Source organism: Setaria viridis, chromosome 9, assembly GCF_005286985.2.
Source record: "Setaria viridis chromosome 9, Setaria_viridis_v4.0, whole genome shotgun sequence".
In the NCBI taxonomy this organism is placed as follows: Eukaryota; Viridiplantae; Streptophyta; class Magnoliopsida; order Poales; family Poaceae; genus Setaria; species Setaria viridis.
Genome location: NC_048271.2, coordinates 29,138,378 through 29,210,466, shown reverse-complemented (window position 1 = coordinate 29,210,466; position 72,089 = coordinate 29,138,378). Strand labels below are relative to the sequence as shown.

Below are 72,089 nucleotides of genomic sequence, written 5' to 3'. Positions count from 1 at the left end.
CCATGACTTCCTCAATCATGACATCATGCACCTTTGGAATGAAGCAGGTGCATTACACAACCCGAACGACATCCAATGATAGGCATACGTTCCATAGGGGCATGTGAATGTGGTCTTGCTTTAGTCATCGGGATGGATGGGGATTTGATGATAACCGGAATACCCATAAAGGAAACAGAAGAAGGAATGATTTGCAAGCCGTTCCAACATTTCATCAATGAAGGGCAGCGGGACGTGATCCTTCTTTGTAGCCTTGTTAAGCTTGCTATAGTCAATGCACATCCTCCACCCGGTAGGGAGATGTTGCAGGATTAGCTCATTCTTTTCATTTGCAACAACCGTCATCCATCCCTTCTTAGGCATTACCTGAACGGGACTAACCCACTCACTATATGGCATGGGGTAGATGATCCCGGAATGTAGGAGTTTCAAGACCTCCTTCTTAACGACATTCCTCATTGCATTGTTTAACCTCCTTTGTGGTTCCCTGGAAGGAGGGATGGTGGAATCTAAGGGGATGCAATGGGTACAAAGAGTTGGGCTAATTCCCTTGAGATCTTGGATAGAATATCCAAGAACAGCATGATGTTTCTCTAGGATGGTGATGAGTCTTGCAGATTCCTATTCCGAAAGTTTGTCACTAATGATTACGGGAGACTCGGTGTCACTGTGGAGGAAGGCGTATCGGAGGCCTGCGGGTAAGGGCTTTAACTCGATTGGAGGTCGAGGGGAAATCTCAAACTTGGATATGTCTTTGGGTTCAGCGGCATCATTCTCCTCCTCGATGAATTCTTCTGCATCTTTTTCAAGGAGGGATTTCGGTGACTCAACAGGGATAATCTGTTGGGATACGAGGTAGGCTACACTAGTGCAAATCAAAATTTTCTACCGCGTAAACCAGGAAAACTGCCGTATAAGGATCACGGGATTACCACTCGACGCACTACTGGTGCGGAAGATGTAGATTCGCGTCGATGCAGCAAAGTCGATCAACGTAGTCGTACGTAGTCGATCACATCGACGTCCAGCAGCTCCTCAGCAGCTCGTCCACATGCAGCAAGATCTCCCTCGTGCCGCGGCTCGTCGTCGACTCATCGTGGCTCGTCGTGGCTCGTCGGCGGCTCGTCCAAGTGCTGCAGGCGCAACACCTCCAAGGTATCCACACGTGCAGGGAGGAAGCGTCGCAAGCTGGACTGCTAGATCCGTGAGTTGCAACAGGCGAGGGCGTGGGAGGCGCGGCAGATGAGTTTCGCCAAAAAGGTGTAAACCCTAGGGCGCCCCGACCCCTCTATTTATAGAGGTTCCTAACGGGCCTCCGGGTCCGAGGTCCATTAGTACTTCTAAACCTAATCCAACTCGGATCACATCCAAATTGGGCTTCCAGCCCCTTAAGTGTGCGACCCTATGGGTTCGGATACGTATAGACATGGCCCGAGTACTCCTACTCGGCCTAATAGTCGGTAGCGGTGTGACGACCGACCCCAAATCTCTCGAGTTAATCTTAATCTGAGTCCCTAATCCCCCTGCCTCAGCTTTCCCGAGTTTAAGTGCTCAACCTCCAGTCCGGTCCCGACCCCTGAGAACCGACCCCTCTTTACCGTTTCCCCAGTTCCGACCCTACCGACCCCAACCCATACCGCCGGATCTTCTAAGTCTCCCAACAGTGTCTCCTTTCAATCTGAGCAGTGGACCAACCGAGACTGACCGGTGGACCCACAAAATCTTTCCCCCAGATCTCCCAAGGCAGACGCACTCGAGTAGCATGTCCACTCCAGAGTTTCTCCGCCGCGTGGCTCAACTTCTCCGACCCCCGCCGCTCCGCCCCGTCGCCAGCCGCGACCGGATGGATTCCCGCGCCCCCTTCCCCAATCGCAGCGGAAGCCCTCTGCAACCCTTTCTGCAGCGCCTCGCGGCTCGCGCCCATCATCACCTCGCCAGACCCCCAGCTGCGGAGCCCGATGCCTCCTGGCTTTTCCGCCGCCTCTCCACCGTCGCGCCGCCCCAGATGCGCTACACGACGATTCCTCCTCCGCCAACCCCGACCCCGGCCGCGACAGCTCCTTTCCACCTTGCCAGATCTGCGCCCCGATAGACTGTTGCTTCGCGCTCGCCCGCGCGACCGCAGCCTGCCTGTCTTCTCACCTGAGCAACCTCGCTTCTAGCGCTGTTCCCTCGGTCACATCCATCAGATCCGTCGCACGACGACGCCCGCCTCCGCCAAATCTTAACCACTGGCAAAACTGCTCCTGCGCTGCCCTGTCTCTGGTGCCCAATGGCCGACGGTGTCATCCCCGAAGACCTGCTCCGCCGCCTCGCTGCTCAATCGCTGCCCCGGCAGCGCACTCGATCGCCTCTTTCCGGTCTTCGTGCTGCTCCATCTCTCTCTCTCTCTTCCGCTCAGCTATAAAAGGGAATGTCAGAGCCTCGCCGGAGCCCCCTTCGCCATCGCCGCCCTCCCGCCTTGCTCCCTGTTTCGTGCTCGAGCGCTACCACCTAAGTCCCTGAGGAACTCTCCTCTCCGCTCCACGCCCGCCCTTTCCAATCCACCCAGCCACTTGCTCCTCCGCGCTGCGCAAGAGCTTGCTTGTGGTCCACAAGAAGCGCCGCCGCCACTGGAGCACCGCCAGACATCGCTGCTGCCCAAGTCATAGTGCTCCAGTTCCTCCGCCCAAGTCTGCTCTTTTCCGACCCCAAGCTTCACCTGTCAGACAAAGGTAAGCTGTCGACCCTTTTTCCGCCTCGTCCGACCCCTTCTGTTCGTCCGACCCCTTCTGTTCGTCCGACCCTTTTCCACCTTGTTCGACCCCTTCTGTTCGTCCGACCCTTTTTGGCCTCGTCCGATCCCTTCTGTTCGTCTGACCCTTTTCCGCCTCGTCTGATCCCTTCTGTTTGTCCGACCCCTTGTCCGCCTCGTCCGACCCTGTCTGTCCGCCCGACCCCTTTTCCGCCTCGTCCGACCCTGTCTGTCCAACCGACCCCTTTCTCCATCTCGCCCGACCCTATCTGTTTCGCCGACCCTTTCTCCGCCTCACCCGAGGGCTCGGCTGTATCCTTTTTCCTTAACCCGAGGGTATATGTGTAAAAATCGGGGACTTCTCTGCGTTAAGTCTGAGGACCCCCAGCATATCTTTTCCTCTAGTCTAAGGGTCAGATCATAAGTTCCTTCCCATCTGACCCTTATATCTTGATCCCCACCAACTCAAGTGAACTTCCCCACCTTTTCTGTAGCATTGCTACCATCGTCCGAGCTTTAACTCGCAAGTGTTGCTGTTGAAATAATCATCTAAGTGCTAACCCCCTACATTTGCATTCGTGTAGAGTTGCATCTCGCCGACGGCGTATACGAGCTACACCCGGCGCCAGAAGACGAAGCTGTAGCCGAGCTCCCGCTTCCAGAAGGCGAAGCCGCCCCGTCAGAAGATCGGTTCCCTTCCTCGCTTGAAGGCAAGCCCCGAAGCATGAACCCCAGTTTTCCCAAACTTGCGCATGCCTTCTTCTTCATGTTTGTGCATTTACATATAGGAGTTGTTTGCAATCGTAGATGCATGGCTTAGTTCCTTGATCTGAACACTAGCTGTTGGACCGAGTAGTTGCTATGCTTAAATAGGAAGCGGTAAAAGCCGAGTGATTTCCTGTCACTCGCGAGTTTATAGGAGTTGGTTGTTCCTCTTCTGTTACAACTATAAGGACGGTGGACGGGACAGGGTTTTGGTTAACTCTTTGGTGGTCGGCTGATCGTCCCATCTGTCTATGGAACTTGTTAAGGCCCGATAGTGGTGGTGTTCGTGATCAAGTGTTTGAAAGTACTAACCTCATACTCAGTATGGGATAAGGAAGCCGAGTACTGGATTGAACCTAGAAGTGAGCGGTCGCCCCATTGTCCTTGGAACGGAGTTCCCCTGCGGCCGCACGTGGTGGCAAGTGTGGTCACAGAACGGCAGAGGCCGGGTCTGTGGAACATTGCACCAAAGGAAATGGGCCTGACACAGGTTAGGGAATTGATGGGGAAGGCCGACACAGGAAGCAACCCTCGGTGGTGCGCGGATGTCGTGAGGTTAGGTTCACCATGCATGGTTAAAGAACTCGAATCGATTCGTCTACCTCTCACAGTTTGAGACTACTTGATCGCTATGCTACACTGAGTAATAAAGGAATCTGATGATGACATGGTCTTGATGATGTTTATATATACCCTCTGGTTGGTTCTATGTCTGCTTAGAGTAAGTTGCTAACTTAGACTGGATAATGAACTTAGAATCTGAGCTAAAACTTTGAAGGTAAGGATCTACATAGTGCTTTTGGCAAACAAACCCCTCAGCCAAAGAGCCTTGCATGTCTAGAAGTGGTGGAGTAGTACTCCCTGTCGGTTAAGTCTTGTTGAGCTTAGTAGCTCAGCCTTGTTGTGGCTCTTCTTTTTTAGGTGAAGTCGCTGCTCCCGAGTCTTCTTCTGTTGGCACTTGGCCGCCCCAACTCCCTCCGGGTTGGACGGTTGAGTGGGATCCCTCCTCGGACGACGAGGAGAGGGATCACTGACATCCTGGCTGGCCTCACCAGGGATGTTCGACCCTGACGAAGTAGCTTCCGCTTGTTGTTTTACCTTCTGTTGTTTCCTTTTGAACCGTGTAAAACTCTGATTTCGTTTTGTTGTTGAACTAAATGGTCAAATTTGTTTAACTCAGTGGACTTGTTGTATTCTCTGGAACCGCTCACCTTCGTGTGAGTTTGCTAACTCGGTCCTGTTCAAGTGGTTAAATCGGATGAAATCCGACGGCACTTCGTGTTAACTTGGCTAAGGCATGAGTGTCGCGTTTTAGGCGACTTAACCATGTTTAATCAAGCTAATCCGAAGTGGATCCGCCATAGCTGGTACCAGAGCCGGTTTAGCAAGACAGAGAATACAATAGGCCCTAATCACTTCTTTTAAATAAAAGTTGCAAAGAAACTTTTTGGAAAATCTCGTACGATCATTAAGGATGACTTTAGTACGAGAGGCCTTGGGGGATTTTGGGGTTGTTTTTAGGTCGCTAATATTTATTGGTTATCTTGCTAACCTTCCAGCACTTCACCACGTGTATCATACGTGTGCCGAGTCCGCATCACGAGTATGCGAGGGTTGATAGGGAGTTCTATTCAAAGGACCCTATCATCGCGGTTGTTTCACCCACGTTTATTCATTGGAGTATGCAAGAGTCGCATTGGAGGATTTAACTTGTGCGTCCCATCTGTTTGGAATACTTCTGAGGTTATGGAATTAATGGAACGTTGGCTCTTGCAGATGGCGCATCGCACCAGGTCTGGCTCTGTGCCCAGCAGCAGTGAGCAGAGGCAGAATCTTCCCCCACCCCCGCCCCCTTCTCCGCTGGAGGCGATCTTAGCGGCTCAAACCAAGCTGCTGAGGCATCTTGTATAGGGGCAACAACAGCAGCAGCCCCATGGGGGAAGGGCTCAGCAGCAGCCTCATGTTGCTCGCTATGAGGACTTCTTGGGGACGCAGCCCCCTTTGTTCTAGAAGACGCAGGACCCGCTCGACGCCGACGCCTGGGTTCGCACAATCGAATCCAAGTTCGAGCTTCTCACCGCCCTGTGCCCCGACCACAACAAGGCCTGGTTTGCGGCTCAACAGCTACATGGTTCCGCCCGGCTCTAGTGGGATCACTACCATGCTATGTTGCCGGCCGACCATGTTGTCAGCTGGAATGAGTTCAAGACCGCGTTCAAAGGGCATCACATTCCGGAAGGTTTCCTGGAGCGCAAGCTCAACGAGTTCCTGGCTCTTACCTAGGGAAACCGAAATGTCCTGCACTACGCCCAAGCTTTCAATGACATGTGCCGTTATGCCGGCTATCATGCGGACACAGATGAGAAGAAGCGGGACAGATTCCACCGAGGGCTAAGTTTGGAGCTCAGAGAGAGGTTGAACCCCATTAAGGTGGATACCTACAATGAGTTGGTCAACTTGGCCATCTCACAAGAGGATTGCATGCAGGCTCTCAAAGCCGACCAGAAGAGAAAGGCCTCCGTGGCATTTCCGAGCCCGCCCGCTCGAAGGTTCAGGATGGTTCCTCCACAGGCACCCAGCCGACCCCAGCAGTCGGGAAGATGGGTTGCCTGACCCCCGCCAGCGGCAGCACCTCGTTTTCCTGGCTTCCAACCACAGGCGCCCCGGCCGACCCTACAGCCACCACCGCGTCCTGCAATTGGTAATCGCTGCTTCACCTGCGGCAATGAAGGGCATTTCGCTAAGGACTGCCCCAGGAACAGAAATCAGCAGCCTGGCCAGAACCCCATGGCGAACAGAGGAAGAAGGCCCAAGGTGCAAGTCCGCCAAGGACGGCTCAACTACACCAGCTTGACTGAGCTCCCCGAAGGTGCGCTAGTGATGACGGGTACTTTCCTTGTCTTAAATCAAACTGTTGTTGTGTTGTTTGATTCGGGAGCCTCCCATAGCTTCATCGGGAGTAAGACTAGAGAAAGATGTAAGCTGAGTATCGGTCACACTAAAGGATCATATGTGATCACACTAAAGGATCATATGTGATCTCCACTCCGGGAAGGAAGATAGCCTCAGACCAGATCGTTACCCTTGTACCTCTCCAGCTAGGCCAAACTCTTTTCAAGGAAAATCTCATCATCCTTGACCTGGAAGGAATAGATATCATCCTTGGGATGAATTGGATGACTAGACACCAAGTGGTTCTAGATACAGCTGCCCGAACTCTCCACATCAACTCACCCTTTCATGGAAGTTCTACCCTACCCTTGAAACCCCCTAAGTCCGTACTTCCCTGTGCGTACCCTCTATCGGAAGCCCGGCTAGAAAGCCTCCCTATTGTCTGTGAGTACCCGGACGTGTTCCCAGATGACTTGTCCGGCATGCCGCCCGATAGAGATGTGGAGTTTTCCATAGAGTTGATCCCCAGCACCGCTCCGATATCCAAGAGATCCTATCGGATGCCACCTGCTGAGCTGGCCGAGTTGAAGACCCAGTTGCATGATCTGTTGGAAAAGGGCTTCATCCGACCCAGTACATCACCCTAGGGTTGCCCAACCCTGTTTGTGAAGAAGAAGGACGGGAGTCTACGCATGTGTGTGGACTACCGACCCCTCAATGTGGTGACTGTCAAGAACAAGTACCCACTTCCCCGCATTGATGTTCTGTTTGATCAGTTAGCTGGAGCAAGAGTGTTCTCCAAGATCGATCTTCGTTCAGGTTATCACCAAATCCAGATCCGACCCTACGACATCCCCAAAACAGCCTTCTCCACAAGATATGGACTTTATGAGTACCTGGTCATGTCTTTTGGACTCACCAATGCACCCGCCTATTTCATGTATCTCATGAATTTGGTGTTTATGCCCGAGTTGGACAAGTTTGTGGTGGTGTTCATTGATGATATCCTAGTATACTCGAAGAATGAAGAAGAACATGCCGATCATCTTCATGTAGTTCTCCAACGGTTGAGAGATCATCAGCTCTATGCCAAGTTCTCCAAGTGTGAATTTTGGTTAGATAGTGTCAAGTTCTTGGGACACACTATCTCTCGGAATGGCATAGCCATCGACCCCATTAAGGTACAGGAAGTCATGGACTGGAAGCCTCCCACCTCAGTGCACCAGATCCGAAGTTTCCTTGGACTAGCAGGCTACTATCGGCGCTTCATACCAGATTTCTCCAAGATAGCTAAGCCGATGACTGAGCTGCTGAAGAAAGAGGTCAGATTTGTGTGTAACGACAAGTGTGAAGAAGCCTTCAAGACCCTGAAGCACTTGCTGACCACAGCCCCGGTTTTGGCTCAACCCGACCCCTCTAGGTGCGTTTGACGTGTATTGTGACGCCTCTGGCACTGGACTTGGGTGTGTTCTTATGCAAGACAACCGAGTCATTGCCTATGCCTCACGGGCGTTACGACCTCATGAGCTGAACTACCCAACCCATGATCTTGAATTGGCAGCAGTGATTCATGCCTTAAAGATATGGAGACACTATCTGATGCGCACTCACTGCAACATCTACACCGACCACAAGAGTCTCAAGTACATCTTCACCCAAGCCGACCTCAACATGTTCCAAAGAAGATGGTTGGAGTTGATAAAGGACTATGATTTGGAAGTGCACTATCACCCCGTCTAGGCCAATGTGGTGGCCGATGCTCTTAGCCGCAAGACCTTTTGCAACTATTTGTCGGCAACAACCTTCACCGAGACTTTGTGTCATGAGATGGGAAAACTTAGTTTGGAAATTGTTTCCCATGGAACCCTCGGCCACATATCTCTTGAGTCTGTTTTGGAAGACCAGATTGGGTCAGCCCAGTTAGAAGATGAAGAAGTGAGGCGGATCACGAGGAAGATTTCATTGAAGGATGAAGGATATAAGCATTTCCGACAGGATGAGAATGGGAAAGTGTACTATGAGAACCGACTTGTTGTCCCAGCTGACCCCAATCTGAGAAAGCAAATCCTAGATGAAGCTCATCTCTAAGTTCTCAATCCATCCTGGCAGCAATAAGATGTATCATGATCTCCGTCAAGTCTTCTGGTGGAGTGGAATGAAACCAGAAATTGCCCGGTATGTTTCAGAATGTGACACCTACCAACGCGTCAAGGCCAGCCATCTAAAGGTAGCAGGTACCCTGCAGCCCCTACCTATTCCCTCGTGGAAATGGGAAGACATCAGCATGGACTTCATAGTTGGACTGCCCCTTACATCACAGCGACATGATTCCATCTGGGTAATTGTAGACCACCTGACCAAGACCGCCCACTTCCTTCCTATCCACACCACCTACACGGCCAAGAAGTATGCGGAGTTGTACCTTGACCTCATTGTTTCCCTACACGGTGTGCCTAGGACGATCATCTCTGATCGAGGAGTTCAGTTTGTAGCACGCTTTTAGGAACAGCTACAAGCATCAATGGGCACCAAGCTCATCTGCAGCTCAACCTATCACCCTCAAACCGACGGTCAGACCGAAAGAGTAAATCAGATCCTTGAAGACATGTTAAGAGCTTGTGTCATCCATTATGACAAAAATTGGGACAAGTGCTTGCCATTGGCAGAGTTCTCCTATAACAATAGCTATCAGGCTAGCTTGAAGATGGCACCGTTTGAAGCCTTATATGGCCGGAGATGTCCAACACCATTGAATTGGTCACAAGCCGGTGAAAGACAAACCTATGGTCCTGATCTAGTGGTAGAAGCCGAAGAGCAAGTGAAGGTAATTCAAGCAAATCTCAAGGCTGCCCAATCTCGACAGAAGAGTTACTCTGACGGGAGAAGAAGACCCCTACAGTTTGACATTGGTGATCATGTGTATCTTCGAGTCTCCCCGACCAAAGGAGTGCAACGGTTTGGAGTAAAGGGAAAATTGGCTCCCCATTACATTGGCCCTTATGAGATTGTGGAAATTTGTGGAACCGTTGCCTATCGGATCCGACTCCCAGAACAACTCTCAGCCATACATGATGTTTTCCATGTGTCTCAACTGAAGAAATGTGTCCAAGTCCCAGCCAAGATCTTAGAGCAAGAGCAACTTCAAATCGAGCCCGACTTGACCTATGCCGAGTACCCGACCAAAGTTCTTGACCATAAGGAGAGGCGCACCCGACGCCAAGTGGTGAAAATGTATAAGATCCTATGGAATGACCACACAGACAATGAAGCAACATGGGAAACAGAAGAGTACTTGAACAAGCATTTCCAAGGTTTCCTTTCCAATCAAGGAGGTAAGCACTACACGCCCCCACTGGTTACTTCTACATCCGAATCTCGGGACGAGATTCTTTTTAAGGGGGGTAGGCTATGACGACCGACCCCAAATCTCTCGAGTTAATCTTAATCCGAGTCCCTAATCCCCTTGCCTCAGCTTTCCTGAGTTTAAGTGCTCAACCTCCAGTCCGGTCCCGACCCCTGAGAACCGACCCCTCTTTACCGTTTCCCCAGTTCCGACCCTGCCGACCCCAACCCATACCGCCGGATCTTCTAAGTCTCCTAACCGTGTCTCCTTTCAATCTGAGCAGTGGACCAACCGAGACTGACCGGTGGACCCACAAAATCTTTCCCCAAGATCTCCCGAGGCAGACGCACTCGAGTAGCATGTCCACTCCAGAGTTTCTCCGTCGCGTGGCTCAACTTCTCCGACCCCCGCCGCTCCGCCCCGTCGCCGGCCGCGACCGGATGGATTCCCGCGCCCCCTCCCCAATCGCAGCGGAAGCCCTCTGCAACCCTTTCTGTAGTGCCTGGCGGCTCGCGCCCATCATTACAGACAGGTGAACCATCAAGATTTAAAACAAATAATCCATTCACAATGGGTGCAAAAGCCATAAACATATCATTCTTAGAGATCACACAACCATTGTTTTCACTTGCAAATGAATAACCATCCTTCATCAAGCATGAAGGAGACAAAATGTTTCGACTTAAACTAGGAACAAAATAACAATTATTCAACTCCATAATAAATCCTGACGGGAGGTGGAGTTGCATCGTCCCGACGGTCAACGCAGCAACTCTTGCATTATTGCCCACGCGAAAATCAACTTCTCCTCTTTTCATGCTTCTACTTCTTATCATTCCCTGCATCGAATTGCAAATATGAGCAACCGATCCGGTATCAAATACCCAAGAATTAATAATTATATCAGCGAGAAAAATGTTGTCTATAACATTAACAACAAGCGTACCTGAGGTAGAAGTACTCTTACTTTCGCCATTCTTCAACGAAGCTAGGTACTGCTTGCAGTTTCTCTTCTAGTGACTAGGTTCATGACAATAAAAGCACTCTTTATCTGGAGCAGGTCCAGCTTTAGCCTTGGGCGCTGGGTTTGGCTTGGACACTCCAGCCTTACCCTTCTTCTTCCAAGAATTGCCCTTCTTCTTGAAGGTAGGCTTGTTCTGTACAACCATCACATGGCTGGTACTAGCGCTTTTCTTAATGTCTACCTCTGCTGTCTTGAGCATACCACATAGTTCATTCAGACCCTTCTCCGTCCCATGCATATGGTAGTTCGAGATGAAGTTCCCATAGCTAGGCGGAAGAGATGAAAGAATGAAGTCAGTGGCCAACTCTTTGCCCATTGGGAAGCCCAGCTTCTCCAATCGCTGAGTGTAACCAACCATCTTGATTACATGTGGTCCTACTGCTGCGCCTTCTGCTAGCTTGCACTCCAGAAAGACTTTGGACACATTGAAACTTTCAGTCCTAGCCTGTGTCTGGAACATGTCCTTGAGCGCCACTATCATATCGTGTGCCTCATGATTTGTTTCGAACTGCATCTGCAGCTCGGGTTCCATGCAAGCAAGCATAAGGCAGCTTACCTCAAGATTAGCATCAAATGCCTTCTTGTAAGCAGCCTTAACGGCAGCAGATGCATCATCAGCAGGTACTGGTGGTAGTGGGGTGTCTAGAACATCTTCCTTTTTATCGGCCCTGAGAACAATTCTCAGGTTACGGATCCAATCCGAGTAGTTTGTTCCATTCAACTTGTCATTCTCAAGGACCGAACGCAAAGCAAATGGTGTGGTGTTGCTAGGTGCCATTTAATCTACAACAAAAGTAATGCAAAATACACTAAGACAAACGTATCCATGATAGAGCAAATCACATTAAACTATTTTAATAGAATCTACTCCCACTAAAATCAATATCCCTCTATTGATACTTAGTGATTCAGGATCCACAACTAACAAGTCTACTAGTGAGCTTTAGCATCACCGCTAGCAAACAAGGTAGATTGATAAGCAACTTTTGCTAATGATATCACATATGACTCCTGTTGTTGGGTGACATCTCTATGTCTCGACGCCCAACCTTTATGCCCCAAGGTCCTTAACTGTTAAGATAACCTTGTTAAGCAAACCAACCCTTATGCGTGTAAGTGTCCGACACAAACTCGTCTAATCAAGGAAAACTAGTGGCACCCTAATTTCATAGACCCACCACTAATTGTACAAGACATGGGACGGTGCAAGTTTTAGTTGGGAGGACATACTAACTTAAACTTTGTGAGGGATCGTTCTACTTCTAACATCACAGCATGCAGAAAGTAAAACATAAACAGAATAGCATTCACACAGTTGTGACATAGTATGGCCCATTTTATTATGGTGATCTCCATCTCCATAGAACCTGTTCACCATGGTGATCTCTATCTCCATGTTCCATGTGCGCCATCCTCCTGGTGATGAGTCCTCCAAGAACTAAAACATGCTATTACGCCTAATAGCTAGTAAAAAGCTAGTAATGAAGATTACATAGTTGCTTGGATCATCACAGATTGGTACGCAGACCATTAAATACATTAAGGTGACAACACATATGGCTCCTGCCGTGTTGCCGTACGCGCGACACGCAGGTCACGAATGAGTTACACACATGCATCACATACACAAAGGGGCCATACTGATCACAAGATACATACATCCTACAAAACACAGTTAAGCGTCCTAACGTTCCAAACTTTGGAGGCCCGAAACTCCATCTTCCAAGACGAATTTGGGAAATCTAATTTTGCCGAAAACGGCAAAGCCATTGAATTTCATGTGTAACTTTTTCTGTAGATCAATTTTCATATAAAATTCGCTCCAATCCGAGATCGTACCGAAAAGTTACGGCTGATTTACCGAAGCATACGCACACGGCAAAATCCTGACCCCGGTAGTAGATCCCATCTACTATTGCACATCTCATGCGCCTTGCGTATGAACCTGGACTTCGATTCGACCAATCACATTGATATTCGCTCACTGCAACTAGAATTACGTGTATCACTTAACTCCGATGGCGGAAACCCGACCGGTAGGAGTATGTCGTTACACTACCATTGCAGCAAGAACACGAAACCAGGACATAGATCAAATTGAAAACTCGCATATCTCCATATGCACATATCCCGAATCCAAAACTAAACAGCTACGGCTCTGATACCACTGTTGGGATACGAGGTAGGCTACACTAGCGCAAATCAAAATTTTCTACCGCGTAAACCAGGAAAACTGCCGTATAAGGATCACGGGATTACCACTCGACGCACTACTGGTGCGGAAGATGTAGATTCACATCGATGCAGCGAAGTCGATCAACGTAGTCGTACGTAGTCGATCACGTCGACGTCCAGCAGCTCCTCAGCAGCTCGTCCACGTGCAGCAAGATCTCCCTCGTGCCGTGGCTCGTCGTCGACTCGTCGTGGCTCGTCGTGGCTCGTCGGCGGCTCGTCCAAGTGCTGCAGGCGCAACACCTCCAAGGTATCCACACGTGCAAGGAGGAAGCATTGCAAGCCGTACTGCTAGATCCGTGAGTTGCAACAGGCGAGGGCGTGGGAGGCGCGGCAGATGAGTTTCGCCAAAAAGGTGTAAACCCTAGGGCGCCCCCACCCCTCTATTTATAGAGGTTCCTAACGGGCCTCTGGGTCCGAGGCCCATTAGTACTTCTAAACCTAATCCAACTCGGATCACATCCGAATTGGGCTTCCAGCCCCTTAAGTGTGCGACCCTATGGGTTCGGATACGTATAGACATGGCCCGAGTACTCTTACTCGGCCCAATAGTCGGTAGCAGCCTCTAGCAAGACGTGCCAACTCCTATACGCACACAAAGATCATATCAGACGAACCATCACAACATTATATACGTGCTATTCCCTTTGCCTCACGATATTTGGTCTAGCTTCAAGCCGACCGCTCTTTCTCGATCCTGTGATTCAGAATCCCTTTGTAGGTTAACTCTTAACCGTACGTAGCATGGCCATGCATTTTCGGATCCGATCACTCGAGGGGCCCAGAGATATCACTCTCAATTAGAGAGGGGCAAATCCCATCTTAATTGACCATGTCTCATAGCATGCTTCTTGACAAACCCCAAAGCTACCTTTATAACTACCCTGTTACGGCGTAGCATTTGATAGCCCCTAAGTAAGTCGATCCACATCTTGAATACATGCGACAATCTCAGGTCTAAGGACAAAGCGTATATGTTGTTTAAAGAGAGAACTACTTCTCGTGTTGGGTCAGTCCTAGCACATGTCTCCACATGTGCCCACATTATTAGTTCAACATCTCCATGTCCATGACTTGTGAAACATAGTCATCAACTAATACATGTGCTAGTCTAATATTCATGTGTGTCCTCACATGAACTCCGACTAGGGACAACTTTAGAATAACCATACAAGTAAAGAGTTTCACATACAATTCACATAATTGCAAATCAATTCAAGTAGCCTTTAATGGATATTCAAGGAACACAACATAAATCATGGATACAAATGGAATATCATCATCTCTATGATTGCCTCTAGGGCATACCTCCAACATAATCCCCATCACCTCTTCAATCAGTTCAGAATGAAGGCAAGGATCTGCCATGGAGTTTTTGGCCCTAGACATCTGGACAAAAAAATGTTTCCTTCCTTAATCAAACATTGAGCTTTTCCTGAGTTGGAGCATCCATGAGTAACTTCTCAATGGGATGCCCGATCATGAGATTGAAGTTTTGGACATTGAAAACATGAAAGTCAAGGACAGCTTAGACATCTATAGGTGAGTTAAATGTTGACCTTGTTGACGGCTGTTAGCACGCCAGTTTGAACCGCAAGCACACAGATTAGTTGTGACTTTGCCTTAGAGTATTCCCCCAAGGTTTATCAATACGTGGAAACAAGGTCACAGGATCTAGAGTAACTAAGTATCGGAAAACATGATTCAAGTTGCAAGATGATTGTGAATACAAATGAATATAAACATGAATAGATGTGAAGCATGAGCAGATATGAACAAGAGGTAACTCATCTAGAGCAAAGCCTAGACTAGGCATATGTTGTAGTTTTAGCTAGATGAGCAAACACATGGTTCTCATACAAAGCATCTTTAAACCACCACCTCCGATCTGGCTCCTGAAAAACCCCACCTTACACAGTATTAGAACAATATTTTCCTCCCCAGTGATGCGATTAAAGAGTTTCCTTGTTTGGTTTTGTTACTGCTTTTACTTTGTTGTTTGTTTGCAGATCTGGCAGTTTCCATGTATACACTAGTTTGTCCTTTGGGCTAGGACAAGGTTAGGTAGAAACATCCTATCTTGGATCCTTTTTTGGGGTCAGTACCTTTAGAATTTTACATTAATTTATTTCGTTTATAGTAATTTGCCCTTTTGGCTTGTTAAGGTTGGGTAGGAACATCCTTTCATGGATCTTGTTTTCACTATGAACATCCTATCTTGGAACTTGTTTTGGTGTGTTCTACCTTTAGATTTTATAGCAGTTTATTTCTTCAATAGAAGTTTGTTTTGTTTACAGTGGTTGGGTAATTTTATAGAAGTTTCTTTCATTTCCTAACATAAAGAACCGAAGCTCCATCCATATGAGTAGGCGAGGGCTGCACATAACATTAGGAACAAGGGCGTATTGGCTTCCCTTAGCGTTGGAAAACTCACAAGCATGCTTACCTAGTCTAGAAAAGGTAAAAGAAAGGATACCAATGAAAGAAGAAGTGAAGATTCAGATCTAGAGTATGACCCGTCTCAGGAACGGTCTGAATGCAACACCCTGTGCTCCAAAGTCGCACCACCCAGCCCTTCCGAGGGGTGGGCATGCGTACACACAACACCCTGCTGACACTTTCATCCTTGCTTCATGTAAAAGGGTTAACCCGAAGGTGCTATGGTTGGTAGACAAAGGCTTATAAGTTGGTTCCACCCTTGCTCAACTAGCAAGGTGATACTAAACATGCATAGCTGCGCTCATGGGCTACTACTAGGCCAACCAATTGGGCCGGTGTCACATACACCCCCCATTAAAGAACCCGACGTTCTCGTCGGTCCAACTCACCCACACTTGGGCAAATGTTCAAGAATGTTCCCTCTTAAAGCCTGACTGTAATTTCAGTGCCGGCTTCATATGCCATGTTGTGTGTCCCATCTAAAACCCACACGTACCATGTGCCATAAGCCCACATACTGACCCGTACGCGCAACCGTGAGGGTCAGCTCTGATACCATTTGTAACACCCGTCCTCCAAAGCCGCACCGCCTAGCTCTTTCGAGGGGCGGGCATGCGTACACATATCATACTACTTACACTTTTGTCCTCGCTTCATCTAAAATGGTTAACCCAAAGGTGCTATGGCTAGTGGACAAAGGCTTATAAGTTGGCTCCACCCTTGCTCAACTAGCAAGGTGGTACTAAACATGCGCACCTGTGTTCTTGGGCCACTACTGGGCTAACCAAATTGGGTTGGGTGTCACACTGAATCTAACCAAAAGATAGGCCAACATAAGGTATTTGTTGTTGTTGCCTACCAAATTTCTTGTATCAGTTATGCAGGATTGCTTCTCATTATTTTTGTTTATACAATTTATCCAATCAGATTAGTGATAGCATATCTGTCAGTGGGGGAAGAGGGTTGTCCAAAATAATTCGAGCACCTGATGCCTCTGACAGTATGCCTCCTAGAGTGACTAGGACCAAGGCAAAGGAATTGACTTTAGCTCAGGCGGGAGTTTCGGATGGGACGACTCCTGATTCACAAGAATTGCCAACCAAAGGCCAAGAAATAGCCACCCACACTAAGGACATCATCGACATGATGACTAGGGAAGGCAAGTCATTTGATCTTTTTTCCCAAAGCCCAAAAATTGGAACGATGCAATTAGCAACCACATCATTATTAATACACACCACCTGTACGACCACGCCCTTCCAGAAGAGTACAAGTGCCACGGGATTCAAGAAAGTTGGGCAGAGATCTGCACAGGATAAGCAGAGGGTTACACACCAAGCTTCCAATCCATGTTCGAGAAGGGCTCAAATGGCCAGAGGAACCAATGCAAGCTGCAAAGTTTGCATCAGAGGGTGGGATCATATTGCGTGGGCATATACCGATCCTTACACACTAGAAGGACTACAAGACCGAGAATGAAAAATATCTCAAGGCCTACATTGGCAAACAAGCGGTGTGTATATATCGACTCATCTACTACCTTAGTTCTTTGCATTCTTTCTTTTCATCCATTTTTCTAACTACTCTTGTGTTGTTCTTAATATAGGTCCAATTTGACATTGACACCACCAGTCAACCTCTCATAGAGCCATGCATTGACATGCTCAAGTTGCAACAAAGATAGGGGAGGTACCGGCTCAAGAAAAATTTCTTCAATGATCTTCTAGCAAATGAAGTCCCAACCAAATCTCCTATGACCACTTTGGATGATGGCCAGTGGAACGAACTTGTTACGATATGGTCTAGCCCACCTCACAAGGTATGATAGAGATTCAACTTGCCACTAGCACATTTGCATGTACTGATCTATTCCTCTTATTCATGTATCTTACACGAGTGCTCATTATTGTAAAGGAGAGGTGTACTAAAAACACCAGTATCTTCGGTTATTCAGGTTTCCTCAGCGCACTGGATCTAGAAGCTATGTTGCACAGGCTCATGTTGTGGTAATCAACTGAACAAGTCATGTTTTTGATGTGTGCTTTATTTGATGAACCTGCTCATGTTCCTTATTCCAAGCTAACAGTTTATGCATGTTTTCACATCATATTAGAGGATGAAGCATGTTGAAGGAGACCCAACTCCAATAGATCTTTTCAAGAACTTCCATTTTTGCAAAATGGCTACACCGCTCCCGTTGTAAGTACTTTTGTGAGTAGGCAGCCATTGTAAGTAGTTGTTTACTTTGCATTCTTCTTTGCAACAACAACACTATAAACATTTGTAAGTACTTTTGTGAGACCTTTTATTTTCTATATTTTATTAGGCTTAGATGGAACAAATCGTCACCCAACCTAGAGACGACCAACCAAGGACTGTTGCTGAAGCAGTGACTGAAGTTATCCAATCTAGGACTGAAGGACCGAAAAGGCGACCAGAGGGGGGTGAATGGGAGCCTCAAATATTTCTTTTGAAATCTTAGGCTTCTGTCCCAAATTCAAACTCCAAAGCCAAAGCGAGCGGAAGACGAGAGATCCACGAGCCAACTGGGTGGCTGGGTGTCTATGGCGATGACCAATAACACAGCAGGACTCTCAAGAAACAACTGGAAGCAAACTCCAAAGATCCGGAAAGCAAACTCCAAAGATCTGAGTCAAAACAGGACTCAAACTGCTCCTGTCGGAAGTTCCAACCCCCTATCGGAAGTTCCGATACCTATCGGATGTACCAGGGATCTCCTTACAGGAGTTTTGTGTCGTTTCAGCAATTTTCCCTTCAGAACTTCCGACATAGTGTTGGAACTTCCGACAGCACAGAAATCAGCCTTCGTGAGGAGAGAAGAAAAATCCAAAACTCAATCAAAGGACCTCCAAAAATCACGAAATTTTAACCACAGTTTTCCAACAACATAGCAAACATGTTCCCAAAAGATATCCTCAAAAAGATTTGTTAAACAAAGGGAATTCCAAATCTTGTTGAGAATGCCGATTTTTCAACCCTAGAGCTTGAATCGTCCCGATCTATGAACTCGTGAGGTTTCAATCAAATCCCTTTGGTGGAAAGGTTTAACTCTCGTCCTAGTTCATTTCCAAAAGACCGGTTTGACCCAAGAACTCCCATAAATCACAAATCAACCAAAAATGTGAGAGGGGTGAGAGGGAAGAAACGAAGAACGCGAAGAACACAAACGCGAATCGCAAATCCAACCGAGATGGGACAAGATGGCACAAAATAGATCATTGGATTACTTCACCATGTCTGGTTACAAGCCACTCCTTAGCACAATCAAAGCTAGGATGGCAAAAAGATCAAACAAAGATCCACACCTCTCTCACCTCATCTCTCTCCCAAAGCCTCTCACAAACAAATGACTTGACTACCACCTACTAGCCCAAGAGAGATGGCTTCCCCAGCAGCCCTCTCCTCAATTATATAGGCTCTTGGCTATTTCCCAAGTTGCCCTTACATGAAGCATACAACTCCAAACCCCCTAGGGGCAAAACCGTCTAGTTTTTTCTTCGTTCATCGGATGGACCCAGCGCCTTTACAACTTAGCTTCACCTCGACGCAAGCTTCGTGATGGTGCCACACGTCCTCCGACTTGACGCCGTCCGGCTGCACCGAACTCACCGTCGGTTTTGAGGTCAAACCGGTCAAACCCTCTTGCACGCCCTACAAGGCATGACTCACCGATGTCCACGCGTGTCCAGCCTCTGCCAAGTCTTCGACGCCTCCAAGTCTTTCGCTCCCGGCTCCCGGGCCGCCTACTCGACTTGCCTCCATCCTGCTTGACTTGACCAACGCCGTCTCCATCACCGTCCATGTTCTCTTGCTCTTCTGTGCACCATGTGGATCGCCCATAACTCCGCCAGGACTCCTTAGGTCCCTCAGTCCAAGCCTACTCGTGTCCACCCTTCACTATTCTAGTTCATCAGCATGGACCTTTCGCGCTTGACCTTCGCCTCATGCCGTCGACCGCCACATCACATCCTACACCTACACATCACAAGCCAAGAGACACAACACATAACATATAGTTTACATAAACACCACAACACAACGCACTCAACACAACACATCCGGTTAGCCGTTAGCATAATCATGCACATATGAGATATGGACTCAACCAGTAAAGCCTCAAATCATCTAGTCAATCACTCATCACAAATAGACCAAGGCACTTCACAACTTGGTCTCTCAACCTCCCCCTTGATAAGTGCATTAACAAAAGATGATTTGAAAGAATAAGAAAAACTCATTCAAGTGCCCAAAAGCCAAGTGAAAGCAAACACAAGGCAACTTGATATGAGAAAGGATTATGCAAGCTCCAAACAAAAATTCTAGGTTGCATCAAAGTCATTTCTCAATCTCCCCCTTGATAAATCCCACAAGACAACCAAAAGTCAAGAAAAAGACACAAGAGCTTCATGAATCCCAAAATACCGTCAAAGCCATTTCAACATTTGTCAAACGCTCATCACTATAAAATCAAGGTTCATATCAACTTGATTTTCTCAATCTCCCCCTTGATGAGTGTGTTGACAACATTCAAGCACAAAGAAATAGTTTGAGAGGTAAAAGCTGAAATTCTCATCCAAGTGATCAAAAACCAAGTAAAGGCAAGGATTAAAGTCACTAGGCATGAGAAGAGCCATAAAAGCCAGTATCAAAATCATTGGAAACTCAAAATTAAAAATCTAGGTCCCCTAAGATAAGGGCAACAGCTCTACACGACTGAGATAAAATCATATGATCCCTCAAGAAGAGGCAGAAAATGAGCTCAACACTAATCACATGAAAATTTAAACTCAAATCAAAACTGGCTCCTCAAGAAGAGGTAAATAGCTCAACACGACTGGCACAAGAGCACAAGAGCATACACAAACTCACAATTACTCTAATCAAATACCAGCTCCCCTCAAGAAGAGGTAAAGAAGCTCAACGCGACCAGCAAGAGCACAAGAGCAAGAAAACTCACAAGAATTTGACTTCCCCTGAACAAGTGCACTGCCCTTGAAAAAATGCACTCCCCCTGAAATCATGCACTCTCCCTAAAATCAAAGCATGTAAAGGCTCTCCCACTTCACAAATGAATGAGTTTGTATGAATTTCTCCCAATTTCTACCCCTTGTTGGCAATGCAAACATCAAGTCAAGCATAAGAACACAAAATGCATGTAAGGAGATGCAGAACCTACCAAGCTTCTCAAACATACCACAAAGTACTCTCAAAGGCTACAACATAGATAAGCTTGGTGGATTATAAGGAGCAATAGCATCGCCAGCAAGATGAATTTATGTTACAGCAAGGAGGTGAAGCAAATATCCAGTTTTAGCATTGTTCAAAAAGATCACCACATGAGCAAATACCTAGTCAACAAAATACCCAAGCAAGGAGGACTAGGCCATCAAAAGCTCATACAACGAAAAAATACTCTTAACAAAAGATCATTGCAGACACCCACAACACATCACTTGTCATGTGAAGATTGTTGAAACCAAGTGCCTACTTCCTTTGGTAGACATCTTGTAACAACTAAGCAAACCAGAATATGAACATGAAGCATGAATACTTGGTGAAATTTGTGAATTTATTATTTTTATCATTTTTCATTTTATTATTCACACAATATAAAGTACATGAAGTGCCTTTGCGGCACAAAGAAGTCATGCTTCCCCAAGGGGTGCATCATGGGCTAAACATCTGCAATGATACCTAGATCTTTGACCCAATTGAAAAGAACATGAATTCCAACCATAAGCTAAAAATGGAACTAGCATTCAAACAAGGGTAAACCAAAACTAAGCATCTACTCATGGGCGATACACAAGTTAATAGAGTAGAATTTAGCATTGAATTTCATAAAGCAGTTTTCCCATCATGTATCGAATATCATCAAGAGCATAACTGCACATTGCATCTAAGTCACCAACCAAAACACTAGCTCACAAGTAGCATAAGGTAGTACACAGGGCATATAAGAGAAGCTCATCTAGTGCAATATGAGACAAAATGCATTATGATACAGATGCAATGTAATGCTAAAAGAGATGGGGCTCGGCTCAAAATCAAGAAAGCTCATGAGAGTCAAATCAATCTAGGAAAAACTCCGTGGCAAAAGAAGAACCGCTAATGATCCCAATTCAGTACCATAGAGGGGATACCAATTGAAGAATCAAAAATTTTCATCACTTGATACCAATTGAAGAAGATGGAATCCAATTGAGAGATCAAATGTGATACCAATTAAAAGATCAAAAGCGGATTCCAAAACCAAAGCAAGTTTTAGTCCATACTCCCCCTCGAATGAAGCCGAACTTCTCCTCAACCAAAGACACCTAGCAAACAAAAACTAGGAAAAGAAAGGGGCAAAAGAAAAGTTCTAACACCAATTAAAACTAAGAAAAAATTGAAAGATTGAACAAATGCAACCCAAAGACAACGCAAGCCCAAAAATAAGATGAAGCTCAAATCATGTCACATAATGCAATGATGATATCAATTGTGAGGAATTAAAGCATTGCAACATGATTCCATATTTATGAATAAAAGTTTGGGAAAAGCAAACATGTCAACAAGGTGCAAAGGATTATACAAAGATACTAAGCTAAAATGATACCAAATGAAGAATATGTCATACCCAATACAAAGACTAAGCTAAGGCATGGCACGATGTTCATGTGGATCATCCACCAAAATATATCACAAAGCTAATATGACAAGATATACATGAAGATCACACAAGCTAACATGAAAACGTATCTAGCCTACCTAGGTATATTAATAGCATGATACAAGTGCAAAACATGCAATAGTATACAAGTGAGCACAAGAATGTGGAGGGGGAAAAACTCACTATACAAGTGTACAAAGGCCTCTTGAGGGCCATCCAAACGGTGTGAAGAACCATCAAGTCTTGATCACCTCAAGCAAAAGATGAAGTCACTTTGAGCTCATGTTCTCCACCCGCATCCCCGTACCTACACATGAGGGGACAAAGAAGACCGAGTCTTGGATCCCAAAGGGTTAGCAAGCATATACTTGGGAATCCAAAACTTAGTCGCACGGGTAAAAGATGCACTCAACTTATCTTGTGGGTTAGCATGATGCAAATGCCGGTTCAAATGATAAGGTTTTGAAGCACCCTTGGAAACATGCCTCAGAGGAGCAAATCAAGAAGAAGAACGAGTGCTACCACTAGCAAAAAGGCAATGATCCTCCAAGGTCTTAAGAGAAGAACCAACACAAGCACCATAAGAACCATGTAGTGGACCAACATAGGAAGAACTAGAAGCATGTCCACGTGCATGAGCTAACTCACTAGAGAAGGAGTCATAAAACCCATCAATGAAATGTGGATTCTTACTAGGCTCACAAGTGTTCATGCCATGAGTAGGGCTATGAACAACCAAATGTCTAGAAGTACGAGCTCGCCGCATTTGTCTTGCACGGCGATAACAAAAACTCTCTTGATGCCCATCTTTCTCATAGTGAGAGCAATGGTACAAAGGCCTTTTTGGAGGCACGGTCCAAGAGGATGAATCACCATTCTCATTCAAGTGAGAAGTCCCTTGGGACTTAGAGCAAGAAGCATCAACAACACCATTTGACTTGGTGCCCACATTAGGTTCACATGTGCCATGGGAAAGACTATGTGCCTTCCTAAAAGCTTTGGCACGAACACGTTGCTCATGCTTGACACGGCGAAAGCAAAACTCAACGGTATGCCCATCTTTCTTACAAAAGGTGCAATGAAACTTCGGTTAGGGAGTATGAGTTCCAAAAATGTGAGAAGCACCCTTGCCACTTGAATTATACTGGGCAATACCGGAAGAAGCAACAAGCTTAGGAGTAGCTATAGAAGAGCTATCCAAAGCACTAGCATAAGTGCTATCATCCAAAGACTCAAGCTCAACACGAGAAACCAACTCCGCTTGAGAAGAAACAATTTTGGAAACACCAACATCAGAGTGACAAGAATTGCGAGAATCAAAAGGCCTAGCACTAAGACTCTTGCATCTTTTGGCCAAAACCTCATTTTCATGTTTGAGGCACTCACAAGTACCACATGGAGTATTTCTCAAATTATCCATCTCCTTTTCAATGCACTTAGCATATGTGGTACACAAGAGTTCATTTTCTTTCTCAAGGTTGGCACTCATCTCATTGTGCTCAACCAACTTAGTGCTTGTATCATCACGATATCACGATTATCACAAGAAGTAAGGCAAACATGATCATCAAGCACCAAAGAGCACATGATGCAAGGCATAGACTTTATTTCACAAATTTCAGCCCTAGCATGCTCAAGTTCATCTACACATGTGGTGTGAGTCAATTTAGTTCATTAATTTCAGCAAACAAAGACTCACAAGAAACACATGGCAAAGAAGCATTGCACCTCAACAATGAAATTTCATCTCTAGCCTTATCAAGATCATGATTTAAAGCTACACAAGAATTGCAAGGCATAGAGGCATTGAGTTTCAACAAGACATTTTCAGATTTCAAGCAATTAAGAGAAGAGTTCAATTCATCATTCTTTCTAAGCAAGGTATCACAAGAATTGCAAGAATTTAAGGCACATGACTTCCAATGAGCAATTCCACATTTGAACCTAGCAATAGAACATTTCATCTTCTCATTCTTCCTACGCAAAGCATCACAAAGCTCTATGTTTCTCTCATTCTCATCTTCACAATCATCAAGACGATTGCATAGAACCATGATGCATTTTGCAAGCGTACCTTGGCTCATGTCTCTTAGCCCACGGTAGAACTCGCCCTTCATGAGGTCATCGTCCTGGTAGTTCTCGGGGAGATCCATCACCGCCTCCACTTCAGGTTCCAACTCAATCTTCAAACTCCTCCTACCTGAGGACAATGAACCACAAGAAGAGCTTGGCGTCATATCTCAAAACACCGGTTAGGATTAGCCCAAAGCAAGCTCAAATCTCAAAAACCAAATCCGCAAGCCAAAATGCCCTTTCGCTTGTCGCCCCATGGATCACAAAGCCGATTAAGGTTGTGTGATCCTTAACCAAGCTCTGATACCAATTGAATGACCGAAAAGGTGACCAGAGAGGGGGTGAATGGGTGCCTCAAATATTTCTTTTGAAATCTTAGGCTTCTGTCCCAAATTCAAACCCCAAAGCTGAAGCGAGCAGAAGACGAGAGATCCACGAGCCAACTGGGTGGCTGGGTCTGTATCGTACAGCGCAACAAGAAATTCAAACAACTCGGCTAGCAACCATAAAAACAATGCAGATAGAATAAGTAGATGCCACTTATAAGGTGCTCTTCAGCTTCATTCGGAACTTGGGGCTCAATAGTGGCGGCGGCGCTAACGCATCCTCGCTAGACACGCCGTGGATCTTCACCTTCAGCGCCTCTTTGACGTGCGCCGCATCAGCCGCGGTGGTCTCCTGGTGCTCCGACTTCTTTCTCTTTGCAGCCGAGCTCGACATGTCGGACTCCTCGTCCGCATCGTTAGCTGACCTGGCCGGGGCAGTTGTGCTCGGGGCAGCCCTCTCCTTCTTCTTCATGGCCATCTTCCTCCTCTTCCCACTAGGCTGCGGCACCTTGGAGATGGACTGCTCGCACACGATCTGCCATGTCCGTCGTCCAACTGACTCATTGCCTTGGGCCTAGTCGACCTCTTCCGTCACACCCACGTCTGACCCAATGGAGGAGTCAGTTTCCCACTGAAGGTCGGTGGGCGGCGCAACGGGCTCGTCGGTCGGGCGGATCCTAGGTCCTCTCGCGTCAACCCCTCTAGACATCGGCGCCGGGAAAACTATATAAAAATGTCATCTTGGTCAATTCACCGCTTTATTCAGAAACATCACAAATAGATATGCAGTACGCTAAATCAATGTTGATGACAATCTTACCGGGTTGGATGGTGGCCTCTTCAACGAGTAAGCTTTGGGGCAGTTCCTGCTCCTGATCATGCCTCCGAAGAACTCGGACACCATGTTGATGATCTTCACCTTAGGCACCTTGCGCTAGACCTTCTAGGTCAGATCTTCTAGCCTCGAGAGTATTCATACGCTAGGTGCACTTGGTGTTTGATTGGTTGCATTAGCCTCTTACTGAAGGTTATACTGATGGCTCCAGCTGCCAGTCCCCGTGCTTTTAAGTCAGCAATCTTCACCAGCAGCTCATTCACTTGTACCTGTTCCCCCGAGGTCGGCTGGTTCGACCACTCAGGCATCACCACTAGCCCGTACCCTGTGCGTGGCGGCAGCTCAGGCTGCTAATTGGAAATGATGAACCACTCCTTATGCCAACCTTTGTTGGACTCCTTCAGCTGCACATCAAAATATTCTTGTACTTTCTTGGGCTGCAGCAAGAATCCACAACCCCCAACAACCCATGCCTGTTTCCCCTTACTTGACATGGGCTTCAGATGATACAGATATCTCCAGATGAAAATGAAGGGGGGGTACCCAAATATGCCTTGCACAGGTGAATGAAGACCGCAATGTCTAAAATCGAGTTGGGATTGAGATGTATCAGCTTGATTCGGTAGTAGTACAGAAGGCCCTGGAAGAAATCTTCGCACGGCATCCCAAACCCGCACATGAAGAACAATGCGAAGACCACCGTCTCCGCCATGTCCTCTGATGGGAAATCTTGGCCAGTGGTGGGCTTCCAATCCAGCAGCGCTGGTGGCCCGAGGAGGCCCCAGTCAACGAGGGCCTGGATGCGCTCTTGGGTCATCACAGACTTCATATAGATGGTGGATGGCTCCGGGATGTTTGCTTGCACCATTTCTTCAAGCTCTACGCCTTGAGATTTAAATCTAATGGTGGCTAGGGTTTTGACGTGCATATGGCGGTGCGGTGGCTCTAGCGATGGCGGCACGATGGCTCCAGTGGCGGTGACAGAATGTGTGCAAGCAGAAATGGGATTGCGGTGGTGCAGCCTAGGGTTCGCGAGCGTGGCAGCGAAATGCTCAGTGGACTGTGGTGGTGGTGCTGTGAGAGTTCAAGATAGAAGTGAAAACAGCTCTATGACCCCTCGCGCTTTTGAGATGACGGCGTAACCTACATACGGAAATTGCAGGCTTCCCGTTATTGTGGCGCAACGTGCCAGGCAAAATTTGTGGGTTTTGCCGTTAGCGTCGCATGCGTGGGATAGGATCTACGAGCTTTTTGTAGCGCTTTTAACGGCATGCTTCTACGGCTCTACCAGTCCCCGTCCTCCGGGGCTGGGCGCCTAATTCTAGTCGGTGTGCCTCCACGGCCCCGCCAGTCCTTGTCCTCAGGGGCTGGGTGCCTAATTCTAGTCGGCGTGCCTCCACGGCTCTGTCAGTCCTCATCCTCGGGGGCTGGGCTCCTAATTCTAGTCGGCGTACCTCCATGGCTCTGCCAGTCCTCGTCCTCGGGGTCTGGGTGCCTAATTCTTATCCGTGTGCCTCTGTGGCTCCGCCAATCGTCGTCCTCGGGGGCTGGGCACCTAATTTTGGTTGGCGTGCCTCCGCGGCTCCGCCAGTCCTTATCCTTAGGGGCTAGGCACCTAATTCTAGTCAGCGTGCCTCCGCGGCTGCGCCAATCCTTGTCCTTGGGGGCTGGGTGCCTAATTCTAGCCGGCGTGCCTCCGCGGCTCCACCAGTCCTCGTCCTCAGGGGCTGAGCGCCTAATTTTGGTCAGCGTGCCTCCGGGGCTCCACCAGTCCTCGTCATCGGGAGCTGGGTGCCTAATTCTGGTCAGCGTGCCTTGGCGGCTCTGCCAGTCCTCGTCCTCGGGGGCTGGGCACCTAATTTTGGTCATCATGCCTCCGCGGCTCTGCCAGTCCTCATCCTCGGCGGCTGGTAATTTTGGTCACCGTGCCTCCGCGGCTCTGCCAGTCCTCATCCTCGGCGGCTGGGTGCCTAATTCTAGTCGGCGTGCCTCCGCGGCTCCGCCAGTCCTCATCCTCAGGGGCTAGATGCCTAATTCTAGTTGGGATGCCTCCGCGGCTCCACCAGTCCTTGTCCTCGGGGGCTGGGCGCCTAATTCTAGTCAGTGTGCCTCCGTGGCTCCGACTGTCCTCATCCTCGGGGGCTGCGCACCTAATTCTAGTCGACGTGCCTCCACGGCTCCATTACTCCTCATCCTCGGGGGCTGGGCACCTTATTCTAGTCGGCGTGCCTCCGCGGCTCCGCCAGTGCTCGTCCTCGGGGGCTGGGTGCCTAATTCTAGTCGGCGTGCCTCCGCAGCTCCGCCAGTCGTCGTCCTCGGGGGCTGGACGCCTAAGTTTGGTTGGCGTGCCTCGGTGGCTCTGCTAGTCCTCATCCTCAAGGGCTGGGCACCTAACTCTGGTTGGCGTGCCTCCGTGGCTCTGCCAGTCCTCATCCTCGGTGGTTGGACGCCTAATTCTAGTCGGCATGCCTCAGTGGCTCCGCCAATCCTTGTCCTTGGGGGCTGGGCACCTAATTTTGGCCGGTGTGCCCCTGCGGCACTATAAATCCCCACATTCGGATGTAGGGGCATACACTCATATTCCCTGGAAAGATTACTAGTAATACATATTACAAATGCCTATGAACAGATCTGAGATAGCTAGCATCCCAAGATAAGAAGCTACAACACAAAAAAAAGAAAAAAAGGCACAATAGAAGAAAGCTGCGCGAAACACTTCCCCTAGCGGTGTCCTGGACAAAGTGACAGGGTTCACGATGCAGCCTCCTCATGACGATTTTTCTAGCATGGTTACCTCCCGACTTCATTGTAGGGACTGCGAAGCGAAGGAGCATCCGGGTTTTCCTCACGAGAATTCTTCTAGCATCCTTCTTATATGTGGGTGCTGTTCATATCAAAAACTACAAGCTTCAAGCCTACAAGCGCTATTATTCGGGCCATGGCTCTTCGTGCTGGACGTTAGTCTATTTATAACCTGGTCGATAACTTACATCCAAAGTGCTACAGTGTGCTCATGAAGGTTCACGACAAGGTTCTCCCATACCGATACGGCTCCATAGTGTTCACGTGATGCTTGGCCCGATCCACAAGTACTACTAGGAATCTTGGAGTTGCTCAGACGGTGTGGTACCCTGTGAACAGGCATATTTTTGTCGCTTATCTATCATTGCAACAGCCTTTATCTCCTGAGATTTGGGCGTGTACTTTTGGTCAAGGAGCCTTTGTGGCTGCGCTTATCCTTATGCTCGGGCACTAGGATTTGCTTCAAGAGACAACTTTTTTGTTTGACCATTAGACCGATTATTCTAATCGCTTCAATGCTCGGGGGCTACTCCTATGGAGTTCGTCTTGTGATGCCCTCCATAATCTTCACTTCGACCTGTTGGATGCCAGCATCCATCAACTCGGCACTCGACTTCGTTCTACGCGTATGGCTCTGCGTTCACTCGAATTTTCTTCTTTGTTGAGCACTGTGCAGCCTCTCCGTCACCATGATGCCATCACAGCTTCAGCTGACTTCATTTCAAGCTTCGCTATGATGACCTCAAGTTCCTGTTCGCCTACACACCACTCGGGGGCTTGAGGGATACGGGTATCCTACGGGTCCCCACCGACTAGCATATTGGTCGGACCTGACAAGTGGGCCCACCTGAGCAGGGCGTGCGGGCCAAGGACATGAAGTTACTTGGAGTACACGTCAATGCAACAAGACAATTCAAATCTTCCTGGATATCATGGAACGAGTATTGTAGTCCGACTTAGATTACTTTCCATGTAACTACACTACTAGATTTTTAGCCTATTGCAACGGTGGAAAAACGTGGCAATAGGGCCAAGATAGTGGCAATAGGTAGCATTTGCATCAATGTCAGTTTGGTTGGCAGCTATTGCAAAAAACTTCGTGGTAATAGGTGCATTGCAATGGTTTTTTTGTTTTGTTGCAATATTATGGTAATTGCCACACACTAGTTCATTGCATTATAGAGTATTGCAACTTTTGATGCCGTGGCATTAGCATGTATTGCCATGCAACTAGGCATTGCTATAGTATGTAGTTGCAATGGACTGACACTGTGGCAATATGGTATTTGGCCACGACCAACATGGTGGCAACACATATTTTACGTTGTGACAAATTCTATAGCAGCACAATTTCTTTCGTGGAAAATAAACTATATTGCCATGGAAACATGTTTGGTGGTAATAATTCATTTTGCAACGAAAAATATTAGAAGAAAGAAAATATGTTGCAACAAAATATTTTACAATGATATACATTTGTGGCAATAACTTACAGCAACCAACTAGAATTGTTGCATTTATTTCTTTTTGCAACAGGAAGATGTATTTCTTTTTGCAATAGGAAGATGTATTTCGCAACACATATTGCATTTTATATATTTGGATATTGAATCATTTGTGCAACAAATGATTTCACCAAAATATAAATTGTATCATCATGAATATAAAACGAAGCCATCCTGATAATCATCAAGTAAAAGTACCAAATTCATTCTCCAAATCGAAAATAGTTCATAACTAGTGTTGGGTGATCAACAGTACTAAATCTATCTTATGTAGGCTACAGCAAGCATGCACTACATTAATTTTCCTTGTGTCGACCATGGCAAACTCCAAGTCTGTGCGATATGAATGTTCCTGTTGAAAAAAAGAATGCAGTGCATCAGCAAAATTCATGAGTAAGTCACAGCCATATGCTGTCACAGCAAGAGCAAAGGTCATTCAATTCTGAGAATAAGAAGGCATTAGTTCTGCCATGGTCATATTAGGTATAAACAAAATATGTTCAGTTAGAAATAACTTTCAATGCTGCAAGAAACCTTCAGCTCTTATTGGGTCACACACAGTTCAACTCTTTATGTTATAACGGACACACAGTTCAGGTCAGTTGGGGGGGGGGGGGGGGGGGCGCTGCTGCCTGGGTCCTTGGCTCAAAGCGTGTATGAAAATCAGCTAATTTAAGGCATCGAGTCAGTCTACTGCTGTGGTTGCTCCTTTGGGTTGTGTTGGAAGCTTCACAAGACCAGCAGCAGGTACATCTCCCCGACCTCATTACTGACCCCCTCACATTGGTGCCTCATTTGTCTATGCAATGCAAATGTGACTCCCAGACTCGCCGCTGCCAGCCTGCCATACGCCCAGCAGCTATGCATGACCTAAAGTCCATACTACAGGCTACAACCCCTGCTGAATAATGCATGAGCACTTTGATTTAAGGTAAAAAAAAGTGTTGACAACATTAAGAAATTATGTGATAAACAATATAGGGAAGTTTTGACATTGAATTATTTCTATGCCACACATAGATCCAGCCCCCATCGCGGTCGATTTCTGGATCCACCACTGGTTCAGGTCATATAGAGTTTGCAACATAGATTAGAAATCAGATTTGCTTTTTCATACCTGTTGGCTTCTTGTGCGTACACGTTTTCTAGCAGCATTCAGTAGTTGATGTGAAGTAATAAAACCTCCTAGCACATTGCTTTCGCTGTTTTGAAAAAGACCTCGAGACACTGTACTAGTTCTATATTTGCTAGCATTTTTGTACATAACATTGTTTGACATTGCGGAATTTCCTTGTGTTCAACAGGAAGGCATCGGAGTCCAAGTGATCCATTCAGTAAGTTCAAATATACTGCTGAATAAAAAGAATTTGTATGCATCAGCGAAACTCAGTACTAAGTCACTGCCTCATAGGTTGTCACAGGAAGAGAAAAGGCTGTGTAGTTATATTCATAATCAGTATTTAGTATATTAGGTATGTACAGGTCATCAAAGCAATGGTGCTAGGCTAATGCTATGCTCCATGTAGAAATTGAAACATATTGGAATTATAAAATCTCATGTATAAGCTCACCACATCAGAACTAACATTCCACTTGATGTTGACCAATGAGGCATTTAATCAAACAGGTTATGTGCATGCATAGCGTACGCGCTAACCTTGAAATGGTTCAGACTTTGGAGATGGGGGACGAAGCGAGGCAACACCAAACTGAGGGGAAGCACTGGAGCACCAGTTGATGGAGTAAAACTGTAAGAGCCACCACCGGATTTCTCTGCATCGGTCACATCTACTCGCCTTGGGAGGAGTGGTACACAACTGCGAGCAGAAGCCAGCACGACCAGCTCCTCATCCGCCTGGCACGTCGGCTGCCGCAACTGACCTGCACAAGCCACGCAGCTGTGCCCCGCAGGGCCAGATGTAACTGGAGAGGATGAATGATCTTACGATTTGCAGCAGAAGCTGACTCCCTTGATCACGATGGCTAGTACTGCAACCCAAATTTTCCCAAAAATAATCAGTTAGCAAACATCCAGTTCAAACCACCACAGCAGGCATGATCAGTTCAGAATTCAGAAATAAGCAATCGCACATGAGTTCTGTCAGTATCCAATCAACAAGGATCTTTCACCAAATGCATATAGTTCAGCTCAGGGAAAGCTCAAGCAAGTACTTTGTAAACAAAAATTGGGAAAAAAAAGATATATAGCTAACAGGTGGCTGTATGTAGTCATATAGGTGTTTCAAGCTAAACAATTGAATGGGAGTGCTACAGCCTGAGACCAAGCATGTGATCAGTTTAATTAGTAGCTCATTTCATTTATCATCAATTGAGCTAAGGATTTGTAGGAAAATAGCTTAGTGTAAATACAAGGGCTTGATTAATTCCATACTAATTTACATCAGTCTGCAGTTTCATATTCTATCATCCTAATATGCAGTACAACAAGTTGTATTTTTAAGTTCTCATAATCTCATCTTCATAAGAAATATCAACAAATGAAATGAGTTCTAGCTCAAATCGCATACACATATCCTAAACAACGAAGGTATTCTCACAAACTGTAAAAGGCAACAACTTCTGAACCAACTACTCACCAACCAAAATACGGAACCAACTTCTGAAAAGAATGGGCGCATGACAGAAGCATCGAAGCAGATGCAACCAATCAATAGGTAGTACGAGCAGGGAGCGACGGTCACCTTACAAGGGGCCACATGGCTGTCAGATGCCAGGCAGCGTGCCATCCCGTTAAGGGAGGCTGCCGCCGCCGCTGGATGCACGAGCTGGGGCCCAGAGCTCGCCGCCGCCGCTGGATGCCCCACGCGCTGCAGCCAGGGAAGGGGGGCCTCCACCCCACCACCGACTTGGGGGGTTCCTCGCGCTGCCACCAGACGGGGAGGGGGCCATCAAGAAGTAGGATGGCACCGCTCATGTCGGAGTCGACTCAAGCCGCGCCATCGAGAGGTGACCCCAGATCCGTTGCACCGGCGGTGCCCGTCGATGTCCAGCTCGGCCCTTAGGTGGAGGCGAGGCGGAGACATGGCTGTAGATATTGGGGAGGGTGGAGGCATTGAGGCGACGGCGGCGTGGAGGGAGGTGAGGGAGCCGAGCAGGGGATGGGACGGAGGGAGCGAGAATTTCGGGAGTATGGTGACTAATTTATTGATGGAGGAGTCATCTGAGCCGTTAAATTTGATCCAATGGCTTTGGATGAGATGCAATTCGATTTGGGCTAGGCACGCCGAATTTGGTGTTGCTTTCAGCCCAATAGTGTTTAATGGATTTTACTAATAACTAAATAAGATAAACTTGTGAAGAAACTTGCAAAAATAATTACGTTATATACCCAAATACATGTTTCACATGTAATACACTGTACTATTTTCCTTTTTTTAAATAAATTTCTGCGTGTTTATCCTAAGTAATTCCAAATTGAACTACGTGCACCTCGAATAAGATTAAAAAATTTCATAAAAATTATATTAGTCTCGTATGTTCCATTATAACCCATATCCTAGAGATCAATGAAAACTTTACTTGTTTTCTATGGATAATCCAATCATCTACCTCATAATTACCACATAATAATTGTGATAATATCTAAACTTGGTCAACAAATTCTATAAACTGGCATGAAAAGATATTTTGGGTCCATAATCTTGATATAAAAAATTTGAATTATTTTACTAAAGTGGGGTTATACATTGTTCACAAATAGATACAACTCTCATGTAGTTTCATATGACTCAACACAAACATTGAAGTTTTCATACCTAATAAAACTTTTGAACTCCCGTGCATCTCAAATTTGAACACAACCTTAATTTTACCTTAGTATTAAAAAAATATAAAGTTACATTTGTAGAAGTTGTGCAAACAAATATTTTTCTAATTTGTACTTGGGTGGAAAAAGATAGGTCATATAAAAAAGATCAAAGAAATAGCAATTTACATGCAAACAAATACCATTAAGTGAAAGATAATGATTTTATAAAAAAATAGAAAATTGAAACATCAAATTTAGAGTTTTTATGATGGAGAAATACACTCACAAGTTTTAATTCCAGATTCAAAAGAGAAACATGAATTATTCATGTGTTCTTCCCTTCTTTGTTTGAGTCCAGCCCACTAATAAGGCAAAACCAAATGGAACCGAAATTTTTTTATTAATAGATGAAAGAGGCCTGGTAAAACATGCGGCCCATCCCACTGGGGAAAACCCTTATCTATATACTACATGCCCACACGGTCAACCTCCGCTCCTCCCTCAAGGCTCCGTTGGGTTACTTTTGCTTATGCACGTGTCACATCGAATGTTTAGATACTAATTGGGAGTATTAAACGTAGACTATTTACAAAACCCATTACATAAGTGGAGGCTAAATGGCGAGACGAATCTATTAAGCCTAATTAATCCATCATTAGCAAATATTTACTGTAGCAACACATTGTCAAATCATGGACTAATTAGGCTTAATAGATTCGTCTCGCCGTTTAGCCTCCACTTATATAATGGGTTTTGTAAATAGTCTACGTTTAATACTTCTAATTAGTATCTAAACATTCGATGTGACGGGTGCTAAAAATAAGCTGGAGAAACCAAACCAGACCTCAGTCAGCCGCCACCATTCCCCGCCTGAAAGCCCTCCTCTCTAGCTCTCCCCGACTATCTTCTGGGGCGGGCTCGTTCCCCACTCCAACGGCGGCGCCACTCCTCTTGTCCCTTCCCTCCCTTCCAATCTTGCAGCTACAGCAACCAAGCGTCCAGCCTCCAGCGGTGTGCTCATCGCGACGCCGGCGGCAAAGGCGGTCGCGGCCTTTGCGTGCGTGGCCCCACCCCCACGTCGAGCTCCACCTACAGGCACTGGATGAACTGAAGGCCTGAAGGTGAAGAGGGACACGATCCAGAGCTCAAGGCGAGAAAGCGCATGCAGCTCCTGTGCACCAATCGTGCGTGCAGCTCCTCTACTCCTGTGCACCGATTGGTGTTTGATTTGTAGTTCATTTGCATGTGCAGCTCATGTGCTCCAATCTGTGCTCCGATTGGTGTTTAATTTGTTTTTCATTTGAGTCAGATTTGTGTCTCCGTCTTGATTCGAGTTCACCATGATGGGGATGTGTGATTTTAGTTTATTTGCTCACCTGTAGCTCGGTCAGTTCGGTTATGACCAAAGATCGAACCAAACTGATCGAAACCGAATTGCTCGGTCTTGATAATTCGCAGGGAATGTGGATTCAATGGGAGGAGACGAGGCGGGGGTCTGGAGGAGATGGGAGATTCGGCGGCAGCCGCCTGGACGCAACGGCCGGCCAAGGACGCGGGCGGTGGCGGTGCGGCATGGGCCAGGGGCACGGTGGCGGGCGCGTGGGGCGGCGGGTGGCGTAGGGGCAACGGCCGGGCCTAGGCCGCGGTGGCCGGTGGCGGTGGGGCGTCATGGTGCGCAGGGGCCGGCTGCAGTGGGCAGCAGGCACGGCGCAGCTCGGGGCCAGGAGGCGGCGGCCGGCGGCGCAGCCAGGGGAGGGCGAGCAGGAGCTCGGGAGGAGGCCAGTCATGGTTGAACAGAAAAAGAAGAGAGAAGAGGTGGTGCGCTGGTTAGATGTGCTCAGATCTAAGTCCAAGTCCCGTACGATCCCACCTTTGTCCCACAATTTCCCCCGTCTACCACATTTTTTGGTTTAAAAACTTTGGTGGGCCAGCAACAAGCATGAGCATATTTATACAAAAGCGAAATTACCAGAATTAGTCACAAGTGATTTTATTAAAATTCAAAAAATAAGAACCATAAAATTTGGAGTTGGAGAAATACCAGTTCTTTGGAGTTCTTGTGCACTTTTTTTCCACCATTTTCTATGAATCTCCTGCCAAAAGTATTTTTCCCTCCCAAGCAGTGCACTAATGTTTTCGAAAAAAATATCGCATCTTAGTTTTTTAAAAGAGATGTATTTGTTTTGTCAAAATTGTGGTTAAGTATGGTATCAAATCCTTGACGATTTTCATTTTCAATCTATAACGGCTAACGAGGTTTGTCATAGAAATTGGGCCTGAATATGAGTCTGGATGGGCCATTTGAAGATCTACAATGAAAATTCACAAATCGTCACAAAATGTTGCACCGTGAATGACGTACTCCGAATCCTACATGAAAAAACTCATCATAGATTAATAGGTTTCGTGTAGTGTCAAGTCAAACTTTAAATTTTGCATACCGCATAACATTTTCAAACTCGTATGCACTTTAAAATTGAACACAACCTTACATGGGCACTTTGTTAAAAAGAATATTTTTATTTTTTTGAGTAAATAGAGAAGTAACCTTGTGAAGCAACCTTAAAATATATTTATCTTAGAAACCCCCAATAATCATATTAAATGGTAGAGGATGATTTTAGATGAACGCTGGAAAAAGAATTATCAAATTTAGAGTTCATATGAGTTTTTGAAGTTTTTTTTCCTAGATTAAAATGTAAAAAGCTTTTCGATCGAGGAACTTCTGTTTTCCCAGTATATTCTTCATTTTTTTCTATAAATTCATAAAAGCAGTAGGGCTTGTGGCTTAATGTCTTTAAATAATAGGGTTAGTATTGATGTTTTGCATGACATGTAACACAAATTCTGATGCAGCCCAGCAGTCAGAAGGCATCCATTATACCGTTGCGGCCGCGATTCCTTTGAGTCTCATATTTGCCAGCCATGTTTTCCTATTTTTGGCTACTAGATGAAATATCCAGAGCAGTCCAATTCTCAACCCACCAATCTGTGGCAGTCTAACAGGCCGGCCAGACATGTGCAAGCCCAAACTCGGCCAATAGCATGCTGGTCTAAGATCGACCAATGGGCTATGGTCAACTTCGAAATGGGCTGCAGATCGGGTTGAAAATAACAAAGAGAGTATATGACATGTGGGACCTACTTGTGAGTGATCCACATAATAGATGGATCCATGTTGCTAGAGGCCACAATGCCATTTAAAAAAAAACTGAGAAAAAAACAGAATAAAAAGTTTTGTGATGTTTGTCAACTATCCTCTTCTGACAATTTATTTTTCATCACAAAATATTATTGATCTAGTTTATGATTTTTTAGTTACTCTTAGCGATGAACACTTCATTTTCATCACTAAGTTGTGTTGCCCCTCTGGAAACGTAAAACGAATTGGAGTAATGACGAAAAGCTCTAGCGTCACCACAAATATGTCACAGAAGGTCACACTTTTTTAGTGAAATGATGCCGCAGCCAATATGAAGATGAATCTCGCGACGAAAGAGTCAGACTGGGACTTCTCTTTTTTTCCCTACACGAGCCTAGGTGCTGGTTATGTGGGTCCACACATAATGTAAAAGCCCACGAAATGAATTTTGTGGCAAAATACTGATTTATTGCAACAAACTAAACCACCATATACCAACAGAAATATTTGGTGGCAATATCATCTTCTTTCATGCAACCACTTAGTATTTGGTTGCAATATAGTCACATTTATTGCAACAAACTAAACCACCATATACCAATAGAAATATTTGGTGGCAATAACATCTTCCTTTTTGCAACCACATATGTAGTTGGTTGCAATATAGCCGCACGTATTGCAACACAAAATATTCATGGCAATATTATTTACCAATCGCAATGACTCTAAATTTAGCGGCAAATAACCCTTACATATTGCAACAAAAATAAACTTTATGACAACTGCAACCTAACTATGGCAAAAAGATCATCTATTTGCAACCAGGTTTCTGATGGTGGTGAGAGCATCAATGTTTTGCAACCAAATTACAAAATGGTTGCAATAACACCCATCTAATGCAACTAATTTGATGTCATTGCAAAGATTTCTATGGCATTAGCCCTAAATTCTAGTAGTGCTACCAAGTAGATTAGATTCCAACCAACTTGTAACTCTTGGTCGTCAAGCATTGAACAATATAATCCAACAAGGGCACCCCCGCAAGGGCATCTGAACATCCAAACATTGAACAATATAATCCACCAAAATACAGGATGTAGGGTATTACTCTCCGGAGGCCCGAACCTGTCTAACATCCTCGTGTCCCTTGCGTTCTCACGATCACCTTCGAGTTGTTAGTCTCACAATCGCCCTCACCTACAAATCAACCACTTGGGTAACCCCCTGGTGGACTATCGGGCGTACAAATCCGACATGTGTGTGTGTATTTTGTGCTAAAGGCGATATCAACAGATATCGGCTATCTAAGGTGATGAATTGCTCATCGACTTTTACATATTGTCTGCTTTGACTCATTACCTATGAATAGTACAAATTAACGAATCAGCCGACATACACATTTTTATCTATGCTTCTTCATCATCTGATTGGCCCATCTAGAACAAGAAGCTTGCAGCATCCATGAATTCATCTTCTTCCCAGACTTTTCCAGACAAGCAGCGCAGCTTGTCAGATTCCAAAAAAGGAACATCAGCTGCAGCGATGATCGCAGTTTCATCAGCCGGCACGATTTCCACCATATCTGCGCCCCACTGAATTAGAACCTGATGCATCGTGGACGGAATATAGCAATTTGCATGAATCCAATCTTAACCCAGAAGAAGATTGTATGAACCTTTGCCATCGATGACGAAAAAGGAAGTAATTAGAGTTTTGCTACCAATCGTTAATTCAATGTTTAGGACTTCTTTAGCTTTTGATCTCTTCCCCTTGAAATCCTTTAGGACCATGTTAGTCTTGATTAAATCCTCAGAAATCTTACCAAGCTTGCGGTAAATAGCATAAGGCATAATGTTGACAGCAGCACCACCATCAACCAACATCTTGGATATCGGTTGGCCATCAACATGTCCCTTCATATATAGAGGCTTCAAGTGTCGATGTTTTTCCACCTCTGGTTTCTCAAATAAAACTTGCTGGGCCAGAAAGACCAATTGGGCTACCTCTTCTTCATCACTATGATAAATTCCAAATTCAGCAGGCAAAATAAAACCATGTTAATTTTAGTCGATACCTCTTTGCCTTTGTCTGATTGCTTGACGCCACTCCTGGTGTTGTTCCTTGTAGCGCAAGCGTTGAACCCTTCTTCTCTGTGTCTTGGTCAAACCTTCTAGACACCAATGCTCTCTAGGAATTAGCTTTTCTTGTTGTTTGATATTCTATTCCTTGGACTCATCTATGACCACAGATCTGCGCCTTGGAGGGTAACTCAACCTGTGATGCACAGATTGTAATTCCTTCTCATCGGATTCCTCAACAGCTTGACGGTGCCTTGAAGATTGATACTCCAAACGTTCATGCACCGATCGGCATTGTCTCTTGGAATCATGATATTCTTGATATTATGAGCTGCACTATGGGCAACTAATAGCTAATGGTAACCTCAGCTTTTGATTCTAGCAATATTGAAAGAAAGGACAATTCTAGTGTGATTCAAACTGATTTTGGCCTTCATTTGTCCTAACTTCTCGATCCACCCGTTTGCGCTGGTACTTGTTGATCAGCATTTTGGAAGTCACTCTGGGTTTCCCAGTGGATCGGCTGGTTTCAGCTTCATCTACTTCTTGAATTCCTCAGCTGATATCTGCACCCATGGGTCCATCGCGCCAGATTATTTTGCCCTCCTTAATGTGAGCAGGATTGATCAAATCCTTGACTCATCTTGCTCATCTAAAGGCGCAGCCTCCACCATATTGACAGCTAGGAATAGATGTTTGTCAACCTTCATCGACTTCTTTGCATCATCAACTTTAAGCCTTCCTTGTTCTATAGCCGTTTGTATCTGTTGATAGAAAGTCTTGCAATCGTTAGTATGATGTGTAACAGAGTTATGCAACTTGCAATAGTTCTTCTTTTTGAGCTCCTCAGCCGACGGTATCTTGTGATCCGGAGGCAACTTGATCCGTCCTTCTTGTAACAGCAGGTCAAAGATCTTATCGGCTTTGGTGATGTCGAAGTCATATGTTTCTGTATTAGTTTTAATCCATGGGCATGAGATCAGCTTCTTGCTCTTAACCCACTCTGCAACACTGACCTCTCCATCTACATCAGAGTCTTCATCATACGAGTCATATGCTTTGAAGTGAGAAACTCCATACTTGCCCCTACGCGTGTTCTAGAATCGGCTTTTATGAATCGAAACCTCGTGCACCATATGTGCCAAACTCTCAAAGTCTTGAGGAGCAAACTTTTCCTTAATGAGATCCAGCAACCCCTGATAAGCTAGTTCTACCAACGGTCCATCTAATAAGTACTAACTCCCCGTTTCTTTGCTTCATCATTATGAGATCCATTATCTTCATCTCTTGGGCTTCTACATTGTAATGCTTGTGAAATAATCTTTCTAAATCTTCCCAACTGTTGATAGAATTGGGCGCCAATGTAGAAAACCATGTGAAGGCAAGTCCTGTTAGTGACAACGGAAACATGCACACCTTGAGTGCATCTGTTGAAGCTGCTTCTCCACACTGAACCAAGAATCGGCTAACATGTTCCCTTGTAGACATATTGTCTTCTCCAGAAAACTTAGCAAAATCCGGAACATGGTACTGATGTGGCATTGCGACCTGATCAGACCATAAGGGATACGGGTGCTGGTATATACAGGACTGCTCCTTAGGCTTCAACCTGAACTGACTCCTCATTACTTCAGCAATCTTTGCAGCCTAATCTTCACTACTCTACCCATTCCCGTATGGTGAATGTGGAGAAACTGGCACGAATCCATCCATAGCATGAGCCTGGCGAGTATCAAACACCCTGTTAGCATCAGATGTAAAATCTGGACCTCAGGCTTCTACATTGATCAACAAGGAGGACTTGGGAGATTTGCTTAACTCTAGTGTAGGCTCCAAATTAGCTCACAAGTGGTGCAAGGCGTGCCAATCAATTTGCCCTGAAAATTGACAAGGTAAACATTAAATTCTAGAGCCGATCGACGGCGAAACCTTTCAAACTCATGGGTAGGTGTTCTCGGAAGAAACACCACAACAGACAGGTATGCAATGTAATTATGCGGTGTAAATAAATAAAGCATTAATGGCATACGCCATCGGCTATATGAGTCGACAGGCTAAGATAAATCATTGTAAAACAACAACCATAAAAGGAGCCCTTACTAACCATGTGCACACTAGATAGACTAACAAATCTAGTGAATGTCTTGATAAGTGTAATTGAACTTAGACAAGGGAATATGAGTAAGAGGGCATTGACATCAATCTATTAACCTAAGAGATTAAAACATAGCAGCAAGGACCTCTTGCCTATCGCTTATGAGCTAATTAAGCTAATGGAATCCTAATCAATGTCATGATCGTGTAATCGAACTTAGACAAGGTAACACGGTGAAAGGGCATTAACTTTGGCCCACTAACTTATTCAGACAAGCTTGCGCGTCAAGGCCTCGTACGTGCCCCTATCGGCTCGATGACATCACCATGCTCCCGTGAGATGTGGATGATACCCAGCCGATGCATCGGCTCTCAAAAGTAGCGTTATGACGTCAGGGATCTGATAGCTAGCAATATGAGGGGAAGGGGTAAAGATCTATCGGACGTAGCATATGTAAAGTAATAAAACCATGTAAGATCTACCAACCGATATGATCAGATAAGGGGTGAACACTTAAACAAGGTTAAGGAGCCGATGAACAAAACCTAACAAGATCTGAGCTATTTGATAACTGTGAGCGCTTAAGAAAACTAAGAGATCAATACGATACAACTTAATAAAAATGAACAACTCGATAACTTTGAGCAACCGTCGAAGATAAGTAGAATATTGCACAAAGCTTAGAAAGTTCTACTCGCAATCTAAGATAACTCGATAACTAGCCACATAACTGAATATCAAAATATAAGACTTAACTTAGAAAGTTCTGATAGAGGCCGTAATGATCGGGTGACGGTACTTACAAGCTCGCCTGAGATTGAAGCTGATGCAGCTGTGCACACAAGAAGGAACTTGTTGAAATTACTCTACTCCTACTCCTAGGATTTTGGCGATGTGGCATCAAAAGGTTCTATTGATTGATTGATGATTATTATTTACAAAGCTCATGGGTTTATATTTATACCCTTAAGCAAGATAAAATCCTAGTCAATTACAACATGACTATTATAGCTATTTCTAAAAACTACCTAAGATAAGTCTCCATACATTACCTTATTTGGTGGAGTTGATCTCGCTTCGGATCGGACTTTCTCCAGTCTTCTATCGGCTTCCGGAACCTTGGTCCCCTATGGCTAGTTTTTGTCAACGAGGAATCATCAACGATCCTCTTTCTCTCTGCTACATCGGCTATCAGAACCTTATCCACAGCAGTTGACTATGGCCAAAAACCGGTGTCAACAGTAGGATGTGACAATCATGAGTTTTTAGTCTTTGGAGTTTGCATCGATCAGTGGCAATACATATCGATGAGTTATAAGCATATCCATCTGGGAACTTCACCTAACTTATAAAATCACATAACACTTTCTTTTTCATTTTACCCATTGTATATGGAGCTTTCTGCATTTTGCATGACTCTCCTTCCATTGTATTCAGCATGTGTAGATGTGGTCTAATGCCCATCTCTTCCAAATCAACCGTAGCATTGATCATGTCCTTTGTCTTCCTAGCAACTTTAAGCAATGTTCCAATAAGGTTTTCACATATGTTTTTCTCAATATGCATGACATCAAGATTATGTGGCAGCTTCAGAGTTGTCCAATATGGCAAGTCAAACAAACAAATCCTTTGGCTCCAACATTTTCCGGGTTCCTTCTTCCTTTTCTGACCTTGAGGAGGCTTTCCATGTTTAACGTCTTTAACATTCTCCAGTTGCTGTTGAAGCTCCTCAGTAGTAAATTACTCTGGTCTCTATTGGATTTCAGTATTACCATCAAACTCTTCTTTCTTTCTTCTCCATGGATGGTCAATTGAAAGTAAATGATGATGGCCAATATAACATATCTTGTTCTTCAATCTCCTTGAGCAAGATCCTTGTCACAACGCACACAGGTATAATAACCTTTCATGACTCACCCCGCCAATGTACTCAGTGCTGGATAATCATGTACGCACCAAATAACTGCAGCTTGTAGTTTAAAGGATTGATGGCTACAAGCATCATATGCATCGACACCCTTCCAAATGTCTAACAGCTCATCTACAAGAGGTTGCAAGAAGTCATCAAAATCCTTTGATGGAGAACTCAGCCTAGGGATCAATAATGCCATCATGAAGTTTGATTCTTCCATGCATACCCATGGTGGCATCTTATATGGCACAACAAATACTGGCCACATACTATATGAGTTGATCATGTTGCCAAATGGATTGAAACTAGCAGTTGCAAGGCCAAGTTTAATGTGCCTAGCAGCTTTTGCAAAATCCGGCCAATTTTTATCGAAGTCTTTCCATGCCTCACCATCAGCTGGATGGCTAAGCTCATTATCCACTGGTTTTCGCTTCAACTTGTGCCATTGTGCATCCTTTGCGGTTTTTGATGAAAGAAACATCCTCTTCAGCCTTGAAACCTGCGAAAAAATGCCTCAATACCTTCCGAGGAACGTGCTTCTTGTTGTTTGCATCTTTCCATCTTGAATCCGCTTCACAACACACTGTGCACACATCATGTTTTGCTAGCATCTTGCGAAACAATACACAATTATTCCTGCAAACATGGATAGATTCATAGCTAAGTCCCATGGCACGTATGTACTTCATTGCATCATTGTAAGATGTCGGAACACATGCTCCTAGGAAAGCAACGGATAACACCTTCAGAATCGCATTGAATGCGACATTGCTGATCCAATAGAAAGACTTGATATGAAGTAACTTCACAACAAATGTAAATTGTGTATATTTAGATCCTGGTGACACCTTACATTTTAAATGATCCTTTATACATTCTAACATTTTCCCTTCAAGCTCTTTAGTGTGGCACATGTCGGCTATCATTTTAGGAAGTCCATCTTCAGTGCCTTCATCCTCCTCCATACCCGATATGTGTTTGTTTTCCTGAACCATTTCCTGATCACCATATTCCTGCAGAACTGCACAATCCTCAACCCCCTCATCCGGTAGAATTGCAATTTTCTCAACCCCATCATCCTGCAAAATTGCATTTTCCTGAACCCCATTATCTTGCAGATTTGCATTTTCCTGAACCCTATCCTAAAATGTTTCTCCATGATGGATCCACCTAGTGTAGGTGCTTGCCATCCCAGTTCTAGGTTGCATGTTCACCACTTCTACAATACATATAGACTAATTCAGGCATCCACGACACGGGCGTAGTATTTGTTCATCATTAGAGTATCTACTCTTAACAAATTTCATAAAATTATTGACCCCATTCTCATGCTCGGGGGTAAATAGTTGACAACCATGTATCCAACGTCTATCCATCTGGGAAATTTTGGCTAATTCAACTTAAAATTACTGACCAGATAGAAAGACCTTAACACGAAATGAAATTTTGGCAAATTCAACTCAAAATTACAAACCAGATTGACGCGTCGTAGCAAGAAGCACCAGATTTGTGCTGCCGTAGGACTGAGCCGCCGCGGGGAGGTGCAGATCTCTGCTGGAATGCTCCATCCTAGTCGCCTTCTCCCTGTTCTCTTTTTTTCCATATGACAGGAGCACAATAGCGGGTAAACTATTTTTTGGCTACAGCTCGAGCTTTTCTGCCGCCAACTACCACACTCACCTTAACACGAAATGAAATTTTGGCAAATTCAACTCAAATTACAGACCAGATTGACGCGCCGTAGCAAGAAGCACCAGATTTGTGCTGCCGTAGGACTGAGCCGCCGCGGGGAGGTGCAGATCTCTGCTGGAATGCTCCATCCTAGCCGCCTTCTCCCTGTTCTCTTTTTTTCCATATCACAGGAGCACAATAGCGGGTAAACTATTTTTTGGCTGCAGCTCGAGCTTTTCTGCTGCCAACTACCACACTCACCTGAAACTTACCTTACATGTGGGACTTGGTCGCGGTAAAGATTTCCCATTCGATCGATAACAGGTTCAAACCACGGGAGGAGCACGTTTTGCATTTTATTTTACTATCCTATTTATCAGCTTAAACTTACATGTGGGACCTTATTGGTTTATGATGTTTTCATGGACCTTATATCGACACAAAACCACCATGTAACAGCGAGTGATGATTTCTTTTTGACTACAATGGCAACTTTTATGATGTTCCGTAACTTTGTCACTAAATTTGCTTGGATATGAAACTTTATGATGTTTTAAGCCAAAAACGTCATAGATCTATGATGAGAACAAATGTGCCATAAAATTTTCATCGTAGATCGGCACATTTCTTGTAGTGTTTGATTGTGTATCCAACCACTTTCTAATGTTTTCTCAATAAATCCAGCAACTTATTGGTTTCTTCCTTGCTCAACTTGTCGCTTATGATGACTGAATACATGTTGTTGTTTCCCAAATTTTCATGTTTTAATCCCTCATCATGTCACTAACATTCTCTACCCCCTCATCATCGGGAGGTAGAGGCAATATTTGTCGAGAAGCAGGCAGAAAATCATATGTATATTTAAATCCATGAAGATTAATGGTTACTTTTCCTTTTCCAGTATCAAGAACAACGTTACCAACTTAAGAAAAGGCCTACCAAGGATTATATCATCATGTTTATCATAGCAAGCATCAATAGCAAAGAAATTAGTTGGTTGTTGATGCTCCTTATTGACACACTTTTAGTGTTATTTAACTAGTGTTTCCATGCTTATTCTTATACTAACCGGCCACTTGGCGCCTGAAATAACCCTATTATTGCATATGTGTTGTATTTTGGACCATATTGTATTTTGGCAGGAAATACCTCATAATCAAGGGGGTTTGTATAAAGAGCTTAATGGATATCTGGACATGGGTCGTCGAGGGAAGCCAGCATGAGGAAGGAGAGGACCAGCAAGGCCAGGAAGGGCCCAAGCCGATCGGCCTGACCCATTCCAGGGCCTGGTCGACCTCCCATTTCTTCAGCGTAAAGTCTACGATGATCTCTAGGGTTTTTTCACCAACATTGACCCAGAGCTGCCACCTATGGGAGACTATAAATACCCCCTCATGGACTTCAAGGAAGAAGAGTTGGAGGGAGAGGACAAAACACCACGTAAACACCATTCACTGCCGCCACGAGAAGGAAAAACGGAGAGAAGATTGGATCTACAAGAAACTACACGAAGTGGAGTACCAGAGAAGGGAGAAACCTCCCAAGCCGATCAGCTTGGAGGTGCCCAGGCCAATCATCCTAGGGCACTCTTGCCCCAGTTCGTCGTCGTCTTCGATCCAGTTGATCTACAGGATGATTTTTACCCAAAATTCTGTCAACATGTGTAAGATCATGGGGTAAAGTCTCTGTATGTCCTAGAGGTTGTATGGAGATCTTGATTTGTAATCGTTGAACCTCTTGTTTAAGATCTGTTTATTATCTATCATATCTTGATGATGCTCTTTCCTGTAATGGCTGGCCAGCGCTACTTTAGGTTGCTTATTTGCTTACCTAGAACGATCATCATACCGTATTCTTATCGTTCAATAATTGAGTAGCCTCGTGTAGTGACAATGTGCGAGAGGGAAAGTGTTGGACATGGTTCACATCCTCTCACAACAACACTTAGATCTAGTTCATTAATGTATGGCGATTACATCTACAAGTGATTCTAGATCTCTAGGACAAACGTTTTATCTATCTTGTTTACATTCATACTTTCAATCTGCTTTAATCTAGATTGCTAGTTCTTTTGTTAGTTCAATCCTATCTCACTACTCCAAAACGAATATATGGTAACACACTCTTGAAACACATACTTCCATGTGTTACAAAGGAGTTTCATAGTCACAAAAGTATATGTTACATACGAACTTGGTAACACATAGCATTTGTTTTGTAAAATTGTGCTACAAACAACGATTATATAGTAACACAAAATTAATATTACATATAAAATATTACAAAAATAGTAGTATGTTGTAACACATAGAAGATAATGTTACAACTAAAGTGTTACAAGGTGAGCCCTAATTCGTATATAGGTTGGACTACCATTTAGCGCACACACACAATGCTCTTTCCTCCACTGGTCTAGATCGTAATAAAAAAAATAACATCGTCAAGGTGGTTTCAAACTAGGGATCTTCCCCATAGAAAGTATCTGCGAGACCAATGAGCTATAAGACTAGTTTTGAACAATAATTATCTATTGCTTTTAATAATGATTGTAAGTTCTTAAAATTTCAAAATTTAAGCAAATATTTAACAAAAAATTCAAAATCTAATGAAAATTGTGATTTTGATCCTGATAAAAAAAGTTGAAAAATGGAATCGAAACCCCGAGTGGGTGTAGGTGCCGTATCGGTCGTTGGAGGTCACGTCACACATGCTCCATGTCACTGCCATGTGAGCCCCACTCAGTTGGGAGTGGTCAAGCCGTACAACCATCCATATCAATGTTCCGTGGCACCGCATCAACTAGCTGGAGCCATCTGGCACGGCGCTCATCCACCATATTGCCATATGAGCCCACATCAAGGGTAGTTGTCACCTCACACACCCCTCCTCATCGCTGCTACATGGACCCCTTCCACATGAATCCTAGGTGGGTCTCAAATCAACTATTGGTGCACACTCCCTCCATATGTGTACCAGTTAATTTATTGGAATTACTTCACACTTGACAACTACACGTTCCATAAAAGGATCTTTAAATTATTAGAGTTTATACATGAGTAAAACATATGCATTTTAAGATTTTAAGATCGTATAAAAAACAAAATTCAAATGTTTGTATAGATTATAACCTAGTATTCTAGTAGTTTTAAATTTTTAATAATACCTAAGTTTTCTTTGAAAATTCTAAAATTCAAAGTACACCCTAATGACGTTCCTACAAAGAATTTATCCAAGAAAATAATAAATGTGGAAAATCATATGCTTCAGTTTGGCCTCACTTTAGAGTACATCTTCTTAGTCTTCCGTTCCCTCATTAGAAAGACTTTAGGTGATTAATAGCTATTGTTACCTTTTTTACAAGAAAAATTAATAGAGGCTTGATTTTACAAGGTTTTCATTTAAAACATCAAACAACATTTTTTTGCAATAAATACATTTTTAGAATTGAAATGGATCTACGCTATTTATTACCTCTTCCATGTGAAAATCTATTAATACCATTAGTTCAGATGTTTTTATTGGGACTTGTTTGTCGAAGTGAATTCAATCATGTACCGTTCGCATGCATCCACTTGCCGCTGGTGGGCCCTAGATATTCCTGTCCCCATTTGTCAATGACTCAACTCTAAAAGAACATGTATCCTACCCCTAATACCTTGTTTAGGGAGAAAAAAGAAAAAAAAAGACTCCAACAGCTTCCCCGAAACTTCCCAAGCTATTTGTGATACTAAAATAGAGCCCGTCACCACGCATATTTGCGTGGCATCCATCTTCCCCCAATTGCCCCCTTCCCGCGTGCGCGAGAATTCCCACGAGATTTTGCGTGCGGGCGAGGCAGGAAGCTCTGCGGCGGCGGGGGGCGAGGGGCGGCGGTGGCGAGTAGCATCCTGTTGGCTACGACGAAGGAGGTTGCGCCCTGGTGCTGGTGGAGCCGCTAGCCAACCGTCTCCACCATCATGCGATGGTTCCTGTTCTCGGAGGCGGCGGTGGTGGCGGTGGGGCGAGCGGTGGCGGCTGTGGGGTGAGGGGCGGCAAACGGGTTGCTCGTCCTCAGGTAGGTGGAAACAGGCGGATGGGAAAGTTAAAATTCCAACTTTCCGTTCAATGGATTTGTAAAGGTGGGTAGTAAAATCGATTCGTAACGGATCAAGAAAGCTTCCTGTGCGAGCAATTGAATTTGGTCGGCGAGTATCAGGCGGCCAACGGGAGGTCCTTCGGCGACGCAAGCTTCCCTTAAGCGGACATGCCTAGCTGGCAGCCGCACGAGGTCCATCCACAGGCGGCCACGCCTACTCCTCCTGCGGGCGGCCCTACGTGCTCCTCCGATAGTGCCTGAGGCTGGCGTTGCCTCGATTTGGATCCACGGACGGGGAAAACGGGAAAGAACAGAGGAAGAAGAAGATCGGAAAGGGAGGCTGATACGCGAGTCCCGTAATATAGACAGATAACGGTGTTACACTATCAAGTATCTGGTGACCAGCCACTAATGGGCCTAATTATGATGATGTGGGCTGTTTTGAAATATTAGGGTTAGTTATTAGCGATCTCTATGGTTTGATACGTTTTTTGAGAAAAATATTTTTAGAAAAGCTCCGAATATATAGTTTTGGGGGAAAAAATTTTAGGATACTCTTGGAGAAGGTGTCGCTAAGGACCGTCACAGGCCACCACTTTCGGCCAAATTTTGGAGATCCAAATCTTTTTTTTTCTTCCGATCCAATTCGAGCTCCCGTTCTCTCAGGCGGTTCCATTAGGCCAAGCCGTCGCTGCCTGGTGCCTGCCCGCCGCAAACTCGACCCTCTCCTTGCGGCATCGTGCTGCTCGTGCGCCGCCGCCGGTCCTCGTGGCCGCGCGCCCGCAGGCTTGCGCGCTACCGGTGATCCTCGCGCGGCCAGGCCGCCTCGCATGCGCTCGCGCGCTGTCGCAGCCTGCCGGTCCCCGCGCCCGCGCGCCCGCACCACCGCACGCTCCTGGGCTGCCGCCGGTCACCACGCCTCCTGCGGTTCCGTCGTGGAGGCTGTTTCCTGTTACCTCATCGAACGGACCAAGCAGCTGGACTGTAACGGTTGATCCAAGGGGTAATTTGGCTGCCAACACACAAGGTGTTCGACTATATGCCTCAACAGGTGAATACAAAATCTCAGTTTGTTCAGAGAAACATCAAGATTGAGAGATGCATGGAAGCACACTACTCAAAGAGATTGGTGTAGTTCTTTGCAACTAATTTTAGTGCATTCTTTAATTTTATTCCAGTTTATTTCTTGGCTCATGATTCTCTCACCCCTATACTAGAGTTTGGTTCTGGGGCACGTCGATTCCACGCAACCAGATCTTGTCGGCAATCTGAATCACTACCGGCAGCTTACCGGTGAGTGCCCTTCACCTTTAATGACTGCTGGTTGATTCTTGGTTGAACTGAGCATTCTATATTTACTGCTAGTTTCCCTTCAAAGTCACGCTTATAGTTCTAGAAGAATTACTGGGATTTTCGATATCTTGGCACTGCTGCACATTGTTGAATACATATGTTTACTGAAAATTGAGCAAGAACTTGTCCTTGTCGTGGAAAATGCATACGACTGATGGTCTTAAGTATAGTACAAGGCTTGCTTTGATAGTAAAACAGTCAAGTTCGTTTTAAACTGTTTGTACACCCAAATCTTATTTGAACATCTACCCTGTGATTTTGGCTGCAAATCCTGCCATGTTCGAGCAGGGCCGTTGCTGGCTCGAAACGCTGCAAGTTGGGGGGAATGTGGCAGACACATAGCTACAAAGGGTGCAAGCTGCGGGCGGCTCGACTCATGAGTAGTGGTGCGGAATGTAAGAGGCATGGATGCCGGTGGAGATGACGTTGTGATATCTCAGGGAACTTGCTCTGCACCTCTGCTCCATATCCTATTATTGTTTCGTTCATGTATTTAACGTATTCTTTGATTCCTTAATTTATTGTCTCAAAGTTCAGCTCATGAGTACGGTCGCACATCGCACCCCTCACCCAATCACCCTCCACCAATTGGGTCTGCAACTCCTACCCTCATGTAAAAATTAGTTCGAAATTTAGATTAATTTGTAAATCCTGCTTTTTCACTCTCCAAAACTCATGTGGTGAATGATTAATACTATCAGCACTCGGCTGTTGAACTTCTCTTTTTTTATTTGTGTTTTTCAGTATACTATAGTTACTTTTTTAATATTTATAATATTACTAATAGCTTAATTCTCTATGCAATTTGAAATGATCCATATTAACAACATATTTCTCAATGCAGGTTGAAATGATGAATGGCTGAATATCAAGAATGGGTCAAGAAACAATGGATTTTAGAATTTCTAGATATTTTTATTGAAATTTCCAATCCAGTTGTAAATAATTTGTGCCCTTAGTTCCTATGTACATTTTCTTTGTACAATTATACTTTTATGCATATACTATCACATGTGTATATAATATGTTGGTTTCCTTTCTACAATCAATGTACCTTATTGTGATTTTTTGAGAATTATGGTTTGTGTGATTTTTCATATCAACATTATTTGCCATATGCAGTGCGTAGCAATATTTATTTCAAAATTTTGAATGTGTTACGATAGGTAAAATGTGTGTTACAAACATTATGTTCCTTTGTTGCAAGCTATGTTTCCTATCATAATGTGGAAGTGTTACTAGAGCTAAACAAATATGTTACTAAAGATAATCTTTGTAACACTTAACAAATGTTTCCACTAGGTCACTAATTGTGTTACAAAGTAGTGACACTTTTTGGGATGTAATGGAACACATCTTTTGTTCGAGTAGATTACGCTGAAGTAACATCGCATAAGGGAACATTAACAAGATGTGTTACTAGGAGACCTAGTAACATATTTATTGAGCTATAGTAACACAAGTTGGTGTTACTAAAACCGTGTTATGTAGTAGTGTCTTATACAAAGAACCTTGCTTACATAGATTAGTGCTTAGTTAAGCGTGCAAATCCACTAGTTTCACGGATTGATAAACCTTGGGGGATTACTCTAAGGGAAGACTGATCCGTACGCTTGCGGTTCACAAATTGGCGTGCTAACTGTTGTCAACAAGCTTTTCTGGCATCGTTGACGAGGAACAAGTCAGTTTTGCTACGTTTAACTTTGTATTAATTTTTGTTAACCTCTAACATCTAACTTTTTGTGTAGAAAAGAAAAACCTTTGTTTTTTGTTTATGGTGTCTAGGCTCTGATCAATCACTACAAGGAGGAAGGAGAAAAGTCACTAAGGGATTATGCAATTCCATTAACTGATCAATTCGACATGCAGAAATCCGACTCAGTCTTGCAGCCAAGGAGTACATCTTGGATAAAGGAATAATTGACATGGTTGGAACCAATCCTTTCCAAGAAGTGGAGACTGATAATCCATATAGACACATGGAGTGATTCACGATGCTATGCAACACGCTACAACAAGAAGAAATTCCGCCAGCTTGGTTCAGGTGGAATCTATTTCCGTTTTCACTTGCAGGTCAAGCGAAACGATGGTATGCAGAAGCTTCTTTCGATGCGAAGGATAATTAGGAGACACTAATGAAAAAGTTTTGTGGGAGATTTTTCTCTGAGAACAAACTTTAGAATCTTTGGAAGGAAGTGATGATGTTTGTGCAAGGAGAAGATGAAGGAATAGATCAAGCTTGGGATAGATTCAACAGATTGCTCGAACAAGGATCTAAGCTTGGATTCTCAGGTGATGTGTTGTTACACACATTTTATTTTTCACTAACCCCAAAATGCCAGGAGTTTTTTTAAATGTGTGCAAGAGGAGACCTCATGGAAAAAACACTCAGGGAGGCTGCACGACTTCTACAGAAAATCAGTAGAGGAGTAGCCGTAAATAGAGAATGGGATAACTATCAATCTGGACCACAAGAGCAAGGAAATCAAGGACATACTTGCTAGAATTTTTAGAAAAGAACTCCAGAAGGATGAGAAGGAAGAACCTGTGGTGCAAGAAGAAGAAGAACCACCACATGCTAAGGAGGAACCTACCCGATGCATCAAAGACAATAAATCAGAAACATCAGACGTTCGAAGCTTGGCGAATGCAAAACCCCTGCGAGAGTTTGAACAAATGGATTAGATTCCTATCAATTTCAGCAAGATATTTGATAAACATAGGCCATATCCAAATCAAAAGGGGTCAACCAGCGCCATAGAGATAGATTTTCTACTAGAGAGACACACTGGCTATGTGCTTGATAAGGAAACAGCTGGAGAAATTATTCAAAAACTTTTCAGCGAAGAAGAAGTAGACCCAGAATACGTTGTTGAAGTAAATAGAGTCATGGGAGTAAAGCCTGAAGCATCACCGTTCGCAAGTCTAGCGCAGGTATACGTGATTGATACTAATCAAGACGAAGGATCACATTTGCCTACACTGCATATCGATTGCATGATCAATGGGAAGATTATCGACAAGGCACTCTACGATATTGGAGCACATGTAATTGTTATGTCTTTGAAACTTTATAATAAACTTTTTAGTAAGACTTTGCAACTTGCTCCAGCACCAATTAAATTGATCATGGGAGATGGTAGAACAACCGAATCTTTGGGTGTGCTTAGAGATCTAAAAGTTAACATCTCAAATAAATTTGTACTAACTGATTTCTTTGTAATTGATGCTTGCCATGATAAACATGATGATATAGTCCTTGGTAGACCTTTTCTTAAGTTGGTAAATGTTGTGCTTGATACGGGAGAAGACAAAGTAACAATTAATCTTGATGGTGCTAAATACACTTATGATTTTCTGCCTGCATCTCAGAAAAAATTTCATCTATCTCCTGATAACAAGGAGGTAGAAAGTATATGCTTTGCTGAAAATTTCAGGGTTCCTCTACTAAGGGCAATGGAAAATAATGAGGATGACCAAGATAACGAATTGGGAGAAGCAACTGATGCATTGTCACCTCAATATGGGACTCTGGAGGAAGGAAAATTTGAAGATATTGGAGAATTGGTACAACAAGAACCAGAAGCACCATATGTAGAGCAGAAGTCATTACCCAAGGGATTAAAATATGAATTTTCGGGGAGCAATAAGACGTATCCAGTTATCATTAGCGACGAGTTGAGCGAACAAGAAATTGAGAAGTTGCTGAATTTGTTGAGAAAGCATCAAAAAGTGATTGGGTACACGATAAAAGACTTAAAAGGAATCAGTCCAACCTTCTGCACCCATTGGATACAATTAGAAGAACAACCTAAGCTAGTTGTGGAAGGCTAGAGAAGACTAACCCATGCAATACACGATGTAGTAAAGGGGGTGATCAAATTGCTTAATGCTGGGATAATCTACCCAGTACCACAAAGTGAATGGGTGAGCCCAGTGCATTGCGTACCATAGAAAGGAGAACTTACTGTCGTGACAAATGAGAAGAATGAGTTGATCCCCTAGAGGATAGTGATGGGATAGAGGATGTGTATCGACTACCGAAAGCTAAACAAGGCAACTAGGAAGGATCACTTCCCTTTGCCTTTCATCGATGAAATGCTCGAAAGGTTAGCAAAGCACTCTCACTTTTGCTATCTTGATGGATATTCCGGGTTCTTTCAGATTCCTATACACCTAGATGATCAGCATAAGACCACATTTACTTATCCATAAGGAACTTTCACTTATAGAAGAATGCCTTTTGGGTTGTGCAATGCACCTGCTTTTTTCTAACGTTGCATGATGGCTATATTCTCGGATTTCATTGAAGATATCATGGAGGTATTTATGGATGATTTTTTAGTTCATGGTACAAGTTTCGACAGCTGTTTGGAAAATCTTGATAAAGTTCTTAAACGATGTGGAGAAGTTGATCTTGTCCTAAACTAGGAGAAGTGTCACTTTATGATGAAGCAAGGAATAGTACTTGGGCTTGTCATAGAAAGAGGGATAGAAGTTGATAAAGCAAAGATTGAAACTGTGGAAAAGTTTCCTCCGCCTAGAGGCATCAAGTCATTGAGAAGCTTTCTTGGACATGCTGGATTTTACAGGAGATTCATAAGGATTTTTCAAAGATCACCAAGCTATTGACATAGCTCCTGCAAAAAGATGTGAATTTTGAGTTTGATGAAGATTTTTTCCAAGCTTTCAGAACTTTAAATCACTCACTTATTAGCGCACCCATCATTCAACCTCTGAATTGGATACCTTTCAAAATAATGTGTGATGCAAGTGATTATGTTATTGAAGCAGTCCTTGGATAAAGAAAAGAAGGGAAGGTACACACAATTTACTATACTAGCAAGACTTTAAATGAGGCTCAAATAAATTATGCAACCACGGAGAAAGAATTGATTGCAATAGTATTCTCTTTTGAAAAAATCAGATCTTATACTGTGAACTCCAAAGTGATTGTGTACACCGACCATGCTGCGATTAAATATCTTTTGTCCAAGAAAGATGCTAAACCATGTCTGATTCGCTGGATATTGCTGCTACTAGAATTTGATATGGAGATCAGAGATAAAAAGGGATCAGAAAATGTGGTGGCTGACCACTTGTCGAGAATGTATCAACAAGACGATGGAAAAGAGCCTATTGAGGATTGAATAAGAGAGGATCATATTTATAGAATCCTCAACAAGGATACTTGGATGAATGACATTATTAGAGCAATAAAAAGAGCTCCCTTAAATCACTTACATAGGAATGAAAGGAGAAAAGTGGTTGCTGAAAACAAGAAATAATATTGGTCTGCACCTTACCTATATAGATATGGAGCCGATGGAGTATTAATAAGATGCATACCAAGAGAAGAAAGAGAAGCGGCACTTCAAAAATTTCAGTCATCAGAATATGGAGGACATTATGGACACTTCAGAACTCAAGCAAAAGTCCGGGCAAGCGGATTTTATTGGCTAGAGATGCATGAAGATGCAAAGAGATTCGTTGCTACTTGCCTGGAATGCCAAAGAATAGGAAATATTTCAGCTAGAAATTCTATGCCGTTGAACTACAATTTGCAGGTGGATTTATTTAACGTTTAGGGTATAGATTTCATGGGACCATTCTTAAACTCACACGGATTTGAGCACATATTGGTCATGGTTGATTACGTGTCTAAATGGGTAGAAGCTATTCCATGTCAGAAGCCATCTACGGGAGAATCAATTGACATGATCAAGACTATAATATTTGCCAGGTGTGGAGCGCCAAGAATCTTGATCAGCAATGGAGGATCACATTTCACGGGAAAAGATTTTGGCACATGTCTATCAAAATTGGAGATCGAACATAGAGTGTCTATAGTCTATCATCCTCAAACAAATGGACAAGCGGAAACTTCTAATAAACAACTAAAGGATATCTTGATGAAGATGGTAATCAAAGGAGGGAAGGATTGGTCAAAAAAGCTAGATGGAGCATTATGGGCATACAGGACAGCTCACAAAACACCTATAGGTATGACCCCGTATCAATTCGTCTATGGAAAAACATGCCACCTTCCCGTTGAACTCGAACATAAAGCCTATTGGGCTCTAAAGGAGATGAATCTTGATGTTGATGCTACAAGAGTAAAAAGAAGAATTAAGAAATCAGTGATTTAGAAGAGATGAGGCTTAAAGCTTACCACAATGCAAGCATTTATAAGGAGAGAATAAAGAGGTGGTTCGATAAAAGGCTTCACAAGAAAGAATTCATAGAAGGAGATAAAGTGCTACTGTTCAACTCTAGGTTCAAACTCTTCGATAAAGGAAAATTAATGAGCATGTGGGATGGACCATACATGGTTCATTCTGTATCACCTACCAGAGTAGTGACAATCATGGATGTCAAAGGAGATCAATATATTGTGAATGGATAACGACTAACGGTATTCTTGGAACCTGACGTCGTGCCTATCAATTATGTTGATGTTTACACCCTAGAGGAGGAACTACCATGTCAAGCCTAACGACACTAAAATAGGTACCTTGTACATACTTTATCTTAAATTTTGTTATTTTCTTTTGAATTTTTGTGTGGGACTCGAAAAATTAGATTTTTTTTAGATGTATGCGCTTCCATGAAAATTTGGGAGGCAAAAGGGCTGAAAACCCCCTAGGCCGATCGGCCCAGTAGCCCCAGGCTGATCAGACTGGGAGGTTTTCGCCTCCGATTCAGTTCCCCATTTCCCATCTTTGGTAATGACAAAATATAGAAGTGAATTTTTGCAGGAAAGGGTGAGTAAGTTTTTGGAAATGTATGGATCCTTGGCCAAGATTTCAAGAGTATATAATGAGGACAATTTTATTTTGAGTTTTGCATCTACACAAGCAATTCAGATCCACCCAACCAGAAAAAAAAGTGCAGTGGCGATGTCCAAGAGCTTAAGAGATGAGAGGGGGCTGCAACTGGCGAAGGAGGAGGCCAGGCCGATCGGCCTGATCTCCCCAAGCCAATCGGCACCACCCCCTCCCTTGGCTGCCATCTTCGCCCTTCACATGGAAACCAAGCGGTGCAAGTTGGGTCCTAAAACTCCACCAAGGACTGCTTGTAACACTCGCATCAGTGTTGGAGGCAAGGTGCCGTCGGGAAAGCTCGCGGATTGCAAGCTCATCGTCCTCTCAAGTGATGATGAAGCAACCAAGAAGAAGAAGGAGGTTGTCATCACTCCTAAAAGGTGTTCAGCAAGGCTCCTCGGGATCAAGCGCAAGAGCTATGTGAAGAAGATGCTCAAGTACTTGCTGGCTGACTACGTAGGACGATAGGAGCCCCGGATCCTAGGGTGCTACAGGCCGTGATGACGAAGAAGATGCCAACATGTACTGGGATGGGGCTGATGAGATGAAGAAAAGCAAGGAGGAAGATGATAGGCTAGAACCGAAGGAGCATGATAGTACGTGTTACACCGCTTGCAGGAAGAACATCCACTACCTCTTTGATGCTGTCAAGGATGTCATGCAAGCCTTGCAAGCTCTAGATCAAAGAGTAGAAGATAATGATTGCCGTCAGGATGATGACTTCAAGTTCTTGCAAAGGAACATGAGGAAACTCTTCCAGATGTGCGGCAACATGAGGAAGAACAAGGCTCATGGTGAAGGAAGCAGCAACCGTTCCGTGTGCAAGCAGCATCACTAGTGCATTTATGAGCGTCTCTCCCTTTTTACTTCATATGGTTACGACGAGGAAGTCGTAGATTTTAAGCGTGTGGGGGGGGGGGGATCTCCGCTCGTATGAGTTTTTGGATCTAGTTTGGTTGAGTCGAGTCATGTGAGAGTCTAATTTAGTGTTTTTATTTCAATCAAAAGTAGATAAAGTAGTAGTCTTCTTAAGCTTCTGGGAAGACTTAGGCCTAGATCTCTACTTTAGTGTCTTTGTGAGAAGAAAAGCATGAATAAATTTGAGGATCGTGCGAGTGTTTTTAGTGTCTACCTTGGCTTGCTTGTCTTTTATTTTGTCTTTGCAACTTTGGATCATCAGCATTGTCATGAATTCTAAATCTTTGTTGTGGAGTTTAGTAATCGGTTTGTTTATGCAATGCCCATGCTTTATGATCATCAAGTGCTTTGGTTTTGATTATGCTTTATGAGTAAGGCTTGAATTGGAGGTGATTTAAAATTTTATTGCTTATCTAAAACCTCTACAAAAACAAGACTGATTAAGTTTTCTACTAGGTTGAGAGTTTTGCCTATCCTACCCAATGCCTAAAAATATTTATTCATACCACCATAAGCAAGAATTGATGCTTTGATTTGAGTTAGGATCGCTCTCTCTTAGTTTGCTTTAATTCTGAGCATTGATCATATCCTTTTACCATCTCTGATTTCTAGCCTCGTCAATATTCAGTAATGAGAGTTCTTTATTGGAGCAATCATATTTTCTACTGAATTCCTAAACTCGAACCATAAAATTATCAATTTATTACCTACTCCTTGAACACAACCCATTATACGAAGATCTATTCCGTTTCACATCGAGCTTTATGAAATTTTTGGACAGATGCAAGATAAGGAAGATTCACCAGAAAGAAAGAGCCAGAGAGGAGGAAAGGAGAGGTCAGGCCGATTGGCCTGGTCCCCTCCAGGCTGATCGGCCTAGGGCTCCTTTGCCTCGGTTTTCATGCAGGAAATTCTTGGAAGGTCTCTCGAAGGATCTAAAACTGATTTTTATGGTATGGTGTTATGAGGAGGTTTGGAGAAGAGATTAAAAAAAAGAAAGAAAGAAGGAAAGAAAGAAAGAATAGTATTGAGAAAAGGAAAAAAAAGAAATAATAGGAAAAGAGAGAAAGAAATAAAGGAGGAGTTTTTACTGTCATGAAGATAAAGAGAGGTGCAAAGAAAAGATGAACTTGTTTACTGAACGGATTCCAACGTTGAGGACATCGCTTGAGCCTAAGAGTCATTATTTTATTTGCCTTTGCACATGTCCACCATTCTATATCTTCTCATCCTTGAAAACCTCACATTATGTGGATATTCTTATGATCAATGGCTCAGAAGGTAGGCAACCATTAGAGAGTTTTCTTAATTCGATAATATAAGTGCTAATTCCAGCTACGCTTACCCAAGCTCCACCTTATAATTGAGTGACTTTTGAGAGATGAGAGCTTGCAAATAAGTAGGATAGCCTCCATTTTGAGTGACATCTAAGCACGTGGAAAAGAATTCTTGTTTCCATTTTGCTGCAGGGAGATTGTTTTATGATGAAAGAAAAACCCTTCGAAGAAAGCTAGAAAGTAAGTGCAGTTGATTCTTGGAGTTACTTGGTTCTGCATAATAGCTATGAGGAATCTTTGCTTAGATAAATCTTTGAACACCCATACTTTGATTATCTTAGCTGCTCCTCTGATCTTTTGTTTGAAGGCTAGGTACTTGACTCGCTTGCTTAGGTTTAGTTCAAAATCTTTGTTCAAACCTGCTAGAGAAGTTTATAGTTGCCTAACTTGCTTGAGGACGAGCAAGAGCTAAGAGTGGGGGGATTGTTGACCCTTATTATTGACACACTTTTAGTGCTATTTAACTAGTGTTGTCATGCTTATTCTTATGCTAACCCGCCACTTGGCATCTGGAATAACCCCATTATTGCATATGTGTTGTATTTTGGAGAATATTGTATTTTGGTAGGAAATACGACATAATCAAGGGGGTTTGTATAAAGGGCTTAATGGATATTTAGACATGGGTGTGGCGGATCCACTTTGGATTTGCTTGGTTAAACATGATTTAGCCGCATGACACGCGACGCTCATGCCTACACCGAGTAAACACGAAGTGCCGTTGGATTTCATCCGATTTAACCACTTGAACAGGACCGAATAGCAAACCCACACGAAGGTGAGCGGTTCCAGAGAATACAACAAGTCCACTGAGTTAACAAATTAACCATTTAGTTTGGCCATAAAAACAACATCAGAGTTTTACAAGGTTCAGCAGAAAAACAACAAAAGGTAAAACAGCTAGCGGAAGCTAACTCGTCGGGGTCGGGCATCCCTGGTGAGGCCAACCGGGACGTCAATGATCCCTCTCCTCGCCGTCCAAGGAGGGATCCCACTCAACCGTCCAACCTGGAGGGAGTTGGGGCGGCCAAGTGCCGGTAGAAGGAGGCTCAGAGGCAGCAACTTCTCCTGAAAAAGAAGAGCCACAACAAGGCTGAGCTACTAAGCTCAACAAGACTTAACCGACAGGGAGCTCGCTAAACTATCTCTTCTAGACATGCGAGGCTTTTTGGCTGAGGGGTTTGTTTGCCAAAAGCGCTAGGTGTATCCCTACTTTCAAGTTTTAGCTCCGGTTCTAAGTTCATTATTTGGTCTAAGTTTGCAACCTATTCTAAGCAACCAAGAACCAACCAAAGGTATATACATCATCAACAAGACCATGTCATCAGATTCCTTATTTACTCAGGGTGACATAGAGATCAAGCAGTCTCAAACTGTGAGAGGCAGACGAATCGATTTGAGTTTCTTAACCATGCATGGCGAACCTAATCTCACGACATCCGCGCACCACAAGGGGCGCTTCCTGTGTTGGCCGTCCCCATCAATTCCCAGGCGCGTGTCAGGTCCAAACTTCCCTTGGCATGCAATGCTCCACAGTCCCGGCCTCTGCCGTACTGTGACCGCACTTGCACCCACATGATGCACCATGGGAACCTCGTTCCAGGGACAGCAGGGGTATAAGCCACGCCCTAGTTCGATCAGGTACTAGGCTTCCCCATCCCATACTAGGTATGAGATTAGTACTTTCAAACACTTGATCACGAACACCACCACTGTCGGGCCTTAGCAAGTTTCCTAGACAGACGGGGCGATCGACCGACCACCAAAGAGTTACCCAAAACCCTGCCCCGTCCATCGTCCTTATAGTTGTAATAGAAGGGTAAACATCCAACTCCTACAACTCGCGAGTGACAGGACATCATTCGGCTTTTACCATTTCCTATTTAAGCAAGCATCTACTCGGTCCAACTGCTAGTGTTCAGATCAAGGGAGCTAAGTTGTGCATCTATGGTTCCAAACAACTCCTATACGTAAATGCACAAGCATGTTAAAGAAGGCATGCGCAAGTCTGGTAAATCATAGGGGATTCATGCATCCGGGGCTTGCCTTCGAGCAAGGAGGAGGGGAACTGCTCGTCTTCTTGGGCAGCTTCGGCTTCTGGAGGCAGGAGCTCAGCTACACCTTCGTCTTCTGGCACCGGGTGCAGTTCGTAGTAGCCGTCGGCGAGATGCAGCTCTACACGAATGCAATGCATTGGTTAGCATAGATGGTTATTTCAACAGCAACACTTGCAAGTTTGAGCCCAGAAACTTGCGGCAAGTTACAGGAGGGTGGGGAGGTTCGATGGAGTTGATGGAGATCAAGGTGTAAGGGTCCGAGGGGGAGGAACTTATGATCTGGCCCTTATTCTAGAGGAATAGATGTGCTAGGGGTCCTCAGACTTAACGCTGAGAAGTTCCCAAGTTTTACACATACACCCTCAGTTCAAAGAAAAAGATACAGCCGAGCCCTCAGGCGAGGCGGAGAAGGGTCGGCGGAACAGACAGGGTCGGGCGAGACGGAACCAGGATCGGGTGGATAGGAGGGGTCGGAAAAGGCGAACAAGGGTCGGCAGCCTACCTTCGTCTTAGAGAGAAGGCTTGGGCGGAAGGACTAAGGGGCTTGGGACAGCGGCGAGGATGTCCGGCGGTGTTCCGGCGGCGGCGGTGCTTCTTGTGGATCACAACAAGCTCTTGGGCGGCACTGAAAGCAATGGCTGGTGGATTGGGGAAAGGGGTGTTGCGCGGAGAGGAGAGTTCCTCAAACTGAGGTGGTGGCGCTGTGAGCTCAAACAGGGAGTAAGAGAGAGGGCAGCTAGGGCAAAGGGGAACTCCGGCGGGGCTTCTTCATCCCATTTTATAGTGGCGCGGAAGTGATAAGGGGGAGCGGTGCGAAGGCCGGGGAAGAAGCGATGGAGTGCTCTGCCGGGGCGGCGATTGAGCGACGAGGGCAGTGGAGCAGGACTTCGGGGATGACACCGGCGGTCATTGGGCACTGACGTCAGGGCGGCGCAGGCGCGGGTTTGCCGGTGGTTGAGATTTGGCGGAGGTAGGCGTCGTCGTGCGGTGGATCTGATGGAAGTGACCGAGAAAACGGCGCTAGAAACGAGGGCGCACAGGTGAGAAGACAGGTGGCTGCGGTCGTGCGGGCGAGCGCAGAGCAACAGATTGTCGGGGCGGAGCTTCTGACAAGATGGAAAAGGAGCGGTCGCTGCCGCGGTCTGGGTTGGCGGAGGAGGAATCGTCGCGTAGCAAGGACCGGGGCGGCGCGACTGTGGCAAGGTGACGGAAAAGATGGGCGGCATCGGGCTCTGCGGCCGGGATCTGGCGATGTGATGATGGGCGCGGGCGGTGAGGTGCTGCAGAAAGGGTAGCAGGGGAGCTTCCGCCGCGATTGGGGAAGGGGGCGCGAGAATCCATCCGGTCGTGGGCCGGCGACGAGGCGGAGCGGCGGGCGTCAGAGGAGTTGAGCCACGCGGCTGGGGAACTCTGAAGCGGGCATGCAACTCGAGTGCGCCTGTCGCGGGAGATCTGGGGGAAAGGATCTCGTGGGCCCACCGGTCAGTCTCGGTGGTCCACGGCTCGAACTGAAGGGCGACGTTGTGGGATGGCTTAGGAAGATCCGACGGTGGGTTTGGGGTCGGCGAGGTCGGAACGGGGAAAATACGGTGAGTGGTCGGATCGAAGGGGTCGGGAGCTTTGGAGGTGGAACACTTAGGCCTGGAAAAAACTGAGACAGGTGATCAGGACTCGGATTAAGATTGACGCGAAGGATTTTCATCTGAGGCTGTTACAATGGATCATGGAGGGAAGCCAGCACGAGGAAGGAGAGGACCAGAAGGGCCAGGAAGGGACCAGGCCGATTAGCCTGGGACCCTCTGGGCCGATTGGCCTGCCTATTCCAGGGGCTAGTCGACCTCTCATTTCTTCTGCGTGACGTCCACCACATCTCTAGGGTTATTCCATCGACCATTGACCCAGAGCCGCCACCTATTGGAGACTATAAATATCCCCTCATGAATTACTTGAACGAGGGTTGGAGAGAGATAAGAAAACACCACGTAAAAACCATCCACTACCATCGCAAGGAGGAAAAATGGAGAGATGATTGGATCTACAAGAAGCCATGCGACGCGGAACACCAGAGGAGGAAGAAACCTCCCAAGCCGATCGGCTTGGAGGTGCCTAGGCCAATCGGCCTGGGGCTTTCTACCCTTGTTCCTCATCGTCTTCAGTCTAGTTGATCTACAGGGTGATCTTTACCCAAAATTCTGTCAACATGTGTAAGATCATGGGGTAAAGTCTCTCTTTTTATACTCGGGTTGTATGGAGATCTTGATTTGTAACTGCTTGTTGATGCTAGATTTTGACACGTATGGAATCGGCATCAAGGAAGGAGAGGGCTGGCCGATGCGGCAGATTGAAAGGTTACGATTGGGAATCGGCCGATTGGTGCTACAGTTTGGGATCGGCCGATTGGCGCTACAGTGTTTTTGCAGACAGAGTTGATGGAGATCGGCCGATTGAAAGGCTGGAGCGATATGGCCAATATGGGCTTAAAGTGGATCAGAGAAAGAAGATGGAGGAAGATTGGCCCGCGGGAATACAATAACCAACTTCGATACGAGTTGTACTTGTAAATATTTGTTTTCGTTTAAAATTAGAGATAGATCCTAGTCGGTTAGGAAATTGGTTGTAACAGACTATAAATAGCCATCTTTAGAGATTTGTAAACAACACATCAATCAATACAACAATCTATTATTTCCTCGTACTTTATTTTCAAGTCGGCGACTTCGCCAAATACTTTTCTTCTTTCACGAGTTCGTACAGGTTGGCAGGGCTGCATCGACACGATCTCCGGCCGATTCTGTAAGTTCCGCTTATCGAGTAGTATCTAAGCTTTAACTTCAAGCGCATCGTTGTTGTTTCGTTTAGATTTATTCACCAGTTATCGATATTTACTAGAATTATAGGTTTTATTTGTTGTTCTAGTTTTATCACTAGTTATCCAGCTTGAGATTTGAACTGTCAGCTTTGTTATTGTTATTTCTATTCATTATTATCATATAGCCGATTAGATCTATTTCAAGTGTTGTTTTCATAGCGTTGTTTGGATTACTCTAAGTAGTTTTCTTTACAATCGCTACGTGATCGTCGGTTGTATTATAGACGATTATCTTTTTATAGCAAATCGACAGATTCGTTGATACGCTCCTCGAGATCGGAACTTTAGCCGATCAGAATCCCTGGAAATTTGACACGTTTTCTTCCTTGCCAATCAATAGGTCAGATTGGCTGGCACGCCGCGCGAACTGCACCAGGGCGATTACCCGAACAGGAGTTAAGCAGATTCTCCCGGGTCGTGTGTCCGACGCTGAGGGTCAATCAGCTGACTTTTAGCGCCAACACACTTTTGGCACGCCCAGTGGGACCAGTTCAACATCCAACATGACAAAAGCTGCCGAAATCTCTGAAGACAACATCATCGAAGTGACCGAAGCAGATCTCAAGGATGACCGGAAAGAAGAGTTGGAAAAGCAGATAGAGCAATATCGGAAAACATGTCTGCAATCTTTCGGTCATACCAGGAGCGGGGAGACTGTCAAGAAAGCTCCTTTCCCAACTCCCCGCCAGATCACCATCGCTGAGGACTCAGGCAAGATGTCTGACATGGTCCAACAGTCCGTCTACCAGGCCTTTATCGATCAATCCCCAGTGATGGCTAACAGGGTATACAATACCGTCATCAGCTCCCTGGCCAATGGCGTATCTCAAGGATATCAGGGGCTAGCATACGCCCCGCCCATTACTGCCCCAGTCTGGAGCTTTCCAAGCACGTCTCACTCGGCTCCTCAGCCAATGCCAACTCAACATAGAGGACATAATGCTTCACTGCTTTCAATGCATCCAGGATATAGCGGTGCACCATGCTTTCGGACACAAGCGCCGCCTCAGCCTGCTCAGATTTCCTCTGTGCATTTATTGCCATCAAATTCAGCGCCTTGGAGGGCACCATCGACATCGTCCGTTCTGGATCAATCAGCGGCTATGGAGGCTCTCCAATCCAGGCACCATTCCAATCGGCCGTCCGGCCGACGATTCTGCAGTATCAACCTGCCACGTCAGAAATCGGCAGGGGTAAGATACTGCGGAGGGGCGGCGCCAATGATACTGTATGATGAGATGGCCAGTCCGCTGCGTCACCAGATGACAACCGCTCAGCTGGCCACGTTACCTCAAAATCCGCCGCATACCTTGATTCATCACCTGGTCATCCCGCCGCCGATCCACCAACATGTGCCAATTCCTCAGCCAGTAATTCATCAGCAGCAAGTGGACTGGACGGCAAGGATAGTGGAAGTGATTCAAGATCAGTTCGGGTTGAAGCCGAAGGTACAAACTTACACGTACAGGACGCCGTACCCACCTGCCTACGATCTGTTGCCGTTTCCCCATCAGTACAAAGTGCCTGACTTCACCAAGTTTTCGGGGCTACATGACACTTCAACTGTGGAACATCTGAACAGATTCATCATCCAATGCGGGGAGGCGGCTACACAGGATTCTCTACGGGTGCGTCTGTTCTCATTGTCCCTGTCCGGGTCGGCTTTCTAGTGGTTCACTACGCTACCGCCCAACTCCATAGTTACTTGGGCCGACCTGGAGAAGCAGTTCCATAAATACTTCTACGCGGGAGTGCATGAGATGAAGCTCTCAGATCTGACCAGCCTCAAGCAAAGAAGCGATGAGCCCGTGACCAATTATGTGCAAAGGTTTAGAGAAGCCAGAAACAAATGCTACACCCTAGTCCTGACCGATGCACAGCTGGCCGACATCACCTTCCAAGGCCTCCTACCACATATCAAGGAAAAATATGCATCCCAGGAGTTCGAGAGTCTGAGTCAGATCGTTCACCGATTGTCCGGACAAGAAGTACACCCCTTTGATCAGCGAAGAAATTTTCAGAAGAAAGTGGGATACTTAGAGGGATCTGAATCTGAGGAGGAAGCGGAAATTGGCCTAGCAGAGTGGGTTAAAGGAAAGAAGCCGATATCGTGTCCTTTCGGGAAAAAGGAACCGGAGGCGTTCGGTTTCGACATGTCAAAGGCCGACAAAATTTTCGACCTACTTCTCCAGGAGGGGCAGATCAAGCTCTCACCGTATCATACAATCCCATCGGCCGAGCAACTAAAAAAGATGAAGTATTGCAAATGGCACAACGCCACGTCCCACGACACGAACGAGTGCAGGATCTTCCGCCAGCAGATACAATCGGCCATCGAGCAAGGCAGGCTCAAGTTCGAAGTCCCGACAAAGCCAGCAAAGCCAATGAAGATCGATCAGCATCCTTTCCCCACTAACATGGTTGATACGGGGAGGAACGTGCTTCAAACCAAGGTGCTGACATCGAATTCGGCTAAAAGGAGTGGCGCTGTGGACCCCAGGAATCAGGCTGCTGTGGAAGATATTAAGGGGAAGGGACGGGTTGATGACGAAGGCGAAGGATCGGAAAGGCCGTGCAGACCTATTACTTCCCAATTTCTACTCAATAAATATCAGCGGCAACAAGAGAGTTTGAGATATCGTGAAGAGATGATACGACGACATGAAGATCATTGGCGATGCTCGTTCTTCATCCATTGCTGGGAAAATAACCTCAGGTTGCCATCGGTCGATAATTGTCCGGAGTGCAGCGGTCCATATCACAATAATTGCCCATTCAGAAGGTCTCGCTCCAGGGATAGAGGATCAGAGCCAATCAGCAGAAACTGGCGTGAACAAGAGGATCGGCGCCTTTCAGTGCGTGATCGGCTGGGGGGTAGAATGGACGGATATGATCGACCAAGGGACAGACGCAAGCAATATGATAGGCTGGGGGGCAAGTCTGACCAGCACGACCGACCAGGGGGCAGAGCCAGCGCACACGATCAGCTAGAGGAGATAGCCAATGCTCGGGTGTCAGATGAAAATCCCTTAGGGCAGGAGCAAGACTAGGAGCGCGCCAGACCGCCGACCAAACCGGTGAACCCCAAGTGGTGCCTTGACGGATTGACCAAATCCCAAAAATGAAGAATCCAACGCCTGCGCCAATGGGAACAACAGGAAGAAGAGCAGAAGCAGATGGTGGATCAGAAGGATGACAGGTCTTGAGTCTGGTTCCCCAAAAGAAACAGCAATGAGGAAGATGGCAGCCAGGATTCGGCAGCTGATGTCAGCATGGTGTTCATCTTGCCGATGGAGTTCATGGCTCCCGCCGATCGGCATGACACAACAAAGATGGAGGAACAGATGGCGGAATTGGCTTTGGAGCCGATGACAGCCACTTTTGAAAAACCCGAAGATGAAAAATGACAACATCTCAAGGCACTGTTCCTCAAAGGGCACGTCAACGGTCGACCCGGCACTAGGCTGCTAGTAGGTGGAGGCGCTGCAGTCAACATCATGCCGTACACCATGTTCCGAAAGCTGGGTAAGAGCGACGAGGATCTAACCAAGACAGACATGATGCTCAAGGACTTCGAGGGTAACGTGTCTCCCGCACGCAGGGCGCTCTGCGTCGACCTCACCATCGGCAGTAAGACCCTTCCCACTACCTTCTTTGTTATAAATGGCAAAGGGTCCTACAATATGTTGCTTGGCCATGATTGGATACACGCAAACTGTTGTGTCCCTTCTACAATGCATCAATGCCTCGTACAATGGGTCGGCGACGACATCGAAATAGTCACCGCCAATTCCGCTTACAGTGTTGCTGCGGCCGATACGTAACAGTGGAGCTGCGAACACGTCAAGTGTATATCCGGAAGAACTTGGGACACTGATTTCCTGAAAGTGTCCGATTTTGGCTTACAGCCGATCCGAGTAGTCGGCTCTGAAGATTCAGATTAGATGGATCAGTTCGTCCGAGAAGATGGGAAGCTGGGGCACGGGTTTACGTCGGCCGATTCATTAGAGATGATAGATCTAGGTGATGGCACCAAGCCGAGGCCGACGTACATTAGTGCTAACTTGGATCTAGAATACAAGTGTAAATTGACGAATTTATTGAAATAATTTAAAGATTGTTTTGCTTGGGAATATTATGAGATGCCTGGTTTAGATCGATCCATTGTTGAACACCAGTTTCCTATAAAGTCGGGATATCGGCCATATCAGCAGCCCGCACGACGATGCAATCCTAAAATTCTACCTGACATAAAGGCCGAAATTACAAAACTGATTGAAGCAAAATTTATTCGGCAGTGCCGTTACGCCGAGTGGATCTCCAACATTGTACCCGTATACAAGAAAAACGGAAAGCTACACGTGTGCATTGATTTCAGAAACCTTAATCAGGCTACGCCGATGGATGGGTATCCAATGCCGACAGCCAATGTGTTGATAGATGCTGCCGCAGGACATAAAGTCATCAGTTTTATGGACGGCAATGCTGGGTATAATCAGATATTAATGGCCGAAGAAGACATTTCGAAAATGGCTTTCAGGTGTCTGCGCCACCTCGGTTTATTTGAGTGGGTAGTGATGACTTTCGGATTAAAGAACTCCGGCGCTACATATCAACGGGCTATGAATTATGTCTTCCACAAACTCATCGGCGTCCTGGTGGAAATCTACATTGACGATGTTGTGGTCAAGTCGAAAGGACATCAGGAACATCTGGCCGATTTGCAAGAGGTATTGGAATGTACAAGGAAGCATGATTTGAAAATGAACCCGAACAAGTGTGCATTTAGCGTATCGGCCGGGCAGTTCCTGGGATTCATGGTCCACGAGCACGGGATAGAAGTCAACCGGAAGATCATAGCGGCCATCAACAAGGTTGTAGCCCCATAGAACAAAACTGAGTTGCAATCTCTAATCGGCAAACTTAACTTTATCAGAAGATTTATATCCAACTTGTCTGGGCGTATTCAAGCTTTCACGTCGTTATTGAAATTAAAGCCCGACCAGGAGTTCGTGTGGGGAGAAGAACAGCGAAAAGCACTAGAAGACATCAAGCAACATCTGATCTTGCCACCTGTGTTGGTCCCACCACAAGCGGATAAGCCGTTCGGACTATACTTATCGGCCTACGAACAGGCTATTAGATTGGCGCTGGTACAGGAGTTCGAAGGAAAGGAAAGAGTAATATACTATGTCAGTAGAAGACTTCTGGATGCGGAGACAAGATACTCCCTAGTGGAACGGCTTTCCCTTTGTCTTTATTTCTCATGTACCAAGCTCAGGCACTACCTTTTGTCGGTAGAATGCATAGTCGTATGCAAAGACGACGTGGTAAAGTACATGCTATCATTGCCGATTTTGAAAGGACGAATCGAAAAATGGATCCTGGCTCTGTCAGAGTTTGGCCTGAGGTATGAATCGGCCAAAGCTGTCAAGGGTCAAGTCATGGTCGATTTCGTGGCCCAACACTGCGGACCAGAAATCGCCGTCATGGAGCTGGCTCCATGGACTCTATCTTCGTCATGTGGCGCCGGATCAGGGATCGACATCGTTCTCATATCGCCTCGGGGGGCAAGCTATGATTTCTCTCTGCCGATAGAAGCTTCCACGACCAATAATCAGGCGGAGTACCGAGCTGTCCTAAAAGGCATTCAATTATTGAGAGAGATCAAAGCTGGCGCTGTGGAGATTTTTGGGGATTCCATGCTTATCGTAGACCAGCTAACGGGAAGATCATAATGTAAAGATGACGTCCTGCGGATTTACTATGAGGACTGCCTCCAACTTTTAAAAGAGTTCAAGATTGCATTTATTGAGCATATTCCCAGAGATTATAATGAAGAGGCCAATAGGCTCGCACAACACGCGTCCGGGTATTGGCCGATTCAGGGCGCTCTGATTCTGGAACTCGCAGCCGACGATTGGCGAAAGGAGATCGCTGATTACTTAAGGGATCCGTCCAAGAAAGTGGATCGGCGAGTACGTTTTCAAGCCACAAAGTACGTGCTACTCGATGGTGATTTTTTTTACCGAACGATTGATGGAGTTCTGCTCAAATGCCTGGGGACAGAAGAGGCAAAGATCCTGATGGGAGAAATCCATGAAGGGGTATGCGGAGCCCACCAATCAGCTCATAAAATGAAGTGGATGATTAGGAATAATTGATATTATTGGCCGACGATACTCGAAGACTGCTTCAAGTATTATAAAGGTTGTCAAGACTGTTAGAAGTTTGGCAACGTACAACGTGCACCGGCATCGGCTATGAATCTGATAATCAAGCCATGGCCATTCAGGGGTTGGGGAATAGACCTCATCAGACAAATTTATCCTCCCTCAAGTAAGGGGCACAAGTTCATATTGGTAGCCACTGACTACTTTACCAAATGGGTGGAGGCAATCCCATTGAAGGCCGTGACATCGGCCGCTATGGTCGATTTCGTAAGGGACCACATTGTTTACCGTTTCGGTATTCCTCAAACCATCACAACCAACCAAGGGACGATGTTCACTTCAGGAGAATTCGAGGAATTCACGGCCGATATGGGAATCAAGTTGCTGAATTCTTCTCTATATTATGCTCAAGCTAACGGCCAAGCCGAATCGTCCAATAAGGGGATAATTAAGTTGATCAAAAGGAAGATTGAGGAACAGCCTAAAAAATGGCACTTGTGTTTGACCGAAGCTTTATGGGCTTACAGGATGGCCTGCCACGGGGCCACTAAGGTATCTCCTTATCAATTGGTGTATGGTCACGAGGCAGTGTTGCCTTGGGAATTAAGGATGGGGTCAAGATGCACGTTGCTTCAAGATCAGTTAACGGCCGATGATTATTACTCACTCATGAAGGAAGAACTCGACGATTTGGCAGGTCAACGATTGAGGGCCCTGATCAGCATTGAGGAGAATAACAAGCGAGTGGCCAGGTGGTACAACAAGAAGGTCAAAGTCAAGCAATTCGCCCAAGGAGATTTGGCATGGAAGTTGGTGTTGCCGATAGGGTCTAAAGATCCCAAGTTCGGTAAATGGTCACCCACTTGGGAAGGGCCATCTAAAATCGGCCAATGCGCTCCGGGAAACACATACATTCTGGAGATGATCGAGGGAGAGGAGTTCACGAGGGCCTTGAATGGGATGTACCTGAAAAGATACTATCCTAGTATTTGGGTTGATGCATAATTAGTTATGGATTGTATCAAGATGGTGCGGCCAGCTCCTAGTAGATCTTGTAGCCGATGCAAAAATAACATCGCCTCGAGAACAAGACATTCATTCAATTTGGCCGATTTATTATTCGGTACAAGCAATAGGGTACATGGCCGACATGGTACAAGTCGCCCTTAGAACAAAAATACCAGCACATCTATTAACTATGCTTTTTTCTTAAGCTCCCTCTCTACCTGATCTAGTTCTATCAAGAGACGGATGCTTCTCTCCTCCACATCCTTCATCGCGGCTTCAGCCTCAACCTGACGAGGAAGAGGATGGCTCCGGTCAAGCGGTGGTTGAGACATTCCCGCTGCAGCGTCTTCAAGGGCGACTGGGCGAGGGAGCGGATGACTCCTTTTGACTGGCGGCCGCCTAGAGTAGTTGGTGTCGATGTGATCCTAGATCCGCTTGACTTCTGCAGGAACATAGTCCCTAAGTTCTTCACGATGAGCTCTGATCAAGTCTTTGTCCTCCTGCGACAACGGTTCATCGGAGTGCATGATCTCGATTGCCCGTTCCAGTTCGGGACTAAGGCGCCTCGGCTAAAAAATTGACAAACGGCCGCTCGACGTCAGATTAATCATAACATCAAACCATGGAATAGAGGGCGAAGTAAGATCTCATACCTGGTTGACGAAGGAGGAAAAGGAATAAGATGAAGAAGACATCCTGGTGATAGTCCGATGGTATGAACTACCAGAGGAGAAGAGGACGAGCGAGGCGAGTGCCTTCCAAAACAATACGGGGTCTCGTACTTATAAAGAGAAAAGGGGTGAGAGTTTGGTAAGATGCGTCCCATTGGAGTAAAAGGGGTAATAAATGAAAAGCCACCACGAAGGACGGGTTAGAGTTGGATTCATACGCTAAACGGACAAAAGGCTTCAATATTTTTATAGAGCGGCTAGCTTTTTTACAGTTCATCCAAGGAGGGCATTAATGGCCGCAATCGCTCATTGCCTAACTTGATTGGCCGAGTCTAAGATTCGCTGGTCGTCATCGGCCAATCCTGGGACTTCTGGCATGTGACGATGAAGTCTGATTGCTTCGTGGGCCAGGTTTTGTCTCTCTTGCTTCAGTTCAGTGATAACAGAGGGGAGGTCTTGGAGTCTCTTCTCTTCAATGGCTATGTCCCTAGTCA

At 45.3% G+C, this 72,089-nt stretch overlaps 2 long non-coding RNA genes across 4 annotated transcripts; one reads left to right on the top strand and one right to left on the bottom strand.

Moving 5' to 3' along the window:
* Nucleotides 1–29,821: 29,821 nt before the first annotated feature.
* On the bottom strand, nucleotides 29,822–32,790 carry LOC117839039 (uncharacterized). 3 transcript variants are annotated; one of them, XR_011897057.1, is made up of 3 exons: nucleotides 32,346–32,790; nucleotides 31,301–31,632; nucleotides 29,822–30,995 (listed from the first exon to the last, which is right to left on the bottom strand). It is a non-coding gene; the product is annotated as an uncharacterized lncRNA (long non-coding RNA). The 3 variants fall into 3 exon arrangements; XR_011897056.1 differs by having other exon boundaries at nucleotides 29,822–30,992; XR_011897055.1 differs by having other exon boundaries at nucleotides 29,822–29,995; nucleotides 32,346–32,789.
* Nucleotides 32,791–48,942: 16,152 nt separating this feature from the next.
* LOC117835499 (uncharacterized) lies at nucleotides 48,943–50,816 on the top strand. The gene is made up of 3 exons (XR_011897058.1): nucleotides 48,943–49,436; nucleotides 49,603–49,678; nucleotides 50,027–50,816. It is a non-coding gene; the product is annotated as an uncharacterized lncRNA (long non-coding RNA).
* The last annotated feature ends 21,273 nt before the right edge of the window (nucleotides 50,817–72,089 follow it).